Here is a 72089-nt window from a genome sequence, read left to right on the forward strand (position 1 = left end):
CCTTAGATAACACGGAAATCTTAAGCAAGAGGTTAAGTTTCTTCGGATGGTGCTAGGGGACAGAATTCCTCCCCATGAGAGCAGGAGGGTGTTAAAGCCTGTCAACCTCCCACACACCTGTGAGGCCTAATAAAGCTTCATGGGGCCAGGCTTATAAACCCAGCCAGAGCAAAAGGATAAACAGCTATTGGAAGGTAGGAAAATGCTGGTTGGTTAGCTTTTTAGGGAACAGGTAGGGCTTTTATAGCTGTTGTTCAAAAGCGATGAGATTTCATTAAAAGGAACAGGAAAAATTTCAGAGAATTAACCATCTTCTTACAGAATGAAAGAAATAGGAAGAGCTATGATTCTAGTTCATCTCTTATAAAGATACATGCTCAAGGGAAGAGACAGGAGCTGTGCTAGCCTGTATCTCTGTGATGAGGAAACCAAACTAACTTTCCGTGAAGCATCAGTCTTTAGTGCTGCTCTGGGAACAGGGCTGCCACACGTCTCGCAGTGACTCTGCAAGGCTGTGTCTGAACCCGGCGTGCTTTGGACTTCTGTTTTACACAGGTGTGAGAGCATCTGAGCACCAACTCTGGCATGGGAGATCGATCTTCTTTAATGCAAGTTATCAGTGCATAACCAGTTATCGTAGCAAGGAAAGGGAGCAACAACTCTCTGTGGCTACACCCCCAGCTGCGATGGTTCAGGGATCTGGACCGCAGGCTATGCTGAGGAACCTGCTTGGTCTAGATGAAACCTTATTTTATATTCAAAACCGATGCCTGGGAAGCACAGAGTGTTTTTCTTTTTAATTAAAAGTCATAATTTAAAATAGGAGCAGGCAGACTTTGCATGCTCATTTTATAGCTAAGCCATTCCCCACTGATACTTTGTGTGGAGAAAGAACTGCTTAAGAATTCACAATGTGCTCCAGATGTAGCTGCTGCTGAAAACGACTGTTTCCCTATCACATTCTACTTCTGTTCTGTTTCATGCCAACTGCAATAAAATGTAGTGCTCTAATGTCCAGGGGTTATGCAGCATATGTTCTGAGGTCTGTCTTGCAGCTTTATCACATGCCACATATTTCTCTATTTAGATACTTTTTTTTTTCTATAGTGAATTTTTTCTTATGCATTGCACCAACATAAACTGCTCCATGAGAAGAGGTTATTTTCTTTTTGTAGGAGAGGCCAGTGGCAATTTTGAAAGAAGGACAAGAATACAAGTGCTGCTTGGAATACATAGTACTGCTTAAAACAGGCAAATAGATGGAAGAGGATCGCTCATTCCTGGGGATGAAATTCCAAAGTCTCATAGCTTTTATTTTTTGCTTCCTGGTACCAGAGAAGTTATTCTTTAAAAAAAAATCAAGACACCAAAGTATGCCAACACAGAAAAGCATTATATTACCATACCATTATGTTATATTATTATTATTATATTGCAATTTTAAGGAAACATTTTCCTGGTGAAGTAAAAATATTTGCATATTTGAACATGCATTTTTAAGTGATCAAAACAAAGTAAAACAGAAAAATTTTACTGCACTGCACTCTCGATTTCCTCCTTCCTCGTAACAAACCCCTCCTGAAAGCAGATAAGAGAAAAGAAGAAGCAGATGTGTCATGTTGTATGTTGTTATATAAAGGGAATTTTTCAGAGGATCTCAGAGCAAAGGCAAATGGTCTGGCACTTTTTTTCTTTGCAAACATGAAATATTTTTTATGTTTTGTCTCCTTAGTAGTAATTTAGTTGAAAGGTATAAACTCTTCTATTGCAATTACTGGAATATTCCACCAGAAGGAAAAGACAACTTCATGACAAACTAGCTGAGTTTGTTTGTTAGAGAGAGTAAAGGAATATCATTTTTCACACAGAATTCCAGGCATCAGAAGGTTTTTGCTACAGAATTTTAATTTTGTACTACTAATATTCAGTTTTTCTTTGCCAATAGCAACAATGGCAATAATACTCAATCATTAGAGAAAACATACAGGTTTAACACTCAAGAGGGTGTTCTGTAGAACTTCTCATATAATAGCCATTGGTTCAAATGAAACACAAAATTGCAATCTTTTTCTTGTACCAAAAATATGTCTTGGGAAAGGCATGCCTGTGCACATTAAATTTATTTTCTTTTATTACAAGACCAAAATTTTAAACGTAGCAATGACTGGTATTCTGAAAAGGAGACCTATATGTTTTGTATCTCTTCTGGCAACCAGTTGCTTCTGTGAGATGGAAAAAAGGCTTGGTTTTGCAGACAACAAAGCCAGTGGAATAGCTCAGTTTTGCTGGCATTAGAAGTGACGTCAAACCTTCATTGACTTTAATGGGAATGTTATCAATCCAATCACTATCCTAAAGCAGTGTAACATAAATAGGAAGTTATTTGCTCAGACTGAATCTGATCACTTGTAGCTATGGTCTGAGGGAAGGCAAAGGGCTCTGTAACGAAAATAACATATCTCCAGAAAAGGCTAATTTCTATTAAAGCTAGTTATTTTATGAAGTTCTTTTTTTTCTGTACAATAAATCTCAAAATTAAGAATTTAGTATAGGTTGGTCAAAAAGGCCAGATAGAATAATTAATATGATTTTATTTGTCCATATTAGCATCATCTTTAAGATAAAACTGTTGTTTTTGAAAAAAAAACATCATCACTACCAATTTAAATACTTCTAAGTGCATCTTTGTATTATTGCCTGTTTCATTTATCAGGAGGTTCTTTCCTTTCCAACCAGGAAAAATTAGTCTGTGACAAAATCTCTCATTCTCTGAGGGGAAGCTATTTCCACTGCTTGTTGAACTGTGTTCTATATTTAGAGAGTTAAAGAAAAAGAGAGGTGGATGGAAATCCATTCTTTACATTTGCCTGCAGGTTTATCAGTGAGTTTACAGAACAGAGAAGGGGTAGAAGGAGGTTATCACTTCTGATATTTTTATAAGTATACCAGAGCAACCTGCTCAAAATGGTATTATGCTCAGTATCTCAATGGCAGTGGGGATTTCACAGGATTAGGCCTTGTAAAATGGGAGCTACATGCCCAGAAGTGCTGCATGACAACTTTACCACTGAAAGAAGCTTTGTTACAAAAGCATGGATGCATGGGTTAGATAGTGCGTATAGAGCCAGGGAGGTCCGCAGTGTCCTTGAGGTAACGGTAGTTGTAATTCCAGGCAAAATGCACCCAGGTAGGCCTCATGGGGTTACAAACAATGTTTATCTTTTTGTATTTTTAAGGAACACAAGCAATCACAAAGCACTGGCAAGCCACACCTCATCTGGCATGGTTGCCCACAATAAACATCCGAGGAGCAGCCATGAGAACATGCCTCAGGCCTGTCGATGTCTTGCATTACTGAACTGTGCTTCAGACAAATTCACAGACAGGCCTGTGCCACGGGTGCTAAGGAAGCTGGCGAAAGGCTCGTGCCAGACTGCCTGAGCAGCATGGCATGGCACGGAAACTTTTAAACTCTTCAATTTTCTGCAGTACAGAAAGGGGTGCCGTGAGGCTGGGCTGTTCTAAGTGTGTGCTAATCCACTGAAACGTAACCTGAGATTCAACTTCCAGATCTTCAGTGGAGCAGGAACATAAGTGCTTGCCTTAGCTATTTGAATACTGGACATTTTGGAGTGTATATCTCTCTGGCACCAATATGAATTTCCATTCCAGGCCCATACTGAAGGCTCTTCTGTCTATAACGTCCCAGTTTCCCCATGAAAAGTTTTGATTTTGATAAGGTGACATTCTCCTTGGAAAACTTCCAGTGAAATATTTGTCAGAAGATTCAGTTCTACTTTCAAATTTTTTCTTCCTTACTTCATTGCAGATCAGCTACCAGAAGTAATCAGAATAACAAGAATCACAGCCCCAACAACCTAATGTGATTGTATCTTAATGGCAGAAAACTCACAAGCAAAACAGTAGTAAAAAATTCTTCTTTTGTGCCTGATTTTGGATCACTGGGCATTTTTACTTATATTTCCTGAAGAATTTCGAGTTCAGCAGTCAATATCCTGAATAAATTCAGTCTTCATTGACTTCAGCAGGAGTTGAATTAACTCAGTTCTCTCCTGGCATCTCATCTCTGGCATCATTTTTATGCAGTTGACCTCGTTAAGTTTATGGGCATTACCACTTGAGTTCTGAAATGCACTAACCATAAAGCAAAGATGATTGTATTTTGAATTGGTTACTTCTGCTGTATATAGGGTCTCAGCTCCAGAGCTAGAGAAAACCCTTTGCCTCGCTCTTTCACCTTTGGAAGAGACAAAAAGGAACGATGCAAGTAAGAACTGTTGTTTCTTTAGTAGCCTGTATTTCGGTTTGACTTCAGGGAGTTCCAAAAAGGAAAAGTCCCATGGAAATTTCTCTGTAACAGTTGTTGAAACTGTAGCATGACTCTTCAACAGAGATATAACATCTTCCTCTTTAACCTAATCTGATCCCTAACAGATCAGTCACTTCTCTGCAACTGAAATCACTGAATCGTTAGGTTTCAAACTGACTTCAGGGGAAGGTGAGGTCAGGTGTGTTATTTACAGTCGTAAGGCTACTGCAACCTTATTACCAATGTTTACATAGATGGCAGGTATATTCATGTTTTGCTCCAAAACTACTTCAGGACCAGCCTAGGTTGCAGCAATTAGAGCATTTGGGAATACAAACTTAGTCACTGCAGCTGATCCTATTTCATCCAGCAGCGTAACTTTCCACTTAAGTGGCACTGTGACTGCTGACATGCAATGGTCTGCCCATAACGTACAAGGATTGTGCTAGCACACTGAACCAACTGGGCCAAGGGCTATTGTAATGCAAGCTAAAGCGCTGGAGAGTAAGACAGTGATGTTACCTCATTACTCTTTCAACCTCACAGTTACTTGGTCTATCACAAATGCCAGTTAATGTAGCTGTAGGGTCATATCTGAAACTAGCAATTAGTATGACAAAGCTGTATTCTGCTCTTCCAAATGCTCTTTTCTGCTTCCCTCTCCCCCACAAATCAAAATATAAGGGGAAAGTGGTTGAGACCGGACCCCTGGGCTTACAACTGGACAGAACAGATTAGCTTTATAAACAGCTAGACTGGATCAGTAACGTTGAAAAAATCACAAACGTGCTCAGTCACACCACCCTCAGTCTGGGACAAGAGACCCCAAGCCTGCAGTCCCATCTGTGTGGCCTATCAAAGGTTTCCAACCAGCCTAAGACTGATGTCTCCTCAGCACATGTGCTATACATGCAATTAGAGTAAACACTCTATTAAAAAAAAATTGGCAAACCTCTATTATAATGGTAAATTTTTTTTTTTTTTGATAATTTCTAACCATTTGGTGTGTGCCAGTGTTTGCAAATAGAAGAGGTTAACATCACCTGTTTTGCTTTGGCTTCTAGCATCAGGAGAAACAGAATTCCTCTTCTTCCAGAGCCAGGATCGTGATGATAGGGGGATATTTTCTTCAGAAGTGAAATATTGCTCTAAGCAAAAGCAAAAACAAAAAAACAAAAAACTGAAACAGAAAAAAAGCCCTCACCAAACCCCATATTCTGAAAAAGTCATTCTTCCAGTTGTTAGTGGAGCTTTTTCTTTTTTTGTTGTCTTTTAATGAGAATGCATTCAACTAATATGCACAGTACAAATGGCAATGCACCTAGGAGTATTTCAGAAAGATCATCATGCTCTCCTACTTATCACAGGCTATAATAAAAAGAGCAAGGAAAACTCTATAGTATTTAGACTAGTTTACTTAAAGAAAATTTCCACATAGAGAGATTAAAATCAGTCATTTGATTCTGACAGAGCATAATCATGATCTGCAAGGTCAAGAAAAAATCTGTGTTGCAACCTCAGACACAGTTTTTATATTCTTGGACCACTTTTAAACGTATTGCCTCAGTGTTTAGTCTAGAGTGTAGGACTTTTTACACACGGTATTGCCAGCTATGGCATTAATTCATTTAATACCTTTCAGATAAAGAAAAAGCACTGCAGAAATTATTAGGCATTAGTGACTGAGAGTTATCTCACTGGTTGCTCCTCCAGAGGTCCCTTGCACAGGGGGTATTACATGTTAATATATATTATTTATAATATTTTAATTTTAATGATAATTGCTAAGTGTCATATAAGCTAAAGGCTAACAGCTAAAACAATCCTATGGTCAGAGAGTCAGATGGAGCTTTCATTGACTTCAGGTTACTTTCACAGACAATTAAGACCAGCACCTAATGGGGTTCTGACAGTTTCTGCAAATCATCAAATATGCAATTAATTTAAATTGCAATTCATGCAAGTGTGTTACATGGCTGGGAACTGCTGGAACAGAAGGCACAGCTTATCCCACAGTGAGCTGCTCCTGACGCCTTAGAAAGAGTGCTGTAAAGGGTTGACCAGGATTATGTGATATCTTTCCTTGATTCTGCAAATTCAATATTTAAATTGATAAAGCACAGATCTAAATATTCAAACATCTTGATATATCAATACAGTAAATGTCCTCCAGATTAATTTCTCTATGCAATAAACTGGCATTTCAAGGCTATGCCAGAAAAAGAAGAATTAAACCAATATTATCTTTGCATCTGTTTCTTGTTGATATTATTTAACACTATACTTACTGTATGCTAAAGCACAAAACGCTGTGATTTTCATCAAAATGGCAAAATTGCAAAGTGACTTTTAGCATTCAAAGAAATTTCTCAAACCTAGCCAGGGCAGGACTTTGCTGAAGTTTGTGATTTGTGGGGTGTGGCTGGGGTAAATTAACCTAGAGCTCGGTCTGGGCTCCACCCTAATTTTACCCGCTCGTATTTAGGGAGGTAGCAGTAGATCACAAAAAAGTTGCCTGCCGTGACAGAAGAATATATATATAATATATATAAAGCAGATGTTCCTCTGATAACATTGTATAGAGGTCTGTTTGTGAGCAAGCTTTGTGCTAGCTCCTTGTTATAGCACCTTTCCAGGGATGTGCAGGCTCTCTGCTCTTGAATGTTATCCATAACACGGGTGCACACAGAAGGCTACCTCATAAACACATCAAGAAGTTGCACGGAGTCTATCCTGCCCCCTGTGCTGGGATGCAGGATGGGGAAGGACAGGGAGGGGACTTTCAGGTGTCACTTCTAAGTATGACTCAAAAGAAGAGCCATAGTGAGAGAGAAGGCAAGACTGCTCCCTTGACTTGGACAGATGGACAGACTGTTTCCCCCTTCTTACTTGAAAAATGAGGTATGAAACTTGATGCAGATAAAAATCAGCAGAGGCTTCTTAGTGGTTCCCCAGATGTCCTGACCAAATGGGTGCTGATCATCAAGACTACATTGTTTCTCTTTGTCACATACAAAGAACTGGGAATTGTAATTTATATTGCTGATGACGATCACTCTGCAATTAGTCAAATGCTGGAATGTAGCTGCAATATTCAGCATAGTTTGGTGGCTAGAAAGGGGCTGTTCAGGGCCTCTTCTCTTGTCTCTGGATGGAATAGTGGCTGCTATCATACTACCTATGGATTGGATGGTCTTGTACACTAGTCTCGTCCTTGCTTTGAATTGAGCATTGCACCAGAGTAACAGCAGGTTGTTCTGTGATGCTTATGCCTGCAGTCACAGCTTATATGCCTGCAGTTATAGTATAGTTATAGGCAAGTCATTCTTTATGTAATGAATTCAGACTTGGTATTGTTAAGTTGAGGATTTGTGTGTTGCTAGGTTTTCATTTTCAGAGAATGGTATCTCTTATAACCCCATCTCATCTCTTGCAAGTAATTTAACAATAAATTTCTGATGATATTTTACATGTAGGAATTTGTTTGTATTGTCACAAACTATTCCTCAGGTTAATCCAGACAAAAATACATTATGCAAAATGTTTTGCAGAAAACCTTCACCTTTATCTACTTACCCACTCTGGTCAAACCACATTTCTTTCCCTATCATTCTCAGGTTACACTGCCTTAAGCAACAGCCTTGCCCAATGGCATTGCCTAACAGAGTTGACAATCAACAGTGTTGTTTAACTTGTTAGTCTTAACTTTCAGTTTATTGTGAGAGAAAAGGGCACACAAATAGGTCAATTGACTTGTCCTTTTAACACTAAAATCCTTTAATTATCCTATAAAAATACATTGTCATAAGGAAAAGGACATATAGAAGTAGACAACTAATAAGCTGTTGATTTGGAACAAAACTTTGACATCAGCAGTTAATACCACGGCTTGTTATCCATTACAACTTGCATCACAGATAACAATTTTTGTTGTTGTTGTTGTTGTTGTCGTTGTCTTTTGGAAGTTATGAGTATTTTCCTCTTGGGAATCAAAGTGAAGGAATGTATTTCAGCCTATAAGCAGCAGTTACTGAAGCAAAGATGAGAATCTAGTCTTAGCTTTCCTTGGAAATTGATAAGCTATATTGTAGGTTTATCTGTAGACTTATCTATTTTATTCTTATTGGTTAGAATTCATGTTTCCATGTTCTCAGACTTTGCCCATTTATTAGTTAGCTGCCTGAGAATTCAAACAGAGCACAATGCCTCACTAACAGAGTGCTATTCATCTCTAAATCAGCCATGGCAATCTTTCTTTTTAAATCTTTAGTGAAGTGCTTAACTTCTAAGCATAATGCTTGAGAAGTATATTTGATACACGAGAAAAAAAAAATTATACTAATATGAGTAGGAAGGGTTCAAATATATTCATTAATATTAGGTCAGAGCAGACTGTTCCCTTGTGACTTATGGACCAGATCTGCTGGTTGCACAGAAAAAGCCACAAATTTTCCTTCTCTTTCCTCACCCAGGTGTTCAGCAGCCTGCTCCCTAAAGGTGGAGCAAGGCAGTCTTGCTGTTATTATAGGTTTGCATAGACATACATTTATTCTTCAGTTACACACCCCCAAAAAGCACTCCCGGAATCTGGCCTTCCACTTTCACTTATATATTCCCCTAAATCCATTTGCAATAAAAGCCCCAAATTGAAAAATGACTGACTACTGATTCTGGATACTTTCATTTTTGAGGTCCCACTTTAAATACCTTAGTGAGCTGAAATGTGGCCATTGAGGATGTGTATCAAAAAAACTGAAGGCCCAGAGTCACTAACCATGTTGAACACTTAGACTAGTACCTTGCAAGAGCTGTGTTCTGTAAAACTGAAATGATTCAAGAGTACAGGTGGTATTTAATGTGTATTTTAATATGTCATACTTAGTATACATGTGATCCCTGTGGTATATTCTGTATGATAAAATTAGGATAATATATATTCTAAAAAAGAAAGGAAACTCTAATAGGAGAAACTTTTAATAAAATTTGGCAATGGGCATTTTTTTTCCCATTTTGTTGCTGCTTCATGTTCTCTTCTTTGAGGCATAATCCTCTGGTAAAAGTATTCACCTTGCAAATGATTTTTTTAGTCAAATATGTAATTAAAATTTCAGGTAAGAAACTAGCAGCAGGAACAGGAAAATTTGAGCAAAGATCTAAGTTTACAAGAAAATATTCCTAACAAAATGCATCACAGAAAACAAAGGATGACTACCTAAAACATTTTTTTATCAGATATTTTTCTAATCTCCTATTAAAGCTCCTTTTAGTTAGTGTGGAGTTTTTTACTTAACGACCAACTGAAATGCCTTTCCCTCAAATTTAAGCTCATTGCTTCTTGTCCTACAACCAAGTTACAGTTTTCTGAAGATTCTGAATAAACTCTCTGAGCAAAGGCTTAAAGGTTTTTGCATTATTAGACTAACAAACCCACTCTTCAATCTTTCACCAGAAGGCACATTCATTAGCCTTAAGATCATTCCATTTTCTTTTTACTCTCTAACATGCTTCATGTATTTCTTGAAATGACATGCCTATAGTGAGACGCAGCAAATAAACATTGCAATGCAGTCACTTGCTATGGCTGAAGTAAAACTCAGTTACTTGCTGAGCTGTGGAAACGCAATCCGTTTTTTTCCAAAAATTCACAAAATACTTGTAAATCAAGCAGTGGCTTTACTTAGGAGAGTTTCAAATATGCCACCATCCCAAATTTTTATGAAGACACATAAACTTCCCAAGTAGTCACTAGAACTAGAACATACATATTTCTAGGTTAGCAAAAAGCTTTTGAAAAATTATTAGGTGTATTCAAACTATACTCATCCCCTTGTGAAAACAATATATATTCCATATTTTTGCTACATGTACAACTTAGCTTTTCGGTATATCTTTCATATCAGTGAGATCTTTTTTTCCTTGACTTTTGTTTATAGCTAAGAAGCTTAAAAATAATTATTATCTTTTCCAAACGACTGTTAATACAGTATTTGCCTGGCTCCACCCTTTCACTCTCAATAACTGTGTTCTATAACATAACACAAACAAACACTTCGGGCTTTTTAAAATATACATTATGTCCTAAAAAGTTACCTCCATCCATTGCAATTGGTCTGTTTCTCAGGGCCAGTGTTTCCCACGGAGGTGAGAATTAAAGCCTGCTATTTTCTGTCAGCCACACAATGTCAGCCTCTTCCCACACTATGTATATAATATTTATCTTTAAAAATGCAAGAGCTTTGCTAGGCAACAAGATACCTGTAGAAACTAAAATGGGAGATAGGATCAGGTTTCTTCTTCTACTGTTTCCTGTGGCTAGCAACTTCTGCTTCGTCTGGAAACTAAATCTTATTAGATGAAACTCAAAGTTGTAGAAGGCTTAGCTATACTTGAAAAGAAAACAGGCATATGCTGTATACCTGAAAGCACAAACGCTCACAAGATTACAAGTGTTTCATTAAAATATTTACAAATGTCCACACTTCCTTGTGTCAGCTGAAAGAATGTGAAATCTGACACTCTTGCTACACTTCCAGTAGTGATGAATCTGGTAAAGATCTAAGGAGTGTTTCATGCAGTTTCAGCCCTAATTTCACATAAACAGGGTTATTAAATGCTTTGAGATGTGAAACTAGTATTCCATTAGAACACAGTCTGTCCTGTTTGGGAGGATTGCTTTGTGCAAGCACATTGCCCTCTCCCCTCTTTGCTTTATGAAGGTAAAAAGCGCATTTATCACTGTGAGTAGCGTTATGTTGAGTTCAGTCTCAGCTAATGAAGCTGGCAGGTTGTTTTGAACTATAGGGCATAGTACTGTGTTCTCTTGGAATAACCCAGGCACGTGCCTTATGATATGTTCCTAAATCGATATGAACAGCCCAGTAGCAGGAACTGGGAGAAGCAATTCCTAGTCAGCAGTTGCAAAAGCGAGTATAGAATAAATTGTTCCCAGATGATGTGATCCAACTTTCCCGGGAGGGGCCAGCAGCTCAAGATTTCTCCTTTGCTGCCATTGTTCTGGACCCCACCCTTACATCACAAAGGATTAAAAATAGGAGCTTGCCTTTAGGAGGTAGCCCAAAAGTGAGGTTTTTGGTATCACTAACTCCACAAGCAGTTTCACCATCAGTTTATAGATGACAGCTCTGTGGGGAAACTCCTTCCAACTAATACTAACTCTTTTGCCTCTTGCTGCAGGGAAAAATACAGGAGGAGAAAATCGAAGAAGGGCAAAGGAGAAAAGGCAAGAGAAAAGTAAACCTCTGAACAGTTGAAGATGTTTCAAAAATTGCAAACTTATAAAAATACAAACTTATATTTGACAGATCACGTTTCCAGAATTTTTTGATAGCAATAAAATGATACATGACATAGAATTAGCACTACAAATAATGCTAAAACCAGAAACTGTTAGGTTTATGTTAGGTTTCAACTTCCATTTTTCAGCATTCATTGTCATGTGTTTTGTTTCACCTAATCATTTTAGGAGTGAGTAATAGCCCCAGTCCTTAACTAGCATCTCACTGTGCTAGCTACTAAACAAAAATAATAAAACAGATTGACAGTGCCATACATATCTTAAGACCACTCCTTTCGGTATTCTTTTCTGACTCATATGTTCTTGCTAATACTATGTTAAAAAGAATATCTGCAAACCTTCTTACATTTAAATCACCCTTCACAAAATGTCATTAATAATGAATTACAACATAGGCCTTTCTTTTTAAAACCACCACCGTCTTGGGACTCAATATTTCACTCATGCCTGTGATGTTGTGTTATTGATAATAATATTTTATGTATAATTTTGAGAAGGTAAACTTCCAGGGCTGGGAACCTCTTCTTCCTCTATGTATATTGCCAATCACTATGATTCTTTGAAAAACCTAGCAGCAGCTCTAGGGATAAATAATCTGAGAGTGTTGGTTTAGTTTAGAATTGGGCCACCTATGAAATATCAAATCTGCACCTTTCCCCTTTGAGGAAATTCAGATGCAAATCAAGCTCTGAGTTATGTACCTTTGGGCACTTCTATAATGGGACAAATTGCAACAAATACAAACATGCCTTGAAGCGTCTTGTCTTTCAAACAGAAACAAGACAAAGTCCTTTAAAGTTTTCCATGAGTAGCTATGACTGAACCATGTTGCCATCCGTTGTGCTCTGTGCAGTATTTTTTCCCAAGCAACAATAGCCATGAAGCAATACACTCTAGAGCAAAACTGAAACACAAAACCAGGAGATTTCTGTTTTCTTAGCTGGAAACTCAACAAGCAATTGCCTTTCAACATCTTAATGTAGAAGTCTGGAACAAATATCCCTCATGCAAATTCTTTTGTTGAAGGTCAACAAAGGTCTTATATTTATATTGAGGAGAAAACACATCAAAAGGAGGAGGCCTGAAAAAGTACATCTTCACATGGACTATATCTGTTAAAAATTTTTTTTTTTTGTATCTATACCCTTTTTCTGTGAAGGTTTGAGGGAAAGCCCCATAAAGATCTACATTTTGTCTGAGATGAAACTATTTTAATCTTCTCTAGAAGATAATCAGTTTTGCAGTCACTGACTAATTGTGAAGATAGTTCTGTCTCCTCTGCACAGAACTAATTTTGGCAGGCCAATTACTCAGTGAAATAATAATACCCAAGATAACTTTTCCTAACATTGACAGTCCCCTGTTAATAATGGCAACAGCCAGGMTCATGTATTTCCAGAGAAAATTGAATGTCTAGTTTTCTCAGCCTTCTCTGACTTTTCTTATCACGCCCTGAATGTAGACAATAAGCAAAACATAATTTACTATTATTCRTTGATCATGTCATTCCTGTTTCTCTAATAGTAGCAGGAGCCAAGCCAGGGCTGTGCCACTCCAAACAGGTCTCAGCCTGACTGAAGTGATTCTGAAGCTTCAGCATGTGATACTTGTTCCTTGCTGTATTTAGGGAGTAAGATATGTTTTATTATTTTAACCTGGATGGTTACCATCAATGTATGCACTTAGTGATACACGTTTCAACACAGAGAAACAATCAAAGCAAAACGATTGCTTAGAAGATCTTTGGAAATGTTTTCTATATTAATTTTCCTTAAAGGAAAAAAGAGAACACGGAAATAGCAACAGAGTTGTGTAGCTAACTTGGAGGACAAAACCATTATGGTAATGCCAAGTAAGCTTTAAAATCCTAAATCGCTAAATTCAACCTATATATTGTAACATCATAAACTGTTCACATGCTCATTAACTTTTTGCTAGTTAGTGTTGTCTTTAATTTCTCTGAAGTTACAGCAACAATATCTTTTAGCTGGGTTAACCCTCTGGTGAGTTGTGGTGCACTATTCACCTGGCTTCCTGGGTTCAGGGGAAGACATTGCTTGGCTACACCTCTCCAAGGACCAGTTGTGGCAGGCCAGCAGCTTACCTTTTTTTGTCCACAAAAACAGGTTTTTCTCCATGAAGGGTCTAAGCTTTTTAGGGCAGTCGTTTATTGTTCTGTTGCTTAAAATGCCATTTGTGTTCCCTTTTCTTGAATGCCTCTTCTGATGCGCCCCTCTGATTAGCATGGTAGGTACTCAGCATAGGCCAGTAAAAGACTCATGCTCTCACACTTCCTTGTCTCATCCATTTGGTACTCAGTTCTTCCCACTGCATGTGCACTGAGTTATACCTTCCTCAGTGAAGTACTACCTTCATCAAAACAAAAACAGGAAAGAGAAAAGACCTGGGCCTGGAGTACATGTGCATAAACTACTGAGAACTTCGCCATTATATAGGTTTGTTTTGCTCTACTTCAATTTGGAGGAGGATTTGTGTAACCAGGGTTTCCAAACCTTTTTTCCTAGAGGCTTCCTGGAAGGCTCAGATTTGTTTCATATAAATTACTTTGGCACACAACCACAGAGGAGTCCAGGCTTCTGCCTGGAAGGCAGTCTGACAAGTCAGGAAAGCTTCTGGAAACATTTCTCAATCCGCATCCCTAAGACAAATTCCTGGGTCCACTGAAATCAGCAACAATGATCCAGTTTGTTTAAACAGAATGGGATTTCTAGTTCCACAGGTGATGCTGAGACATCATCACTTCACATATAGCTAAGCTGCCCATTCCTACCACAGCATGGGCTAATATTTCTTTCATTGTGTATGGGACAGTTTACTAACATTTTGTGTTTTCTGAAAAGCCAAGCTATGGTTTACAATGATACTCAGAAAATCCCTTTATACTTCTAAAAATCTCTTGAGCTACAGAAAGGTATTTACTGCAGCTAAGTGAATAGTATATATTAGAGTTAGTTATGGAAAGAAGATACAAATTTGATTAAAATATAGAATTCTTCTTGCCAGAGGATCAATACCAAATCAGTATTTCATGAGGCACTAACAAAATATTGGCTAATCCAAGATGAAAAAGAGAGATGAATGATAAATATTTTGTGCAGTGCTAAAATGAAATGCAGCTAGAATCCCAGCTAGAAATATTCCTCAAAAATATTTATGAAATAATTTGAAATACTATCAATATACAAATGAATGTTTTGCCTATTTTCCCCATCGTTTCCCTATTTGTAAATTGGCAGAGGTCAGCAGCTGAAACGTGAACTAAATGAGAAATAATGCATCAAGGAAAGCCAATCCTTTAACACAGGAACCACAGTTTTGACTACCTTACACATACCCCCCCCCCCCTTTTTTTTGGAGCATGGAAGTAAAAAGGAAAATTGTGTCTGGATTTGAAGTTCTATACTACCCAGGCAGATAGTTAGTAAATTTATATATTTCCATGATCACAGCCCAACTATCTATGGACCTATCTAGAATCACACAGATTAGATGCAAATGAACACATAGTATAGCTGTTTTTTCTAAAACTGAAATTTAATCTGCTGTAATGTCAAAGGAGGTGATGAAGATCTCAGAAGGCACCATACTTCAGTAAGCAGAAAAGATTTTTTTTCTGAACAACCTAACAGAGATGTGCTTCCTAAAACAGGAATTTGTACCTTGCTAAATAAGCATTAGTGGGGGAAGTACTGGATTTGCACTATAAAGTCTTGTTGGAAGCATTACTGCCTTTATTAGTACTGCTGTAACTCATACAGTGGTGACATCATGTGTATCTGTATCATCTATATCATTGTATCTGTTACTTGAAACCTGAGTAGAGCTGGTTGCCCTGCAGGCTCTTGCTATCTAAGGAAATGGAGTAATGCATTTCTCCTCAGTTTCATGGCGTGTGTATAAAAGCTAGTGAGGATGAACGAAGTCACAGGGTGCAAAAGACCAGAGAGGCAGCTTCCAGCTGGTTCTGGCTTGGTATCAGCTGGCCTCAGACGGATGACTGACTTGGTGGGAAATAGGCAGAGCTCTATTTTATGACTCACTATTATCCAACTCAGTACACAGGCGCTCCTGCAAGACAATGCTATTTCAGAACAAGGCAATGTGTTAGCATCAGTTTTCACTTAATGTTTATCTTATGAGTAATCTGAAGGCGATAAGTACAATGGGCTTCCTCAGCTGAATGTAGGCATTCCCAACAACCCATTCCCAAACACTGGTCCTCTTTAAGGCATTCCTGCTAAAATGCGCACAGAAGGGCATTTCTAGGACAGGGGAGGCATTGGCCTCTGAAATAGATTTAAGGGCGCCTGTCTTTCTCTCAAACTCCAAGAAATTCCTGCATTACTTTGCTTTCACCAGTGCTCTGTAAGATGGCTTGGGGAAACTCCATTTGCCCATTTGAGCTGTTATCACCAGCCTTAAAAGAAATGTTTGTAAGGGCAAACTTGACAGTTTAGCAAAAGGTGCTGTTTTTCTCTTGCTTTATTTTTACTCTGAGTATTTTTCCATTTCTCACAGCAACAATTGTATTCTATATTAGGTGACTATTGTATTGAAGTACTGATCCTAGCAGTATCTGAGGCAAGTGGTTTTGAATGTGAAAGTAAAAAAAAAAAAAATCTCTTTTATTTATATTATGACAGTAGCTCCATGCTTTGCAACTTTTTAATAAGCAATACCAGATCCTGAAGCTCTGCGCAAATTATGACAGCTTTGTGAAACAAATGATGGAATTATTGTTAAAGTTAACAATAAATGCTTAAGTTCCCTCCAATTAAACTGCAATTTTTAAGTGTGAGAGTATTATACAGTAAAGCTCTCTGACGATGACTCACTCTGATTTCAGGAAGAGGGTGAGTCAACATCTCCGCCCATTAGAAAGGAGAAAAAGCAATTGCAAACAGCTCATGAAAAGAATTGTAGCAAAATGGCTTCATGTCAGTTCACTCTGAAAGTTGAAACGCAGGCCTGAAAGATGAAATAAATAAAACAAGTAACTAAAATAAAGGTGGAAAACTACGATGATGAAAACAGCACAATAGTCCCACTGCTGAGAAAGCAAATTAAAAAAGAGTTGACCCGGAAGAATGTCTTATTAAGTACTTCTAACATGCTGTTTCCTGCCCTTACAGGCCTGTAGTAAATGCTGCTGTATTATTTTCATTACTCAGAAAATGCCAGCAATTTATAAGGAAGCTCTCAGTCTGCATAACTTATCTTTCTAGGTTACTTCAAGACTTCCGAAGACTCAGCTGGGAACACCCGGATACACACACATTTCCAGCTTTTCAGTGTAAATGGATTGTAATTAGCCACGTTCATTATTAAGGAAGGGACACAGTCCCAGAAAAAGAGTGTAATCAAAGTTTCTGGCCAACATTGGAAACCACTAAAAAAAGAATGTTAACCTCATACAGACATGGAGAAGGTCAGGAGGGCAGGAGTAATCCGCTTTTCACACAGAATAATTAAACAAACAAAATCCAGTGCAACCTGACAGCTTGCTGATATATCACTATTAACTGGCAGAGCCCTTCAGTTATTCAGCCAACTGAAAACACCTGAAATACCTTTGCTAATTAACACATGTAGTGTGGAGAGGAGAAGGAAAGCACTGAAAGCCAGGGAAAGCTGTTGTCCTGGCACGGTGGGGGCTCCCTGGGTTTGGGGGCTCCTGCTGGGGCCCCTCTCCCCACCCCAGGGGAGCAGAGCACAGGGTACCAGGTGCTTGCTGTACCACATGCTCAANGGGGGGGGGGGGGGGGGGGAGAGGAAGCCTATTTCCAAAGCTGTAACAGCCCTTTCGAGCAGCGAGTAACACAGAGAAGTGCTGCAATGAAAGCATTTGCAGGGGAGGTCCCCCTGAACGCTGCTCTGTGGTCTGTGCCCCTCCTGCCTCACTTTATTAGCTGCTAAATGCGGGGCTGTATTGCATGCAGGTTTTATTGGAGGCAGATCAGCCCAGCTTCCCCTTTCTGCCGCTGCCAGCGTTGTGCGGCAGGTCTGTGTCAGCAGCAAACAAGACCTATGCTGGGCAGATAGGCCAAGCCTGCAGACACAAATGCTTTGCTTCCTGTTCTGGGACTGTTATTTCTTCACTGGGCACCAGGCTCTGCGCCAGCCTGAGATGTGTGTGATAGGCGCACGCGCGTGCTCGGTGCCGTGCTGGGCTGGATGTGCTCTGGAAGGCGCGTTCGGCCGGTGCGACCAGGCACCGCTCCCTGATCACCCCTTCCGGCAGGTGGGCAGGCACCCTCTTGTCCTGCGCACCCCACACGCTTCGGACTCCGGGATTTAATCCGAATGGCTCAGCCCGTTTTTAATTATAGACGTACCCACTACTTCTTCTCACTTCTGTTAAGCTTAGCAGGCTCCAAGTGCTGTCTTTCCAAAAACATCAGTGCCCTTTCGACATAGCCTATGGAGATTTGTTTTTGAAAGTGTCTTATTCCTGGGTGACCTCTGCCGTGAATTCATGTGCAGAAGCAGAGATAATAGCTGCCAGAGCTCGATAAAGCCAAGAACCTGTGATAACTCTTCTCCACTCTATTTTTTTTTTTAATTTTCATTGGGGAATGAGATGTCTTAATATGTTCACTTTTAACTTGTTTAAGAGGTGTCAAAATGTCAAGGGAGTAATTAAAGCTTAGCTTGTGTCTCTTTAGTGTTTTAATCCTATGACCCCAAAAGATTCATGGCAATTTACTACAGTGAGGGCTCTGATCGTGGAGGGTGGAAGCTACCAAGGCATGCTCATGAGCTGTCTTTTCCCTTCTGATATCTGCTCCTGCTGCCTTCCAGTGCATGGTTTTGCAATGACATTTTTTGTGTGGTTCTGTGTGTTTTGGACAGTACCCAAACTTAGCCTCTAGCAAAGAGCAGCCAGTTGCTGGGGCTGTGGAAACACTCTGGTTGCYAGGTGGGGCCGCCTGCACGGCACTATAAAAGCATCGCAAGCGGTCAGCTCTCTTCTTCCAGGCTGTACCATCCTGAAAAGTAATATTTGTGAGGCAGAAGGTAGGTTTTTGTAGTTCTCTCTGTAGACCTGACAGACTTTAAGAGTTGTGCACTACATTTTTCAAGTGACCTGGTGCAATTTTCTGCAGGCTGGATTTGTTGGCACCAGAAAAGATGGGTGTGGGCAGAAGAAATTCTTTCAGTTGTAAAATATTTCATGTACATGGAAGGGCTCGGATAATCACTGCTTTTATTTAATGCTCATAAGGAATTCAGCTTAAATGAYTGAAAGTAAACTTATTGGAGCTGACTGTTTCTCATGCTTTCTTTTTCCCTTTGTAGTAGGCTGCTGTAAAAATCTGTTTGCAGCAAAACTGGAGTCATGGGGAAACAAATGTGCTTTATATGTGAACTTAAATTTTTTTAAAAAGCAGTTGCTCTGACTTCAACAACAGTTCCCTGTTTTGGGACACTTGATCAGTCTTTGCTCATGAGAATGAAGAAAGTGAGGCAAAAGAACCTTTATGGAACATAACAGCAGAAATCTGCTTTATAGCTAAGAATGTGTGCGAAGCCACAGAAGTAAGGGCTGTATAATTTGAGGTTTGTTCCGCTAACACTTTCCACTGAATTTTCCAAGGGTGAGGCTGTTTTCTTCTCTGATGTTTCATTTTTATCCACTGAGCTTTCCCACTGTAAAAGAAATTGCTGTGTAGCTACAGCTACTGCCTGCTTTTCTGATAGGTTTTTATGATCTTAATTTACATAAAGATTCTGGTAACTAGCATGGGACAGTAATCAGAGATGATGTATCTGATATGTGATTAATAAAGAAATGGCGAGGATGAATTTGATTTGATTCAAACTCCTATAGCTGAGGAATTAGTGCAAAACTTTGAGTCTTTAAATATTTTCAGTAAATATTTAGTATTTATTTTCTGAAAACTTTTTAGAATTTAAATATGTCCAGTTCTAGGGGGCTTCTTACGGGGAGTGGCATCCAAACTGAAACAAACTTTGCACTAATTCTTGTAAAGGAACAGTTATGACTTTCAGTCCAAATCTCCCTTTGATTGAGTCATTCCAGCTGCAATATGACCATTCCAATTTGGAATGATAAAATGCAAGATAATCATAATATTTTTCAAACTGAAAAACTTTAAATTCCTATTTCCTTTTAACTGGGATGTCTAAAGATTCCAGTTTGGGTAGTAGGACACACAGTCTGGACAATATTTTATTAAACAGAATAACTTTGAAATAGCTATGTGGTGTGGCATAACCAGAAAGAAATGTCACCCTCTTTGACTGTGCCTTCTGTTTGCACCACTCTGTAGACTTTTTTTTCCTCCCTGTTCATAGACTTTGAGGAAGAAATATGGTAGAAAGCCAGTAGTTCTTTCCCTCCTCTTCATAATAAATTAATTTTTTTTGGTCTGAATTTATCTCTTTTAAATCTAGGCTTTGCTTGCATGAGCTGTTTGCATTCCAGAGTGGCAAGGGTCAAAGCATTGGGAAAGGCTTCTATTCTGCTAGGGGGCTGGCTGTTTCTCCCTGGATTCCTTCAATCTTTTTGTATTAGTCATAGTTTCTTATAAAGCAGGCAAACAACAATTTTACATGTAAACTGGTTTCTTAACTTTCCAAGCCAGCGTAAGCAAAGTCTTTAGCTCTTCTCAAGAGCATTTGTCTACTTTAGCTTCATTTTAAATTATAATGTTACTTGTTTGCTAGATGGAAGTAGATGGATCTACATGCCAAAGTGTCTTTATTTAAAAAGCAGAAGAAATAAAAGTTTTGGTTTTAAGACACAGAATTCTTTCATTGTTTCTCTAATTTAAATGTGAATAGGTTTAGAGGCTTATTGGACCCCGTTCAGTGTAGGTTAGCAGCCCTCTGCCCCAGTCGTGCCCATGAGCAGCAAAATCTCGCAGGCTGGGTGAGGGTGTGGGTGGGGAGAGGCCGACGGGCTGGGGAAGCAAGCGGCTCTCCCCGGGGCCGGCCCTGCCCGCTTCCTTCCCCATCAGCCCTGCGCTGTCAACCCGAATGCAATATCGGTCCCGCCTCTTTGCAGATCCGGTGCTGTGAAACTGCATCTTGCTTGTTAACTTTGGATCGTAACCAGGTGTGTGACTCTGCTAGTCGACAGAYATACCTGTGTGCCTTGGTGCTAGAGGCCAGGCGCGCAGGGCTTAGCCCAGTACAGAGGCTATAAAATGTCATCATCCCGCTGCATGCGGCCTTCACGTGTGCAGGGCAATTCCCTGTAACAAAATGCAGCAGGACTTTAGATACCACAGCACTTCATCTGGCCTCATATCCTTCAGCTGTCGAAACAAGGGTGGTACAGGAGTCACTGTAGCAGTTCAGTAAAATGCTGTTTTTAAGAGCAACATAAATAATGTGCTTTTCCAGTCTTCGGTAAATTACACCTGCCTAAAAGTTGGTCCCAGTACTTAACTCACACCTAATTTAAGTAACATATAATTACAGGATCAGAACCAGCTTCTGAGCTGAAGCCTTGTGGGCTGGGGCCGAGGGAAGGGCAGGGAAGCAGGAGTTTTCTGTGGAGAGGGAGCAGAGCTCAGCCCTGCCTTGCGGAGGGGAGGAAAGGGTGGAGCTGGGATGGAGAGCTGGCTGTGGGAGGTAGCTGCCTCTTTGCTGGCAGCTGGAGCTGGAAATGTGCTTTGCAGCTTTGCTGCAGCCAYGTCGCTTGGCCCTCGGAGTGAGTTGCTTTAGATGACTGATGTTTTCCCAGGGCCAGTCAGCACCGTATGGGTCACAGGGCATAAATAAAGCAAGGGCGTTTGCAGCATAGTCAGCACTGGTTTTAATACTTCCACATAAGGTCTGCATTATATGATCTGTACCCCAAGACCTCCGTTAGATTAATATGTACGTAGCTGCAAACAGCATTTGGTCTCATTATGCTACATATGCGAGGTGTTCTTCAAAGACATCCCAGAATAACAGGCAGTGTTATCTTTAGTTTATTGTTTATATGTGTGCTTTAAAACCAAGCCTCCCTAAGAGTTTTCTGTGGAAAAGTGTGTTTTGATGAAAAATCCATTTTGAGCAGACAACAAATACTTTATCTGATAAAACATAATTTTTTCCTCTCTGTTCTCTCACTGTTTCTGTTAGGAAACAGAATTTTCTCTACTCCAAGTTTGTTGCGAAGCAACSCATTCGTTACCATTGAGTGTTTGGTTTCAAGTCACTTCCCCATTGCTCTTTTTCCTGTTCTGCATGACATCTTGTGGAAAAGCTGGCCTGATTTTTTTTTTTTAATGTTGAAGAACAAAAATTATTTTTTCCTTCCTGCATGGATATTACTCTAGTTTTCAGTAGAAATTGGAGAATGTATATGAGAAATAGGGAATGGTATAGGTGAAACTGTCTGCTTCTATTATCTCTCTTAAGAAGGGGTTATTTAAAGAAATTAGATGAGAGTATATTTAATAGGGGAATATCTTTTGTCTTAACACGATACACAAGAGCTCAGAACTCAGTAAATGATCATATGTGAGTACTTATTTATCACTGACTTTGAACAGAATCAAATATTCAGTAAGGTATATGGACCTCTGATAATGGAGAGAGACAATTAATTTGTTTCTTGCAACTTTCCTTTGAAAGCTGGTGCTACCACTTAGGTATTACCATACTAAATAAGCAAACAGTCCAACTAGTTTAGTGTTCTATTTCTAATCTAAAACTTGTGAAAGTAGCTACAGGTATGTGTATGAGCAGGCAATTGCGGAGCATTACATCATCTGCTAAATATCATAATCAAAAGTTACCACTTTCCAATAGCACAAACTGATGAATGCTTGGGAAGCTAACTTCTATATTTCATAGTTCAAGAGAAAAGACTTTGCAGTGGGAAAGCTTGAGGAAAAAATGGTTTGTAATTTGATGCATCTCTTCCCAGAGAGTCCATCAACATGGCTATGGTAGCAGAATTTCTGAAGCAGGCATGGTTCATGGACAATCAGGAGCAGGAATGTATTGTAAGTATTATAACCTTTTCAGAGCATCATGCTTATTTTCAAGTATATTTAGAAGTGATTTAAAGGCATAGGCCAACAAACATTTTTCATAGACTCCAAGGGGAGGAAAGATGATGGCAAAATTCTGCTGATTAGAATCAGAACAGGATTTTATTACAACATATAATCTAAAAAGTCTCTGGTAGCACTCTGGTATCAGATGAAAAAATATTTTTATGTGCACATTTTAGTGCCTAGTTATTAGTTTCTAGGCAGAGCCAGTTACTGTAATGGAAGTGCCATTCCCACTGGCTAGTCATTGATTGACTCAAAGTAGTAATCTGATGCACAGGAGCGTGAATGTGTAAGAACATGTTCAGATGACGTACGTGGAGAAGATGGAGATGCTTAGATTGAGGTACAGGAAGCCATGAGTTGGAGCCCAGGAATGCAAAGGAGGAACTAATGCCACTAGTATAAATACTAGTTTTCTCACCATATGGCATGCTTAGGGTGGGAAGAGTCACTGTATGTGATAAAACATCTCAAATGATCAGTACTGATGCTGATTCGAAGGGACTAGGAGGATCCAGAGCATCTTTATGATAAGGAAGCTGATTAGGATACTGAAATGTCCTTCAGCACAGGTAAAGTGGCACACTGTGAAGTCACAGGAGATTCTGAAAGCAACTTTCATCTTGGAAAAAACAGAATATAGGAGGGAATTTCAGTAAACAAACTTTTCTGCTGTAGACCTTCTTATGGACTTTGTAATTTTTGTCCAGCAGCATTTTGTCCATAATCCCTTGGCTCCACATCCCATCCCCCTTGTACTCCCAGGGTCCTGAGTCATTCTAGTTACAGTGGTTACAGGCAGTTTTTCATTTAGCTACTAGATAAATTTGTCATGGAAACTAGCACACAAATACCAGTCTGGCTAGCCTGGGATCCAGGCACTGAATGAGACCCATTCTTCTGCTGGCTTAAATGAGTCACAGTGATGGTTTTTTTTAAAGTATGCAAGACACTTCTTCAAGTATGCAGGCTCTCTGCTCTGTTCAATACAACTCCTAGTGATAAAATTGTGGAGGGCATTGACTGTGTAACTATCGGATATTACAAATGTACAAAAAATCAGTACAGAGTGCTGTATGTGAAACATGTATCCCTAAGACCTTACCATTTGTCTTGCACTAATTAACTTTAGAGGCAAAGGATTAAAAAAAAAAATCTAATAGTGGGTTGTTGAATATGAGACAAAGAATACAGCTGATTCTAAGAAAGTTTAGCTAAACTACTGTCGTGTTATAAAAGTTCTTACCACATTTCACACCAAGTGAGATTTTCTTTAAATATTTCATCCAAGAATCTCAGAGCATTTTTTAGCTGCTGTCAAAGATGGTAATGAGGACAACATTGGTTAGACAGTTCTGCTGAGTTGTAGGCCCTACCGGTAACTTGTTTATGTGCCTTGACCTAAGTCAACATGAAAAAACTGTCACGTAGTGGAATTCTTTATCCCCCAGTTATCCACAGGTTCCTTTAGATGTTGCCTAGGGAGTGTCCAGCACCTGAGACTGGATTCACCAAAGGCAGCCAGTAGGTAATCTCTTTGAAGAAAGTGTTGCTTATGTCTCATGTTTCAAAGAGGTTGGGTAACCAGTTCTCCTTCGCTTCTTCCAAGGATCAGGCCTGAACTCTTCTCCAAGATGGAGATCGTGCATACAGGAGGTGTTTGTAGTCTTAGACGCGAGTCAGCTGAGAAGCCACTTAATGTGATGCATAGTCAATTTGCACAAGATGAGTGGGGATATTAGTAGCACTCTACTGGCAGTGCCTGCAGGATTTAATTGTGGTTTTAGAGTCTTTAAAATTTGGACATAATTGCCTAAAGTGGCAGTTAGGAAGTAGTTTCCTGTGGAAGATGACTTGCTCTGAGAAATAGGCCCTCAGGGACCCAAAACAATATATGAGCTACTTTCTCTTTAATAGAAGAGGTGTGAAAGGAGGTAAAACCAATATGTGTATCATACTGGGTCTGTTAAGCTATATTTAGCTACTAAACTCAGAGTTCATTTCTTCATAGTGGTATAATAGGCAATCCTGAATACAGGGTTAATTTAGGCATGTAAAACTGCTTCTTTGCATAAATTTTCTTTGGAATAAGTATTTTTTTTCCCCCTGCAGAAAAGTTCAAAAGGTGGCTCTCCAGTCCAGTCATACCCTAACTTCGATCCATCAGCTGATGCTGCTTCTTTGGACAAAGCTATTACTGTAAAGGGTAAGAGAAGTTAAATATTTAACCCACCACATTAGGATTCTTCCTTAGGAAAATTTGAAAATAGCCCTGAATAAAATATCAGAGTCAGAGGCAATGGCAAGCAGGAGAGGTGTGACCRCTTTTAAAAGCCTAGCAAGACATCAGAATTTTGCCACCTCAGAAAGAATCTGAACTCTTTGATAACCTGACATTATATTACAATTTCAGACCTTAATACTGTATTAAGGTTCTTGCATTTGTAGTAACAATTTAATATGTAGTAACAATTTAATTTCTAGAGAATCAAAAAGAGTATTATGACACATCAAGCTAATGCTTTTTTATTTGATTTCTGTAAAAAACCCTACAAGAAGTAGTGGATATGCTGATACTGTGGTATATGCTTTTGTTACGCTTCCCTCTTAAATTCACATTGGGCACTTTGGCTGTAATTTGAAACCTTTTCCAATTTGACTTGGCGAAGGTTAAATGAGTATGCCATCTAATGCTGTTTATTTTATTTAGTTATGCTGTTGTGTAGGTTCGGCTCTCAGAACACTTTAAGGCTTTCTTAAATAAGATTGTGGCAAATACAGGTTTCTGTTCCATGGGAACCTATTTATCAGGTTTCTCCCTACATCACTAAGTCAGTAGATGACTGCAGTTTTTCCTTTGGTTAGACTTCAATGTGTCAAACAATCAAAATGTAACACATTCCAGATAATAAAATATAAAAATGATGATTTGGTTAAATAACACATTAGATACTGTTATAACACTTGCAATATATTAGACATTATGTTGTTTGGTTACTCGTAGGTGTGGATGAAGCCACCATCATTGATATCTTGACTAAAAGAACAAATGCCCAGCGCCAGCAGATCAAAGCTGCCTATCAGCAGTTGAAAGGAAAGGTAAAGTATTTCCAAGCCCACCTCAAATGTGTAACTGAAATGTCAATGTTTTCCATGGGTCTGGTGGTGCATACAGCTTTAGTTTCCCAGAATAAAAGGCTACAGCAATTAATTTCTGTAGTTTATGAAAACTGTGACAGGGGAGATAGTACCCTGAAACTACTTTGCCAGTTATGAGTCTTTGGACACAGTGTCTATTATTTTTGGGGAAAAAAATAATCCCACGTTCTCAGCCTCCAGGTTTTTGAAAGCCCTAAAGGTCCTTTAAGTCATTTGATCACTGGGAATATAGAAAGCTCACTACCACCTGGCAGACAGTCTGCTGGGAAAAAGGGAGAGAGAGAGAAGGGGACTTCGCAGCATCCCTCTATGGATACTTAACTGTTGATAGAATAGAGAATGAGACAGGAAAGATGCAGGACCGTAGTCCTGTTTTACATCCACAGATGCACAGGGGGTGGTTTGCTTATTTGTTCTAGTGACAAAACTGCTAGTTCCTGGACTTGAGGAGCTTGGAAATTACTGGATATTTCTACAGAAGAGTTAATTGCTCTGCACAAAGCTCCCTATAACACTTTTTTTCCAGTTGATCTTGTAACTCTAAATTGAAATTATAATTGCGCAGTTGGCATAGCAGAGTTGCCGAGCCTTTGCTCCTAAGACTCCCTGGTGCTCTTTGCTTTGTAACTCTAAGTGACTTCTAAGGGCCAACTTGGAAAACAAGTCTACTATCTCATTTTACCCTAGATTTCCTGTGTGTCTGTTCAGAAACTTCACTTGCGGTTTCACAGCTCTCTTCTCCCACAGAGGAAGCTCCAGCCTTGCAATTATGTTTTATCAAGGCCTAAATTAAAATATAACTTCAAAGGCACACAGAGCCTAATGCTGTTAGATTATTAGATACCCTGTTGCCTGGCGCACCATCAAAGCAGAACAAAACTGACTATGGACACAGTGCTTGCTTCTGAAGTAACCTCATTGGCTTAGGTACCCTGACAAAGCAGGGTTATATATTGACCTTCACACTCTTATAGCCACTGTCTACAGACACATTTGATGGGGAAGAGAGCTGCAACTTCATGTAACAAAAAACAGTTTGGAGCATTCACTGATTGCACACAGAATAAAACAGATTTTTTTTTTTTAACTTAGATTTAGGTCAGATTGGAATATAGTCCCAATCTCTTCTTAATTTTGGGACTTGCAGTTGTGGATAGGATGAGATTATGCCACAGTGTTTTCACTACAATTTCCATATCCTTTAGGCAATAAACCGATGAACTAAAATATTCTCCAGATATGTGCATTTAAGCAACTCAATCACCATCATATCAGCAATATAGTAGTACCTTCTCTTAAAAAACAAGCAGCCTATTTTGAGTCTGCTTCTAGTGCTGTAAATGAGTGAATGAAAACATGCTGAATATGTACTGAAAAAAACCTAACACTAATGAACAGAAAGATGACAATCTATAATTCTCACGCAGGTCTTTGCAGTTCTGTCTAGTAGTTAAAGGAGTGATGTGGACTAAGATTCTTCAGATGTTAAACTCATTTTTCTACTGTAGCTGAACAGCAGCTTTTAACCATTCATGAGCTTAGTATGTTTTTCATTCTTCCTTTCACAGAGTCTGGAAGAAGCCTTGAAAAAGGTTCTGAAAAGTCACCTGGAAGATGTTGTTGTGGCTTTGCTGAAAACTCCAGCTCAGTTTGATGCTGAAGAATTAAGGGCCTCTATGAAGGTTGGGCAAAAACGCTTTTAGAAAAACTTCCCTAAAGAAAATTAAATAATTCTTGGGGCCTGTAAATGATACTGGATTGCATTTTGAAGATTGCATATTGTCTTCATTTTCCTCCCATATTGTAAAATAAATCTGTACTGGTAATGCATGTTCTAAGAATGAGACATAGCAGTCTCTGCTGAATTCAGGGTTGGAGGAGATTGACTGCAAATGCTATTCTCTTACGAGATAAACCCTCTTTGCCTTCTGAAAACTGGTTGCTACTGTGGTGGCAGAAAGCCATGGTTGTTTACTTAGGGGTTTTCTGAATAGTAAGAAAAAACAAAAAGGGAATGGGGAGGTGTTTTTCTTCATGGATTACAAATTCCTGTCTTCTATGTACACTGCTCAGTCATTTTAGCACTTCTCTTGGGTACCAGTGATGTTCGATGTGATAAAAAATGAATTCCAGGGGAGATGAAATAAGACAGTCATATAAAAGCAGGAATGTTTTTAATTTTTCTGTCTTCCTGCATGTGGGATCTTCAGATCCTTCTCCCTCATTTTCATGTTCTTTCTGTTCTTCTACATTTTAAGTTTGGTGTATTAAATAACGTTGTTAAAAATTCAACCATTTTTCAACAGGGGCTTGGAACTGATGAAGATACCTTAATTGAGATTCTGGCCTCAAGAAACAACAGAGAGATCAGAGAAGCCAGCAGATACTACAAAGAAGGTAATTCAGAGAAGGAAAAAAATATTAATGGTATGCAGCATTGGGAGAAAATGGACAGACTCTGTTCTGCAAAGTCATATTCTTTTTATCAATAACTTTGTTTTAAGCAGCCATAACCAACAGATAGCTGCAAACTTAATACCTGGCATTAAAAAATCTAGTGTGGGTCACGCAAGTCTTCTCACAACACTGTGTAGCAGACACATTACGCTCACAGCCTCACCTCTCAATAGGAGAAACTGAGAAGATGTTTTATGTGATAAGTAAAGCTACAAGTAAGGTCAGGTACAGGAGAGGCCATACTGACTTTTTCTGATCCAAAGAGATCACACTGCAAAAGGAAAAGGCTCATGATCCCAGCCGGAAGTGTCGATGTTTCATGGAACAGGACATTTAGATGTTTTCTAAAATGCAAGCAAAACCCAGCTGCTTTTCTTCTCCTTAACTAAGTCCTGGCTGACCTCTTAAGGGCTCACTAGCCTTGAAAAAACACTTATTGATTTAGTAACACAGGTCACTTTAGTTGCAGGAACTAGAGGGGGGAATTCTTTGAAGAAGTAACTAAAACATAATCTGGCATCTCTCACTTATGTAGAGTTTAATATGGTCAGTCTGTGTTGTCTAATTTAATCTCATGTTTTCTGAGATTATGGGCTAATGTTTCCAAGAGATTTCCATTCAGTGTGTCTCATTTAGAAGCCCAAATTTATAGTTCATTTTTTCAGAATCTTTTTGAGTCCTGTTGGATATAGTTCAGTGCTATTTAGAATAGTCAGAAATAAGAATGAAAGACAAATGGTACCCAAAAAGTTTCAAGCTTTTTTTTTTGTATTTCAGAAGACCCTTCAGAATGACTGTTTTAGCAGATTGTGGGTCTAACCTCCAGTTTCACAGCACATCTCAGAAATGAGTGTGTGTTACACAAAGTACTCATTCTCTCAAAACTAAATGAGGGAAAAGAGGAAAACTGCAGTTCCAACAGGCATATTTAAGTAAGAAACTAAGAAAGGAAAGGAAAAATGATAGGAATGATAACTTTAAAACAAACTGTGTATCCATTTTCATTTGATTTCAGTGCTGAAGAGAGATCTGACACAAGACATTATCTCTGACACGTCTGGAGACTTTCAGAAGGCTTTGGTTACTCTAGCCAAGGTATGCTGTATTTAAACATTTGCACTGACATTACCAATACTGACAGTTAATGTTGTCAAGACTATGTTAAGAAAAGATGTATAATAAATAAGAATTTCTTCATTAAGTAATTTATTTATTAAGTAATGTTTATTTCCTTGCATTATTTTTTACTTATACATGTTAGACAATATAAAATTATTCTTAAAAAAAGCTATAAGGAGATTTTATTCAAGAGCATTAAAAAAATGTGATATTTGTTACTGTTTATCAAATGTGCTTTTAATTCTTTTTGCRTGGTAGCTGTAAGCATTTGAAAAAAACAATAGAAATAATGTCGTATCAAGTGACCAGAAGTAGAAAAAAAGTGATGCTTATAAGTAGAGAAATAAACCTTTGATTAGCTGTTAAGATATATTTCTATTAGTAAGTATAGTGGGATAGTAGGAGCTAACAAGTGGACGAAGTGTTTTGTGAATTGATGCTCAAAAGCAGTTCAGTTTAAACGCTAGAGCTGCTATGAAAAGACTCGTTGGAAATACAATGAATATTGGATTCCATGATTGTTGAGTACCTGTGTGAAGCTTGTACGTGCACAGCAGATTGTTTGTTGATATGCCCATGTGTATAGTTCTGATTTGCAGTTTTGCTTTTAAATGACCTTGAAAGAAGTTCATTATAGAAGTTCATCAGGGAGCAAGTTGTAGCTTCTGAGACATGTAACTTGACACTGAATAACACTAATTCCTATGGGTTTTAATGTACTATTTCAGAAAGTAGGTGCTAATGGCCTTAAAAATCTGAGCTCTAATTGATTAACAAACGCTTCAGCTTCATTCACAGAATTGACAAAACTGTGGGCCTGTTAAAGTTCTGCAGTATTAAAGCATGTACCAGAATAGCAGGCCAGAACTCTCGAGTACTGGGTTTTGGTTAACTGAATGATAATGAGAAATGGTGAATTGTCATTTATTTATTTACTTAGGCTGACCGAAGTGAAGATCCTCATGTGAATGATGAGCTTGCTGACAGTGATGCCAGGGTAAGATCATACTTGGTGCTCTGCAGTTTCTTTGTTTCTCTTACTCGAAATTACAAGTTGTGCCTGGCTGTGAATGTTCTATTTCACCTACCTGCATCTGTTGCACTGCAGACTCTTAACAGAGAATTGCACATTATGTAGTTTTTTTTTTTTTTTCTGAGGGGATACATTTTCCAAGGTTTGCATAAGCTTCACCAGCTAAAGGAAATCTTTAACACCCAAAATATCTAGTTTCAGAAAGGTTTCTGCAAGATATCTTCCAGTTCATGTAAAGGATGTAGGTCGTAGGAAGCAGAAGTCAGTAGCAGGAGAAGTTAGACACAATTTTTCTTATGTATAAAATAAATACAGTTCTCCAATGGAGGGACAAAGTTGTACTCATGGGTGTGAAGAACCGGCTACCATACCTTGACCTGTCTGAGTTGTGCAGTATGTCACCTGTAGCTATTGCTTTTCGGTGATGTACATTTGAAGATTATTGGGTGCACATCACAGTAATATTTTTAAGGATTCTAAAATAAACAACTGATTTGTCTCTTATTTCCTCCTACATTAGTGTGACTTTTTGTTGAAATCTTGGTAAAACTCAGCAGTCTATCCTAAGTTTTCACTTTAAAATCTTGCATCACTATTACAATTCAAATCTATGTTGGCTATAAATAATTTTTTAAAAATCCAACCACAAAAAGAGCTCATTAAGCAATATTGTTCTTGTTCCTGCTACATGAGAGGTTTAGTTTTTTCATCAGTCCTAGGTTTGAGAAACAATAAATTAATGCCCCGTACAGGCACTAAAGTTCAATAAAGTTTTGTTAAATCTTCTTTGCTGCAGTGTGGAGGTCTTTAATTATTACTTCTAGAGAGGTTTGAGGAGATGGGGAAAATGAAGGAGATTGATTTGGTTTTTCTCACTTTTCATTAAAGTCACTCCTGGAAGGACAAGGAGTACTTGGTGCGTAGGCTTCTCCTTCACATTTGTCCAGTTAATATCGGAGCTAATTTTGTTTGTCTGCAGAAAGCTTGCCAGTCCTACACACCCCCACAGAGCATGGCATATCATGATGCATGAAAAATATCTTCATTGAAGGAAGCAATATACACAAGAGAGCTGGATGGTGATTCTAAAAAAGTCTGAAAATATGATTTGTAGGTGTATGGTGCTCTCTAGGTACTATGATGCTGTAAGTGAAATATGAAGTATTACTTGATAGAGCTAGAGTTAGTCTGAGGCTGTGTAGAATTTTGTATCTTGTTATGGGTTGTATCAAGGACTATAGTTCACTGCAGACAGGCAATTGCCTATCTTTGGCTGGTAGCCTCAGAAGTTTTGGAAATTGATCACAGTATTTCTGTTTAGTTTTCCCTGTATTAATGTTAACTTTAATATCTTCTTTTCTTTATGACAGGCCTTATATGAAGCTGGAGAGAAAAGAAAAGGAACTGATGTTAATGTGTTTGTTACTGTTCTTACGGCAAGAAGCTACCCCCATCTTCGAAGGGGTAGGTTGGATGAAACTTTGTGCCTAACAGGAATTGTATTTTGAACATGGCTTGCTTATTCATTGAGAGATTATATAGATTCCCAAGATGCAACTCTGACTGCTGCAAAGCTCTGTGTAATTGGAAATGTGCTTGCTGATCTAAGGATACAGTTGGCAGTTTGGCTGTCCTCTCCATACCAGTGATGAACAATATCACTTAAGTTGTTAACAAATCTACTCCTGCAAGTATCACAAGGCTAATGATCACAAGCCCAAGGCATCGGGTTCTTCAGGCTGGAGTCGTGAATGTTCCCTAGCCAGTTTGCCCTGGGTGGGGGGATACCACCTTATGACACAGGCTCCAGTGGAGTCACTGGACCACCCCTTCCCCCACCAATGGGAATATGAATCCCACCATCCTTCCATGGTCCCTTTTCTCATGCTGACTCCAAGTAAACAGTAACACTGCTCTTAACATTGTGCTTGCTGAGGAAAATGAGAAATATGGCCTACAACCAATCCTCTGTATGTACAGCAGCAGCAGTGAGGGCAGAAAGAGGCAGAAGCATAGCAGGGCAAATACTATATATTGATCACTATTCACTGACTTTTCTTCCTTTATTTAGTCTTTCAGAAATACACCAAATACAGCCAGCATGACATGAACAAGGTACTGGATTTGGAGCTGAAGGGTGATATTGAGAACTGCCTTACTGCCCTTGGTAAGTGGTTCTGCAGATAGTAACCCAGAATATATATTGACCATAAGAAAAAACATTTTCTACCTCTTGCATACTCTGTCTAATAGGAAACCATCCTGATCTTATCCAGCTTCACTGAGAAGCTTGTTAGATAAAATCTAGTCTGGGAAAATCTGGTCTGAACACAGTGATTTAACTGAGTTACTTAAAGTCAGTTAAAGTGGATGAATGAATGTGATTATCTCTCCTGACACGTAAAAGGGTCTTACAAGGAGAACAGGCATGTCATGGACAGAGGAAGATTTCTGTAGGAAGTCACTATGAAAAAAAGACCTGCCAGAATAGGGACTGTTTGCATCAAAAATTCTATAGTTTTGGACATGTCCTCAAGAAATAAAACTGAAACAAGTCCTCTAAATCTTGTTTTTAAAAAACATTTATGATACATGATAAATAAAAGTATGACAGTTTCCCTTCTGAGGTTTTGTTCAAGAAGGTATTCTTGTAAAGGTTCGTGGTAAACCTATATATTAGGATCTTTAACATTACTGTTGCCCATGAGCAATATAAATAATGATAAAGTGAGATACATGACATTATTTAGGGGAAGGACAAGGGGCAGAGGGCAAGGATAATACGTTGATCTAGCCCAGTGACAGAGGTTGTTGTAGCCCTCCTCTGGGGTATCATGAATTTGGCCTGTTGCCTGAACACTGGTGACACCTGGAAGCATTGGTATTTATGGATGATGCTCTCCAGCTAAACTTTGGTAGGCATACTTTGGATACAAAAATGAGTCCTATCAGATCCTTTTTAATACCACAGGTAGATGGGAAGTAGTTAATATAATTTGGTTTACAAAACATTGGATCATAACCCCCAGCTCTGCTGTGGAGAAAACAAATGCTTTCACATTCTTATCCTTGCAACATCCTTCTTAACTTTCTGGCTATGAAGCACAGTCCTGTCTTTACTGTAACGAGAGTATTCTTCCCTGACTGAATTGCTTTCTGAATAAACAGAGCAGGCAAAGGAACTGTCACTTCTCTCATATTTTGAAGGTAGGTAAAAAAGAAGTAGATAAATAGGAGGTGCTGGAAGGTGTACAGAGACTTCTTTTAAAGTGTTCTCTTTCCAGACTTTTGCTTTTTCTTACTTGTTACATATGTCGGATGTAACCTTATCTCACTGTTTCATTACAGTGAAGTGTGCCACGAGCAAGCCAGCTTTCTTTGCTGAAAAACTCCACTTGGCAATGAAGGTAACCTAGACCAAGAACTCCTGTTTGTGGGCAAGGAGAGCTTTGTAAACTGAAAAATAACAACCTGGGCGAGAAAGTTCTTTGTGTGAGAAAAAAGGACTGCAGAAAGAAATTCAGTACATTTATCTTACTCTTTTGCTTCTTTTCTTTGAAACCTCTGAGTCTTCTTCCATGGGAGGAGCTGTCTGCTATAGTGTGTTCAGGAAGGCATCTGCACATCCATGCACATACCTGTTACTCCAGACAGTGACTGAAAGCTAATTGAAACTTTTCTTTTTTCTTTACAAAACCACAAAAACATTAATGATAAATAAACAGGAAAGCAACTTGAGAACTGGGGTGGGAGCGACCCAAATGAGCCTGGTCTTTGACTAGAGATTTGAGCTCCCTGTGACAAATTGGGAACATGAGTTGAGTGATGGCATCTGAACTCATGAAACTGGAGCATTTCCCAATTCTAGTATATATGAATTTATGTAACTCCTGTGGCTTGGTTAGGACCAGGACATGAAAAACTGAGCATATCATTATGAAAATGGAGTTCCTTGCACTCTTAAAAAAATGAATAACCCCCCCCCCAAAAAAAAAAACAAAAAAAMCCCCAGTGATGTCTAGATTGTCTTTGGTGTCAGGCAAGCACAGTGAAGGACTTACCTCTTTTCTGGAAGCAGCTGTTGTAAAAGGAAATCCTAGGTCTGCAGCTGGTAGATGTAACTTGTGATCAATGAGTTTGTGTTGGTTGGGAACAGAAAGGGGGATATAAGAAGAGCAGAGATGGTAAAGGTATAGGGTCTGGACCCTGTAGTCCCACAGATAGTGGTGATGGATTAACACACAAAAACTTGATTTAAGAAGACATTTCAGTCATGTAAGTAGTCTCACTTTTTGCTTTTAACAGGGCTCTGGGACACAGCACAAAACACTCATCAGAATCATGGTTTCACGCTCTGAAGTGGACATGAATGACATCAAAGGCTATTACAAGAGACTGTATGGCATCTCTCTCCGCCAAGCCATTATGGTAGGTTTCCATGTGCTGGTAGAACTAATTCATTTTCTGGGGAGAATGTTTTCTTCACAAAACCTATAGCAATTAGCTATTTGTGGTACGTGTCTCAGGATGTCACCTTACAGTAGAAGCCAAGTGTTGACTGGAGACCATGCCCTAATGCCTATGTTTGTATAAGCATAAGGTACATTGGCAGGAGAGTGGCAGTGATTGCACCAACAGCTTTATGGGAGATATTTGGTGCCTCTGGCTCTCTGAAGTACTTCTGAAAATACCTTTTAAAAGGGTACAGGCCACCCAATGTATTTTTTAGAAAATTTAAACCAGTGATATACAATTAGAAAGCTAAACCTGTAARGTAGCTTTGTGGAAGCTAGTAGACAACACTAAAGAAAAAGTTGACTGGAGCAGAAATGTGCTCCCTACCTGCACTAAAGCACCCTACTGATTTTTGCTAATGTTTGGTACTTTTCCAGTTAAGTAGCAAAGGTAATTTATATTCTTTCCTCATGACCGTAGGCGAGCTATCATTTGGGATGTAATTACATCACCTCATCTTGGTCCAAAATGATGATTGTATCCAAATGGCTTGAAGCCTTACTTGGCTAAACTATGTAATTCTTAAGTCTGCAAGGTAGTTTCAAACTTGAGCAAACATTCAGCTGAGTAAGAGATTCTGTGATGAATCCAATATCATATGAYGACTCTTAATCTCTGTTTGAGATAATATTAGATATAATGTGTATGTGTTACCCTGCTTGGGAAGGGGGTTGGACTAGATGATCTCTACAGGTCCCTTCCAACCCCACCAGTTCTTTGCTTCTGTATAATGTTTTAATACTAATGAACATTGGACATCACAGGTCAAGGGAGGCATTTCCATTTTACTGAAGGAGAGCTTAAGCTCCTGGACAGAAGTCTTCTGTGCTTCACTTCTTTATGCAATAAGGCCTATCAGGTTTTTTTGTTGGCCTTGTCTACCTTGGCTCCAATCTGGAAATGTATGTGTTTATTCCTATGCAGCATAAATAGTTCAACTTTAGTGAAGGTRCTCAGTTCAAGGTTAGCCTACGAATAACATTTGTGTTATCAAGTAGTTAATTTATTTAGTTAAAGGATTGATGTTTAGCACATGTGTACTGAATGCTTGGAGAAATTGTTTTCACTTGAGACCATTACCCTAAAAATTGCACTTCTTTTTTACTTAAACTGACAGGATGAACTCAAAGGAGATTATGAAAACATCCTTGTGGCTCTATGTGGAAGTGATAACTAACAATGTACTCCAGCCCTGTTACTGATGATCTTTATCTTTGCCTCAGCTGTCTATAAGTAAAATATGGGCTATATACGTTGAGATTTCTCTGGAGTGGTACTTAGTCCACATGTGTTATCTGGAAAACCTGTAACCTGGAATGTATTTTTTGATATCTTAATTCTGTATGGCATGAATATCTCTTTTTACCATTATTTATCCAAAGCCAAAGAATGCTCTCAAGTTTCTGTTCGCTTGATTAATCATGAAAATGCAAAGTTTTCATCTAAATAAAGCAAATGAACTTTTAAAAATAAATTAACCTGTGTGAGACTTCATATGTGCTTTGTCACTTTTCTGCATTTAATATTAAGTTGTCTGCATACACTATATGAGAGAAATGTCAGCAAATGATTTAAATCATCAACAAAGACTATAACAACTTAATGCAGTATGGCTGAACCTTTCCATTTCATTTCAGCTAAGGTGCATGTAAACCAGATGTTAGAAAAATAACTGAAGATACTTGTTAATAAATACTATCTTTATGAAAAAACTAATGATATGCTACCCCTGGTTTTGTTGTTGTTTAAATTGCAGAATAAAGAGACTTGCTATGCTCTGTACATAGTAATAAAATGAACTGAAAAATCTCTATAGACCATGTAAGACCTTATCTTTTTTTCTGGTGGGTTGCATGATTTTTTTTTATAGTATCTCCAAAGTAAAAATAATATTTTCACTGCTACTGTTTTGGATAGTATTCGTGCATGGGGTTACTGTTCCCATTGTGCTAGACTGTGTACAAATGAAGCTAATTAGAGCCCCCAAGTGCACTGGTGGGATTCAGCATTTCTCGTCAGCTCTTTATGTGCAAACGTTGCTGGTCTTCATAATGCTGTCCACTAGCCGCTCGTTTGAGCAATAGCATGCTAAACCATTGGGAAATCAGAGATGACCATGGCTTATTTGTGTTAAAGTTTGCAGATCCTCTGCATTTCATATTGTCATGGCCTATGATAATGGCACTATGCCTCTGGAAAAAGTGATGTCCTACTCTGAAGAAACATGGGATTGTATCTTGGTCTTACGGGAGCTGGAGGGAAAACTCCCCTTTGCATTCCACAGGGCCAGGTTTTTATCTGACCCAACTATATACCCAAGAGCTATATGCCCAGGCTACCATAGTTTACTCTGTTGATAATCCCTGTTGTCTTCATAGGGTAAGTGGAAGAGAGAGATTCAGGCCAAAGTAGATTTTGGGCCAAATACATGATAGTCATCAATTAAAAAGAAAAAACAAAACAACAAACATATGCACAAAGATCGTGTGCTGGAAGGTCTGTTTGATCAAATGACAAGCTTCAGATAAAACAAAACAAAAAAATACCCTGCATGTTTTGAGTGTGGCACTAGCAATAGAAAAACTTTCTCAAAAGGCATATATCTGGAGAATTCACTACCCCAAAACTCTAGTTTCCATATAATGATGAGTAGGAAAGTTTGGTTGTGACAGTCAGGTAAAGGTTAATTGAAAGGAATGTCAAAACAAATATGGAATGAAAATAACATCTTTTTTTTTTTTTTTTTTTTGCCAGAATCTTCTAGCTTCCTTTCTCACTCAACAACAAAATGTATAGTGGGGGATGATTAATTGCAGCTGTGGTTTCTTTTTGATCTTGTACCAATATTCACAAGTATTATGTATGCTTTGCTAACATTTTTGACATGGGTAACAGCCTATTAAAAGTGAAGAAACTTTAATCAGTGGATTTTGAGATACCACCTATGTTGCTGGCTGACTCTTGGACAAGTGGAAAAACACAGCAAACCTGTACTCTTTGAATGAATCATAACTAGTTAACTTGCAACAAGTACTTTATGAGGCCATAGAGAAACACTTCTTGCTTCARCTTTTGTAGTCGTTGTGAAATCTAGAGGTGCTGTAGTTATGTAAAGGGAAAGAACTGGTTTTATCAACATAAGAAAGAACTGTATTTCAAAAGTTGTGTTCAATGGGGAAGCCAAAAGATGCAAGAATCCACCTCCCCTCTTCCCACTAAGAAAAAGCTATTGTAGATCTTTAAAAATGACTTTCAATTGAAGTTTAGGAATGTTAGAAAATTAGTATTTACCTGAAGTGGACTCTTTCCTGACTTCTTCGCTGACTTCAAGAGGGGCTCAGTAGCCTCATGTTCTATTTGAGAGYCCTGCCTAACTATTAAACTTGGAAATGCAAACAAGTGATTATCCGGATTTCTCATTTACAGTAAATGAGATGATACGAAGTCTAATGTGCTAATAATAGGRAAAATGGTTGTTTTGCAGGACTGCACAACAGAAGATAATGAGTACGGTACGTTACTGCAATCCTAACAGCTCTCGTAATTTTAAGATATCTTACTAGAATTTCATGTCTCCTTGCTAGAGGCAAGAGTAGCTCCATCTTGACTGTAATGTTTGTGTCTATTTCCACTTCTGGCAATCACTGTTCCATTACAAGTGTGCTTGCACACAAGAGGAGGGATTGCTGGAGGTCTGCATAGAGGTGTGTCAATGAGGACTCACAGGTTTACTGCCACCACAGTCCAGCCAAGTCCTCCTAGCCCTTCACTGCTACCTGAGAGGCACATGGTGCTGTAAAGAGAAGGTACAACTTTCACATAAATGTATGTTCTAGTAAAGACTGATAATTTTCAAAATATTATTTTAAGAGCAAACAAGGTCTGCCCACACAGCCATTTCACAAGTGTTTTCAATGTTATGAGGTGTTTATGCCACTCCTTATTTCCAGGGGAGATTTGCAGCCAGCTGTTATGGTTCAGAAACTTCTTTAAGTACTATGAAAAACAGGACTTAGGACCATCCATTTCACCTCCAGAGGGCTCCCTGGTGGTATGGGTGAAAGGGAAGACTATTTTTAAACTTAAAATGTTTGAGTTCCAGTTGTAGCAACACCTACTGGCTGGGTGGTCTCCTGGCATCAGGAAGGACAATCCTTGTCCTAAGGGGCTATACTGCAGGATCGAGTGGAGAGAGAGAGAAAGAGACAGAGAAAGAAGTAAACAGACAAGCACAAATATGGCAGATTTTTCTATTCAAATTAATAAGAGCATCAACAGAGGAGTGTACATGAAGCTCTAAACATAACCTACTCTAATCAGAATATTTGTAAGAGCAGCTACGTTACTGCTGATGTCAAGGAAACAAAAAACATTTGGATCTTACTTGGTTTTATCTTCCTGCTTAGCAAAGGACAGAACAACACAAAAACTCACTGCAAGTGAGTTTGAAATATAAGTGTTTAAGGACTCCATTCAACAGGATGCTTTTTTCTGTGTTAAACTTTAGGCATGGGTTTAGTCTACAGAAGTCTACCAAGGAGGCATATTTGCACATTTTCTGCAGCTATTTTCCCAATCAATATTAGGAACTAAGTGCTAGTGCAAGGAAAAATAAGAGAAAGGAAAAGATATTTTTAAGTTTTTCTAAATTTCTCTTGAAACCAAACAAAAAATCCTCCACAACAATTCAAGCGTATTTAGGCTGTGAATAACTACACAGTATTGAGATTTTCAGGGTGGAGGCTTGCCCAGAAATTGTTGGCATGCTGCAGTTTTTACCGCTATTTAAGTGAAATACAATGTATGTATTTCATAATCCCTTTTCTGAGGTGGAGAACAGCCTATAAAAATAATGAAGCCTTTAATCAAGTTTGAACGGGGTATAGAAAGAAAGCAGAGGCTGCCATGTTTTGGAGGCAATCAGATGTGCTCTCTTGAAAGTACATATATCAGGATTGCAGTATGGTGGCTTGCTTTTCATCAGCTAAGCCTGCTGAGGGAGTGATAGCCCAGCTATCTTCCACCTTGGATGAAGAATTTGGGCCATTCAACCACTTAAAACTTATGAAGGAGAGTGAGGGAAATTAAGAAAAAAGGAAAAATCACAAAATATGTTACAGCAAATCCGTAGTGAAATTTATCCAAAGGCTTCCTTGCTTCTGTGTAATTTCAAAGTGGGATAGGAGGATGGGATGAAAAACATGAGCATTGAAAGGTGGTTTTTTTTCATCATTGTAGATTTCTAGCCTATAAGCATGAATGTACTCTGAGGATACAGCTTCAAAGCAACCATGTAAATGAGGGGGGGAAATCACCCTCCACCGCCAGTGATGCAGGATGGTAAAAGTTTTGTTAAGGGATTGGGATTTTTTGATCAGCTAGAAAAGATTGGAAAACCATTCTTTCAAATAGCACTAATTCTTTCATTACTGCTTGATAAATGGCTCGGGAAGTGAAAAATATGTCATATTTAGCTTATTTCTAATTTCCATTTAGCCATATCCTGCACTGGGGGGGACAGGTTTTCCTGTTTCCCCATCACTGTGAATGCGCTCATGGTCCTTTTGGCTTTGCCCTGATGAAACAAATGATAAATACACAGGAGGCTACAAAAGGCCTCTGGAGTTTCCAGATGGCATTTCCCATCTTTTGAGCTCTGGTGCCACCTCGTGAGTAAGTTAAGAACAAGGACAAGGAAATGGCATATTACAACTGAAATTCAGCCTCAGTCAGACAGAGATCTTATTCATACATTACTTTTCAGGCAGTCTGAGTGGTAAAAACTGAAACAGTTGAGCTTATTATGGAAAATGGAACTTAACTTTTCCGATATCTCTTTTAGAGTTCTGGCTTCAGAAGGAAAGAAGAGGGAAAAAGCAAACTAGGACTACGTGATGAATTCTTAATAGAGATACAGACAGAGGTTTCTCAGAGCACCGAGGCAGAGAACTACTGTGGAATACACAAGAAGTTGTGCACCAAATGTACATCAGTGTAATTCTACTTCTGTAGTTGAAAAGTCCTCTCTTCTGGCAAATCCTGCTCTTGAAAGAGAGACACACGAACCCAATGGTCTGTCTTTCTGTCTCGTGTGATACAAAGGAGGCTCTGAGCAGAGGTGATCAGGAGATTATTTGGGCAACAGTAGGAATAAGAGAGCCAGAGAGAGCTTCTAATAGTTACCATATATGGCAAGGTGATGCAGCTAACCACCCTGTATATTTGCTGAGGTTAAGGAGAAGAGAGGACAAGCTGTTTTTGGAAATGAAACTCATTTATTTCATCCTCATTCCAAAGGTGGCTTGAGCTGGATGTTTTCAGTTGCTTTTTGCCATCATTATATGCTTCTGTTTTGGTAATATCATTGGAATAAGGTGCCTGAAAAAGTCTTTGAAAATCTGAGCTTTAACTTTTCAATTTCTTGCCTCTCCACCTATTAGGGTAATTCCATCGTTCAGCAATACTAATGTAGATATAGACTAAACACATTGACTGTAAGGAATTCAGATATTAGAAAACTGCTTGTCACTCACTGTAGCTAGAGAGGTGACCATTACCATATTTAACGTTATTTTCAATGCTATTCTTTACACATTGATGGTTCAGGATGTTTCTGGATTTGTCTGAATAAATCAGGTCAGGAATTAGATCTTCTTGGTTCTTTGATCATAGTATGCAGAGATTTTCACTGAATTGTTTGCTGTGATACTAATATAGGTTCCTGAACAGTTGCAGTTAATTAGTACTGTCTAGTGTGCATTTGTATGACTCTATCAGCAATAACCTGCATCTTCAATTAAATTTGCTGTGTCTATTTCAAACTCCACTTAGTCCTGCCTTCTTAACTACATTAAATGTTTGTGGGTTGCTATCAAAAATGGCCATTTGACTTTTCCAAATTGTTGATGAATGTAAGAAGCAACATTAGAAACAAAAAGCTGGGACTTCTCATTGCTCCATTTTATCTGTTTTGAAAATTCAACACATTTCTTTTTCTTTCTCCATCTCTTACCATATTCTAATCTATGCTAGAACTTCACTTCTCAGCCACTGACAACTTTAATTTCTTATAAGACTCATGAGAGGCTATGCCAGACTTTAGCAAGTCCAGCTGAATTGTAAACTTTCTTCTGCTATTTTAGAGGCAAAATAAAGCTGGCTGGGTAACAAACTCACGTTTTCTTTGTGGAGTGATCCTTGTTTGATGCTGCAGATGATTAGATTTTTCTTGTTTGCTTTTTAGATTTTTGTATATATTTGAATTCAATTTTTAACTAAATTTTCAACTACTATGGAATATTCAACAAATAAATGCTTCTGATTTATGAATTGTGATTGTTTTATTTCCAGATTTCTTTATTCTGAAGGATAAATGGATATGAATAGACACCATAAATTATTTGTTATACTTACAAATACTGTTCTGTTCTTCAGAAAATATTGGGAGGAGGTAGAATTTTTGTGGCATTATCTGAAATTATTAACAAGTAGCATTACCTGAAATGTCTCAAGTTTACTTCTATCTGATTGAGGCAAATGTCATTAACTTCTGGACTGTCTCAGAAATATCCTACTTGGGCTTATAGTAAATGGGAAATCTTGTTAATCTATTGTACATTAACCAGACCTGGGAACAATGATGTATTTATCTGCCTTTTTTTTTTTTTTTTTTGGTAATCAAATGCAGATATAAAGACACGTGAAAAATTACTCAAACTCACATAATCTCACTCCATCAACTCTAAATCTTGGAATCTGGAATTTAGCATTTCAAATTAATTTCATCTATGCATGTTTTTAACATTTTAGTATTAAGGAAAATACACAAATACAGTATATGAAACACCTACACAACTCAAAACATACAAAGATTAGGACACCTGAACCTCCAGGTAGTACTTTGTACAAGATAAACTGAAGCAAAAATGAAGTTGGTTCACTGAAGTACCAGTCCAGTTAATTACATAGGTCCACTTAGGAGAATATTTTTACCTTTTTTCTTAGTGCAGAATACAAGGTACTTTTTCTCCTACAGCCTATTTGGCTATAGGAGAAARTATCTGCACTGCCTGTAACCACTAGATGTAGCTGTTGATACTTGTGGGAGAAGGGTTTTTTTGTTTCCAGAAAGTAGGGGGCTTTGTTGTTGTTGTTGTTGTTTTAATAAATCTTCATGTTGTGGCTTTTACTTAAAATATTAGGGAGCCCCTCATTCAGTCCCTGAATTTGCCAGTGCCTCTCCCATTAAATATGATTCCAAAAGGTAAAGTACAAAATTTAAGCATGACATGAGTTCTAATGAATTAATTATAAAGTAATGAAGTTTCAAAATAATTTAGGATATAAGTTTGCAGCTAACAGCCTGACATTATAACTACAGTGGTGTAGCCCAAGTTTCTCCTGCAGCATCAATGCATTTTACATTGCTAGGATATAGCAGTAATCCAATCAGCTGCAATTGCCACAATACCAGATGGATCCCTAAAAACAGAAGTCCTCTAGTAATCTGTCTAGATTACTGAATTCAGTGACCACTTGGCAATAAATCAGGGAATGCTTACAATACTGAACAAAAAATATCATGAAGTTTTATTTTCAGAGACATCTAGAAATCTTCCATATTCTGTTTTACCATTTTGGGGGGAAATGCACTTAAAGGAAAAACAGATGATTTGCTTTATTGCTTTTTAAGCTTTTTTCAGATACCAGGATTAGGGTAAATTTCAAACCACATTGACAGTGTCACATTTTTTAATATTATATTAGAACAGTTTAATTAAGAAAGTAGAAATATGGCTTTCTTTATCAACAGAAATGAGATGAAGTGTAAGCATATATACTAGCTTTTGGTATCATTTTCCTCTGTAATGGTTAAGAACTATGTTTGCAAGCACATGTATTTGTGTTCAGTGCTTTACTAGTATATAACTCTAAAATGTGCATTTAGAGAGAGAGAGAGGCAGACAGGATGAATATGATGGTGGACAGAGTCATGCATCCTTTTTCGTTTTCATGTGTTTCATTTATGCCCTGTGAATGACAAAGACCTGAAGCCAGGGGTCTGATGCACTTTTGCATTTCTAGCAGATAAATGAAAACAAAAAAATTCATATAACAAGTTAACAGTTATATGGCAGTGTTAATGGCTGAATGTGGACAAGTACACTTATCAGTACATCTATGAATATTATGTTGCTGAGAGAGATGTATGAATATTTGGGTTTAGTTTTCTGCTGTTAGTGGAAGTCTTTTGTTTGTTATTAACATGAGCTGTGTCATACATGCAGACTACTGGTAGGAGAATGGCATCTACATCCAGACCTGAATGAAGATAAATTCCCTGAAGTTATAAATACCTTATCTCATAACACTCCCTTATACACTCATCCTTTGAGCTTGTCTTCTGTTCACAGTTGTATTCGTGTGGCTTTATAGCTTTTGGTGGGATTGCTGTGGTTTACATGAGTCTGTATCTGCATCTGCAGACCTCTTTGTCCAGACCTCTAGCTTTCTAAGTATGGTAAATTCTTCCAGGCAAGGGTGTGGTAGGTCATCAGTATAAGCAATAGTTTAATGCTCAGAGTGATAGTGTTATGGGTATTTAAACAAAAAACAGAACTCTGCTTCAGGAGTTTTGCCATGAGAAACTCCAGAATTCAAAAAAAAAAAAAAATTAATCCCAGAAACACCAAGTTAATCACAAATTACATTGATTTCTTAGGCATCTTTCCCTGCTCAGCCAGGAGAAACTTCCTCCAGCCACCAAGCCAGAAGACAAGCAGCGGCAGTTTTACTACCTTTTTCAGGTTTGCCTGTTTTGCTTGGTCTTCTCCAAAGGTGGGATGTTTTGACCATTTGCTTGCCCCCGGTTTCATTCGTTGTCTCCTGCTCCCATATCCCCAGTTCCATTCAGCTGCTGACTTTGCCTGTTGCTCTAAACATGCTGCCACCAGGCTGTTTCATGAGACATGAAACATTGTGCTCTTGTCACCCTGTTAGCCCCACAGCTGGCACTTCCTTCACTTGCTTCCATCCCTAGCTCCATTTTCTTGGCAGGCTCTCAATGTGACTGATTTTCCCATTTGTTGATCTACTGTTGAATTGTTTGCAGTCATGTTCATTTTGAGATCTTTTGAGATTCATTTGAGATTCATTTTCAGAATCATCAAATTTCCCTCTCTTCCATCAGAACATCCATTCTTCCTCCTGTCATTTCCTTGTACCTCCTGTCTCCTGCTCTGTTCTGTTCTCTTCTTTCCCTCTGGTTCTTACCAAATTTATCTGTGGCTTTTCCACACTTTCATACCCTGTGGATACAGAAGGAAAAGGCAAACCCTGAAGCTATTGAAGCAGAAATCCAGGACAAATTCAGATCTTGTATCAACATCCTTCTCATCCATGGCAATGTTCACCCTCCTCTAGTTTCTAACATCATGCCTGTCCCCATCTTCCTCCACCTGTTGATATCTCTAGAACAATCACTGCTCTCTTGGAAATTATGTAGCTGTATGTGCTCAGTTCCTCAGCCTCTGTCTGTAGTAGAGACCCATATCTTTTCCTCTAGCACTGTCTCTGAAGCCACTTTCACACGAAGAATCCTTGTCCCTTACCTACTTTGCATAAAATAGAAGGACTTTAGTTTTCTCTCCTTTTCCCCTTCCCTTATATTCCTTCTTCCCTTTTCTGAACTTTTTCATCTTATGAAAAACATTTCTGCATTTCACTGTTCTTCATCGACATCTTGCTGTCATACATTATCTGCTTGCCCTATCTGTGTCAGGTTATCTTTCTGACATTGACTCCTGGATCTCTCTTTATTATCGGAGTCTTCTGTCTTACTCTCTGAGGACTTCATCTTCCATGCTGATGACTGTCTTAAGGCCTTACCCTCATAAATCTTTAGTCTCATCTCTTCAGTTGACTTGCAGCCCTGGCTTCACTCTCTCACTCAACCGAAAGGCCAGTCATTTGTTTTGCTTTTCATGTTGCACAGTTTCCTCTCTGATGTCCCTGTTACTTCTGTGACAGCCACTGGTGTTTTTCACCATTGCCTGTCTGCTCTCCCTTTCTGATGCTGTTCACTAGGACTTTCATCAGCAGAGATTCATTTTTTTCTCCCCCTCCTGCTTCCTTCCTCCTTTGGTATGGTTTGATTCTCTTCCTCCTCACATTGCTTTCCCACCTAGACTCCTTTTCTCCTGCCCTACTGCAAGTTCTGCAGTTGTACAGCAAAACCTTGTTTTCCCTTTTGCATCTGCTTTTATATTTTTTCCTCTCGAACTGTGAAGGGTCTGGTGACAAGTAACCAGCCAACTCTTTCTATTACTAGAGTCCTTCTCTTCTTCTCTCTGCTCCTCCAGTGTTAGTTATTAATGGGAGATTGCTCCTGCCTGATTACATATTTTATAATGAACTCTGTGCATGAGCCACACTTACAGAACAAATGAAATAGATGAGAGATAGACAGGAATTATCTGTCATTAATGGCTAGAATCTGTCAGGTAGTCATTAATCCCTAAGAAAAACATTGTACTTGGGTTTTTATTCTTCTACCACTGCAACTTGCCTTTCATATTTCATTCTGTTTTTCTGAATCTGTGTACTTCTTCTGTCCAGGCAGGTACAGGATGAATGACCTGTCACATAATAAATCACTAGAGCTGACGTGAGAAGATGTACTGCATTCTGAGAAGTAGCTCTGCATCTCCATTTGAAATTTCTCATTTTTGTGAGGTACATTTTTGTGAGGATATACATTCAGACTAAGCCCTTCAGCTGATGTTGAGTCATGCAAATCCAAATGGTTTTTTGAAGGCAGGATTTCTAACATTCCAAATTCCTTGAGTTATGTATAAAATTGGAGAAATCTCCAGATAGTTCTACCTACAAATTTCAGCACAGTTGTATTCAAGTGTGATTCTGGATGTGCACATATGGGACCAAATGGAAAATTGTCCTTCAAATGTATGGAATTTGTCAAACACGGATCTATTAGAGCTGTCTGGATCCATTCTGGGATGTACATATGCCACAAATATGCCTTTTTTTTTTTGCTTTTCAGGTGAAGAAAGGAGCTGTTTCAGTAGGTTTTTACCAGCCAAGAATTCTTCTTATGCAAATGCTTTAAGGAAACAGTTAAGCTAACAAAGCTGCTATCCTCACAGTGAAAATCTGGCTCATTATACTGATATCTAATTAGTGATTGTGTGAAGTGGAGATTAAATACTGGTAGTATAGGAGAAACAAATGTATCTGCACCAGTGACTTACCAAGAATGAAAAGCTTGTTTAAATCAAGTACATTTTCACTGCCTGTATACATATCTATCTGGAATTTGTGGTATCTTTTTGTCATATTTGTTGTGCTTCAGGTGGAAAATATGAAACTGCTTTGGGATATTACGGAAAAATAAAACCTAGTTTTTATTTTTTTTCAGAGGAAATATAACTTAGCAGTATGTAGGAGCTATTTTTAATCCTCAATAGTTGTACAAATTTGGGGGTAGACTTTTCTTACTTGCCTCATTTTTGCTTTTTGTATTAAAAGTATAGGTATTTTGTATTCAGTTTGCATTTTTGTATAGAAAACCTAGGTCTCACAAGACAAGAGTTGTATTATAACACTCATACATAGGCTAAAGAAAGAATGGACAAACACTATCTCAGAAATATCTGTCAAGCAAAAGTAGTGAAACAGGGTAGGAAAGTAAGATTTTGCTACTGTTTTCCATGCTATACCTAATTTGTGCTTCTTCATAACAGGTATCTGCTTCCCTTGAGTCATGAACTCTGTGCTGTACTTCTTTGAGGTACAACAAAAAAATCTTATTTTATATGTTTACGGTACAGAGGGTCATAAAAGCAAGCGCTCTGTGTACTAACCATTTTTGTATAATCAACAGGAAAGGAAGCCTCAAAATCTTAGGTGGCTGATTTGCACATTTTCATCAGATACTTGCAAATGCAATCAAAACAAACCACTACAGTTTAAAAGTTCCAGCAATGACTCAGTCACTTGATATAAAAAAAGGGGGATAAAAAACCCAAAGTCATCCATTTTATATTTAACGAACTTTTATTTAAACCAAGGCCATTCAAATCTCTCTCTTTCTTTTTTTTTTTCTTGAAGTATCTGCATTGTGGAAACTAAAATGTATTGTCAGATATTATAAGCTGATTCTGAAACTGAATTGCTTGCTGCCACACAAATATACTCACTTGGAAAAGAAATGCAAATACAGTGCATCACTAGCATTCTTGATTTGTTTAAACTGTCTTCACTCTGACTAAATGTGCCTACATCCTTTTTTTGCCTGCTATCTATGGCTAGAACAAACTGGTCGATCCGGTTTGAAACAAGGTTTTCCTTTCCTGCCTGCCTTCTGCCACCCTCCCAATGGAAGCGCTCTTCGTACTGACAGAGGAATCTACTTCATGCATCTTAAAAAGGGGAACTCAATTCTGAGTATGTAAAGAAGTTGTGAAACATCAGGGAATAGAGCTGGAGATCTTCTCTGCCCCTTGCTATTCTTCTCTTCTTTGGACCTATTCTTCTGGTCTCTGGACTGGCCTCTTCATGCCACTTGCAAGATGTGTTGGGATTCCCGGACACAAATAAATTGCTCACAGTCAATACTTTGGACTGCTGATGTAAACAATTATGATGCAGGTAGTGCAATATACTCTTTACAGCTGCCACAGCTTAAGAGAACGGCAGCTGCATCCAGCAGCAGAGCTTTCAATAGCCTTTTGAGGATATTGTAGAGAGTACCACAGTGATTTGGTCTAAAAGTTACATGTGCCTGACCCACTGTGGTGAGCCTGACCCCTTGTCAGATACAGATCAATATAAATGCTTTCAGTCACAAACACCAAATGGAAATATGAGGTCAGCTCAGAGTTCAAAAAGCAATCCCAGATTATGAACCTAGACTAACCCTTTCAATAACAGGGACAGGAACTATCCTTGTTACAGTCTCAGATACACTGCTGCCACACACATCCCTTTTGGTTAGACTCAATAAGCCTCAGATAGGTGAAGTGCCTTTTAGACCTTGGAAATTTCTGAATGCCTCACCACAAAAAAAAAAAAAAAAAAAAAAAAAGATTTAATAAGAGCACAAGCTTGTTGATGCTCAGCACGGACTCAGCTGCCCACACATATTTTAGGGTATGCAGATGCCAATCACAAAAAGGCTGAGAGCTTTTAAGTAAAATAAAAAGGAATGTTTTTAATTATATGTGGATTGCTCACAGATGAAGACCAGTACACCTTACCAGAACTGAAAGCACTGTGTTTGTTAAATCAGTACTATCAAGAATAAATTTTTGCAGTACAGTTTATACTGTGCCTCTGTTGGAATATGCAAGTCCAATAAACTAACTGAAATATGAGCACAGCTACGATGTATCCACTGTATCAAGATATCTTAATAATACATCTTAGGGTGTATTCATATACAGTATTTATTCCAATGACTGTACAGTATAAACTGCATTGCAGAAGTGGCCATTTACCACAGGAAGAAGATATTTGCAGGGATACGTCCGAAAGGGCAGGTTTGGTCAGAACTTCTCAGAGGTCTCCAGTGAAAATATCTAGCCAGCCCACTGACAGCCTTCCTAATAAGTGTATTAAAAGCTCTCACTGTTTTAGTGATGAAGCTGTTTAGCATGTTGCTTGCCTTGTGGTATAAAAAAGTGTAGATTATTGCCTTTGTTTTATTGGAAATGTTTATGAAAGCAAGGGAACACACTTGGAACTGGAGAATATACAAGACAGATGCTGCATGCTCTTTACATTGCCAGGGGCTGGTTGAGTTTGAAAGGCCCATGCCACAGGTAAGTGTGTTTGATGAGAAGAGGCCAGAATAGCTCTTGAGACATCTTTTAACTTCCTTTTTTACTTCTTACCCTTCCAAATGCATTGCTTGATCTTTTGATRGTTTTGGGGCATGTGCTAAAACCACTCCAGACTGCTGGGATATTCTGCAATGTATTATTTCCAAGATAACGGCTGTGTTTTGACTCTTGTTTCGAGGCTCATGGGAAATCCTCCCTGAATCCTCTTTGGACATTTACAAGGGCCAGCCTCCACTTTTGAATATGCTCTTTTTCTTGGGAAGCATCTTCTAGAAATCACCTAAGAGTTAAAGAGCTAATTTCTGTTGCACTCATACACTCTGGAGAGGAACAGCTGTCTTAACATTTTTTAAATGGAGCTGTAGAAATATGACTATTCCCATAACTCGTTCAGCAGGTGCTAATGAATAGGGAAGATGCTTCAAATTCATTTTCATTTAATTCTGTCCCTCTAGCTAAGAACTTTAACTCTATGGTCTTTCAGCAACAGAAGCAACAAATGAACAAAAACATGATATTGAATGTCATTACTTATGAAATATATCTGATGAGATTTGATTCTCCTCTTTTCAGAAAAAAAATGACCTTATGAAGACAAGAACTGCCAGGAGGGATCTCTGCCTTTCTACAACTTTTCTGCACAATCTTGAAGACAGATTTAAGACAAATGGATGCCAATAAAGCCCATAGGAAATTACAGCTAGCCCTTATGAGAAAGGTACATTGGTTTATCTGGCTGCACTTCCAAATAGGCAATACTCCCCAACAGAAAAAAGAGACAGGTGATAACATGTTTCAAAACACTCCTAAGCAGGTCTTTTTCAAGGTGAGACAGATATTTTTTTGAATTTTGCACTGAGGTGAGAGAGATGACTTAACCGTTTGTAATAAATCTTCATTAACATTTTGGTGAGCAAATACATGCTCCTGCAAGTTAGGGCAATACTTGATGATCTAACATCCATTGGAAGGAAAAAAAAAATATATATATATAATTATACTGAACTCAGACTTTTCCTGCTATGTCAAAATCCATCTGCTCTTTCAAGCCAGCTGGTTGTTTCAAATCAAATGGTCAACCATAATGGCAATTAATTTGCAACTGATAAGCATCAGAGGAATCTCCACTGTGATGTCTACAGAGAGAGGACAACTGACTTTGTTTTTAAAGCTGAAATTCCCACTTCCTCTGAGCTACCTGACATCAAGGGAATTGTATCCGCATAAGTCTGCTGTGATCAGAAAAGCCCTAGACCCTATGCTCTATTCTGTGGCGGAGCTTTTAGTTTGGTTATTACCTTCCTAGTCTTTTTAAGGGACCACTGTGCTGTACTGTACACAGTCATGTCTGGAGTGTTACATTCAAAGTGACAAAACTGAGAGTACTGCGCAGAAGCTGTTAATGGTATAATACAGCAGTCAGCATCATGTAAACCTGTCGCTACTGTATTGTTTTCAGATACAGCAACAGAAATGTTTGCAAAACAGGGGAACAACAGGTTGCAATGAAACAATTAGGTTTTTTTGTGTGTATGTGGGGGTTTTTGGGGCACCTATGTAGGAAGTCCTTGTTAGCATTTTTTGAGCCTGGTTGTCCTTTTTCAGCTTACAATTACAGTGGCATAAAGTAAGCAAAGACAGTGGTAGTCAATCAACACCCACAAATCTATTTAAACACCCTGAACATCTTTGATCTGTGTTCTTGACATTGGCAAAATGTTTGAAGTCTGCATAAAGTGACAAGAACAGCAAAAATTCTCAACAACAAAGAATTACTTTGTTATTATTCTGTATCAAATCAGGGTCCTGGCTGTAGTAAGAGATGGTCTAATCGGCAAGGAAAAAATGGTCTGAGGTCTGCTTCCGTGAATGACAACCTGGCAGAAAAGACATTTCAGCATCTTCCTACCATTTCACACAGTTGATTGTAATGACTGTTGATTGTAATGGTAGTTTGAGCCATTTTATATTATGGGAAATGTCAAAATCTGTATTGTTCAAGGGCTTACAGGTTTACAAAAATACTAGCTAGGAATTGCAGCTAATACAATCTATAGCCTTCCTAAATACAAGATGGAAGCAGCCTCTTACTATACTTTTCCCCTCATTTCTGCATCTCCCTCTCCTTCGCTATATTATTACAGTAATTATTTGCTTTGCACTATTTCATTTTGAGGACCATTGTGCTGAGTCTGGGATTGTCCCAGGGAGGGGTAATGCTTGTTATAACCCAAGAGCAGTGTCTCCTGAAGTTACGTAAATCCTATTCAACAGAGCTTATGCAAGAATTACGCTCTTGACCTACAGATGACATATCATTATAAAAGGAGCATTTGAAAATTGCTGCTGCTTGTCTGGCTGCTTCCAGGATGCTGCTTTTTCAGCTGAAATTTTAAATGATTTTATAGAAAAGAAAGAAAAACACCCAAACACCCAAACCCTAGCTTAGATCCATTTTTTTCCATACATCTCCCATCCTCTTTTTCTTCCTCAGTTTGCAGTATTCCCGGTCAAGCTTTCTCCATAGATTTTTCTCATGCCCTGTTTCTCCCTGTCACTACTGCTGGTTTCTTTCTCTGTTGTTCTGTATCATATACCTTTGCTTGTCTCTAGCATGCAAGGTTGCTGTTTGAACTCTACCAGCATTTCTTGAAGCTTGTTTGCCTGAGTATGACTGTGCAACCAATCTGAGGGGTCAGGGATGGGGCCATAGCTCCAAATCAATCATATGTGTGTTCAGTTGTGTGTCTGCCACGTGCTAAATAAGATGCAATTTGATGACACAGCTCAGACAAACCAGCAGGGAGCCAATGCTGACAGTAGGGACGGAGGAGGGTACCATTCCTCCTTTATACTTCTGGTTGCACCTTCCTCCCTTTTCCTTTGTACTGGTGCTGATACTCCTTTGACTTCCGAGTCACTAGATGAGGGAGGGGTCCAAGCAGGCAGAAAACTGATCATTCTTTTTCACGGTTAGTTTTCTACTAGGTAAACTTCCTGACTCGGCTGACTGCAGGGTCGGGTGAGGACCGCTGCTGGCAGAGGAGGCGCAGTGGGAGCTGTGCAGGGCTTGGAGGTGGGTCCCTGCCTCTCTGCAGAGACTAACCCTTCATTTGACTTCACTGCCTTGTCCGGTAGCGTCTCCAGGATCTTGTGAGGATATGCACTCTGGGAAGGCACTTATGCTGTCCACATCACTTGTGGCCCATACAAAAGCTCGCTTTGCTACTGAACCACAGGTTACTTACTGTGTTAGCCTTTTCAGATGTATTTTTAATAAAAATAGTCCAAAAGTAGTCTAGCTTTTGGTAATAGCTCATAGGAATTCCCAGTCAGCCCCTGAATGTGGCTTTTTCAAGCTCTTTGAATATCTATAGATGTGGCTTTGAAGTACATTTTTTGACTTTTGACCATTGCCTTAAACAGTTTGCCTTGGAAAAGGTTAAATGTATAACAATGTGAAGGGAAATAAATTAAAATTAAAAATCCTTCAGCCATAAGGGATATCTCTGATAGATATAAACCAGGAGAAAAATGAAAATAATGAAGAAGTTTTGGCTATGAACCCTAGAAAAGTTGTATAACCCTGACTAAGGCTCCAAAGTGAGCAGGAAGATGGAAGATGATATGTAAGAAGGCTTTTGTCTCTTAGATGTATGTCATTCATATATTTTAACGTGACTGGTTAAGGTTTAGTGCGGTTGCTGACCACTTCTACTCTAGTTATGTCTACTTTTATTTAAGCAATTTGTAGTTGAGGAGAGTTGGTATGGCCACAGCATGACTCTCTAATCAATTAAAAATGTGCAGCTGTTATCACAAAAACCTGTTTGAAAAATAGGAAAACATGTTTTCAATATAATTTTTGAAGACTGATCTTAGTTTGATTACRGTAGGGCTCCAAATGGATCTGTTTTTCATACTTTCAAACTCTTCTCATATTTTCTTAAAAATGTTTTAAACAATACCCCCCCCACACACACACACACCCCTCCCATTTCTTTCTCTTCACAAAATTAGTCTGTGGAAAAAAATATAGGTTCAAAGTTTCCTTTTTCCTTTTTTAGTAATTTGGGGAATTTTTTTTTTGAAGTTAGATTTGAAAAAAGAAAATTATAAAGCTCCATACCTTTCTACCGTATTTTTAGTGGGAAAGAGGGAAAGAGGAGAGAAATTTTCCAAAATACAAAACCCAAAAGCAAAACAAAATTCTTTTTTTAAAGAAATATTAAAAAAACTTAATTGCAAATGATGTTTTCCTTAAAAAAGGGGTTTGATGAAACCCTAATATGAATGTTTCTCAACAGAAACATTTCTAACTGCTGTTAGTAATAAAGGGTTTAAACAGTGAACAGATTCCTTATCATGCAGTAACAGGCAAGATAATGTTCATATTCCATCTTAAAGAGTAGTCGTTAAATGTTTCCCTAATGGGTTCTTTTCTAGAACAATTATTCCAAAGGATGCATATTCACACAGCTTATTCTGAGACAATAAAAAAAAAAAAAGTCAGCTCATTGGCAGTAAAGCAAATCAACAGGACTAATGGAATGACATGTAACTTTAAGAACAAGAATATCTTAGCAGGATGAACTCATTCTAGTTGTTATTTTAATATTGCAAGGTTGAGTCTATTGTACCAATGTCCACTGAAAAGAAGAAGGGTGTGAATCCAGAAAAAGGGATGTATGAAGGAGGGAGTGAATTGTTCTGAAAGCAAGCTGTTGTAACTGTAAACTGCAGCTTGGCCTTTTCATTTTTATTTCATTGCTTGAAACAGCGAATCACTGCATTCTTATCTACTCCCTCCCACCCATCAGCCTGTATAAGCTTTCCTGGTTGTCTTCCAGTCCCCAGAGCCAGCCTCTTGTCTGGAGGCTGCCTCTCCACGGAGGTCTGTTTTGATTTTTTCTACATTTGCCCTTCTACAGCTATTACCTTTGTGATAATGAACCAGAGAGCTTTCTAGCGATATACTTAGTCACCATTTATACTTATCCTACTTGCATATATAACTTTGGTGTAATTTTAAGAAGCCAGCTACTGCCTCAGATTTAAAATTAAAAAATCCTAAACCCCCAAACCACTCCATGAAGGGACAGTGCGGAGGTTGCAAGAGAGCCTTTTCCTTCCCCTTCGCTTCTCCCTCTCTCTGTCTATGATGCCTGAAGACAACCCATGCTGTGCAGGGTGTGGATCTCCACCTACAACACCAACACATACTCACTGCTGAAAACTGAACCCCAAAACAAAATTCTGTCCAAGTCCAGAAGAAACTGGAAAAAAATGCAGATAACACAAAGCTCAGATAAATTTTGTATTATGCCTTCTCACTATTAAAAAAGTAGTTACTGCAATAGATTCTCATAAAGGGAAGAACGCCAAATAATCTTTTTCAATGCTTTTTTCTTTCAAAAGTATCTAAAAGAAAGAGGAAGTTCTTCCTTTCTTTTTTTTTTTCCTCCCCTTTTTTTGTGGCAGTACACATTTTGATCTGACCTGAAAGTAGTCAAGGGCAAGAACAGAAGAAAAAAGAACTTTTGATTTTAGGTCTACACCAAAGCTCAGTGACTAGGCTAGAAGACGACTCAGGAGCCTAAGAGGAAATCACAGAAAGAGAAAATTGGCCACAACCAACATGTCAAACCCCACACAGACTTCTGTAGCATCAAGAAAATCTGAAATAGAATTTGATTCCACTCTGCTTCCTCCTGCTGCTTTGCCTGTTGAACTCTGTGTTACCGAGAAAACTGTCTATACCAAAATTACAACACCTCCTCCACCCCCACCACTGGGAAAAACTGAAGGGTTTGGAAACATTGATGGCTCAGGCAGATTTATCACAGGTTTATCTAAAACACATTTTGGTTAATGAGTGCAGGCAATTAAAAAGTAAAATCATTTAACTCACTGATACGATGGTTAATACCACATGCTGGGCAAACAATCTCACTGTTATTGGGAGCCTAGGAGGACAGCATAGATCAGAGGTACTGGATCATTTGGGTTTACAGTTCTCTAGAGTTACCTCTTCAGTGTTCAGCTTACAGAAATCCCAGTTAGGAAATGGAAGACAGTCTTTAACAAGTCATTTTTTCCTCAAGTATATGAAATACACACATTTTTAAGTGCCTCAGGATTTGTTGCTGATCGTTACACAACTGATTATCTGCATGGATTTTCATTTGGACTTCAGCCTTTTACAATAGTTGATAATGAAGTCAGTGACAAGTCTACAACACCATTTACTTCTTAAGGCCCTTTGTTTTGACTRCTTTAGTTCAGTCACCATAACTAACTGGATTTTGTTCTGGATTAGAAAAATAGAGTGAAGTTTGTTCAGGCTTACTTACCTGAATAAGCTTCAGGTAAGTTTTAGCTAACTTTAAACTCTGCCCATTTGGGTAGCTGACCTGGTTAGTTATCATTGAAAGGAGACCCCATGCTTGCTTGGCCCTTTCTCTGGCTGAGTAATGCTGCTGCTTCCCTTGCACTGACACCTTGCCAGTATAGTCCACACAGTGCTGAGAGCTACCCCGTCAGCTACCCCACTGGGAAGAAGAGGGGTAGTTTTTCTTCCAGTTTCATCACTAGATGATAAGACAGTGTCAGTAAAAGGGAAGCAAAGGAAACCTGCAAGAGCAGTTACCTCATAGCTTGGCTCTGTTGCACTGTCCTCTAGGAGATGTTCCTTTGTTATATTCTTATTGTGAAAATGATGTAGGTGATTTTCCCAGATTCTCCCACTACACCCATCGGAGTATCACAGAATCACATCGTAGCTGAGGTAGGGAGGGACCTCTGGAGATTGTATAACCCCTCTGCTCAAGCAGGGTCACCTTGAGCAGGTTGCTTAGGGTCATGTCCAGCTGCGATTTGACTGTCTCCAAGGATGGAGGCAACACAACCACTCTGGGCAAACTATGTCAGTATTTGACCACCATCACTGAAAAAAAAAGCTTTTTTTACGTTTAAATGAAATTTCTGTATTTCAGTTTGTGTGCATTGCACCTTGTCCTGTCAGTGGGCACCACTGAGAAGAATCTGGCTCTGTCTTCTTTACTCCTCCCCCACAATCAGCTATTCGTACCCATTGATAAGATTCCCTGAGCCTTCTAAAGGCTGAACAATCCCAGCTCTCTCAGACTCTCTCTGTATGAGAGATACTCCAGTCCCTTCATCATCTCTGTTGCCCTTTGCTGGACTTGCTCCAGTAGGTTCATACCTCTCTTGTAGTGGGGAGCCCAGAACTGGATCCAGCACTCCAGATGTGTCTCCCCAGTGCTGAGTAGAGGGGAAGGAGTACCTCCCTCAACGTGATGGCAATGCTCTGCCTAATGCAGCCCAGGATACTGTTGGCTGTCTTTGTCTCAAGAGTGCATTGTTGGTTCTTGTTCAACTTACTGTCCACCAGAACCCCTTCTCTGCAGAGCTGCTCTCCAGCCCCCAGTGGTGCATGGGATTACTCCTCCCCAACTGCAGGACTTGACATTTCTCTTCTCTGAACTTCATGAGATTTCTGTAACCCATTTCTCTAGACTGTCAAGGTGCCTCTGACTGGTAGTACAACCTTCTGGTCTATCAGCCACTACCCCAGTTTTAAATCACCTGTAAATTTGCTTAGAGTGCACTCTGTCCCATCATCCAGGTCATTAATGAAGATGTCAACCAGCATTGGCCCCAGTATCGACACCTGGGGGACACCACTGGCCTCCAGCTGGACTTTGTGCTGCTAATCACAACCCTCTGAGTCCCGCAGTTCAGCCAGTTTTCAGTCCACCTCACTATCCACTTATGTAGCCCATACTTCTTCAGTTTGTCCATGAGGATGTTATGGGAGACAGTGTTGAAAGTTTTGCTGAAGTTGAGATAAACAATATCCACTTCTCACACCTCGTCCACAGACCAAGTCATCTCATTGTAGAAGGTTATCAGGTTGGTGAGGTGTGATTTCCCTTTCATAAATCCATGTTGACTGCTACCGATCAACCTCTGTCCTTAATATGTTTGAAAACGGTTTCCAGGCTCCATCACTTTCCCAGGGTTCGAGGTAAGGCTGACATGCCTGTTCCCTGGATCCTCCTTCTTGCTATTCCTGAAGATAGAAGTGACATTTGCTTTCTTCTAGTCCCCAGGAACCTTCCCAGTCACCATGACCTTACAAAGACTATGGAGGCTGTGGGATATGCCCTGGCTGTGAGGCCCTGCCCTGGCACCACCAGGACCAGTTTTGTGTCCAGTTCTGGACTCCCCAATAGAAGAGAGACATGGAGATTCTGGAGTGAGTATAGCCAAGGGCTACTAAGATGATGAAGGGTCTGGAGCATCTTTCATATGAGGAAAGGCTGAGAGATCTGGGACCGGACAATGGTAGACTTAGGGGGGGATCTTATCAATATGTATAAATATCTGAAGGGAGGGTGTAAAGAGGATAGGGTCAGATTCTTCTCAGTGATGCCCAGTGATAGGACAAGAGGCAAGAGGCACAAACTGAAACACAGGAAGGTCCATCTGAACACAAGGAAAAACTTCTTCACTGTGGGGGTAACAGAGCACTGGAACAAATTGCCCAGATAGATTGCGTAGTCTCCGTCCTTGGAGGTACTCAAAAGCTATCTGGATGCGATCCTGTGCAATGTGCTCTAGGTCACCCTGCTTGAGCAGGGGGTTGGAATAGATGATCTCCAGAGGTCCTTCCAACCTCAACCATTCTGTGCCTCTGCTGCTACCAGTCCCCGGCCCAGAGAGCCCCAGCTCACAAGGCACTCTGGAGGTGAAGAAGGCATTGAGTCCCTCAGCTTTTTTCATGTCCTTTCCCCTTACATGAAGAAGGCCTCATCTACTTCTTCCTGATCAGGCAGTCTGCAGCAAACACTGACCATAATGTCACCCACATAGGTTTGCCCATTAATCCTACCCCATAGTGTCTCAGCTGGCTCATCACCTATACACAGGCAGAGCTCCATGTATGCTCCTTTTGCACATAAAGGACAACTCATGCTCATTGCCATCCTGGCCTGTCCTTCCTAAAGACCCTGTATCCATCCACAGAAGCACTCTGGCTGTGTGAACTATTCCAGCAAGTATCTGTGATCCCAGTGAGGTCTTGGCACTGGAACTGCATGCAGTTCCTCCAGTTTGTTCCCTGTGCTGCATGAGTTAGTGTACAGGCACTTCAGGACACATACTTGTGCTCATTTCCCAGAAAAGGTATGAGAACTTCCCCCATCATGCCGACTTCTTGGCAGTCCCATATTTATGTGCATGCACCTGAGGTGGGCTCGCTTCAGCTCTTTTTTTGTTGATTACAAGGTCTCTCTTGTCCGCATCRCTCTGCACCCTCTTCTTGCCAATCCAGTCAACCACTTCACTGTGGGTCATCATCTCCCTCCCCTATTTAAAACTGTCCTCACCAGGTTGGCTAGCCTGTTGGAAAGCCTGTTGGCTTTTGTTGCACTTGGTGAGGTGGCTCGTATCTCTTTCTAGCAGTCCTCAATCTTCAAAAAGGTTCTAAACCCCTACTGTTGACATCAGCTGCACAACCAGTTATTGATCTGCAGGAGTGGTCCACTCTTCCTCAAGCCCTTCCTTCTCACCAGTAGATCAAGGAGACACCACCTGAGCCTCCATGCATCTCTCCCTCTGGTCCTCAGTCTTGGAGCCAGACAGTCACTCTTAATGGCTCCAGATCTCCCCAGCCATATAGCTGCTGAACAGCAGGGCTAACAGTCTGGGGGCTAGAAAAGCCTTGGCAGGCCTCCACATGGTTCCAGATATGAGCCCCCAGCAAGCATCAAACCTGTCCAGGCAGTAGATGAGGTTGGCAGACTGGAACCTCTGTCCCCATAGCAGAAAGTTTCCCACTACTACATTCAATGCTTCCTCTTGGTGCTGCTGAGTAGCTCTGGCTCAGCTGTCTCAGATGCTTCACTGGGCAGAGCTTCCAGTCCCATCTGCAAGCAGGGCAGGAGTAGCTGGAGTATTGGATGTGTATGGCTTGGAGAGGATCCCTAGGAACTCCTAGCAATTCCCACTTTGTAGTCTTGGAAGCCCTACTGATGTCCCTTGAGTCCTTGACGTTGCTCTCTTTTTCAAATTGAAAATTCCACTAAGGAATTTGGGTTTGGTTTGTCTGATCAAAAATTATTTTTGTTAATTACATTTTAAAATATTTTAGGTTTGCAAAAGTTTATGTATAGGATATAGAATCAGCTTGGGAAGTTTTATTCTTAAAGTGGAAAGACACGAGAAGCTGTAACCAGATCCCGTGTATATGAGACTGAATTTATTCTTGGTCTATGCTGGTATTCAACAGCGAGAATCCCCAGGGAGCACTGGGAATGGAGTTCTTACCCAGGAGGGTTGCAACAACTCTAGATAAGCATGAATTCCATTTCATAGTGGGGGTCTCCAGGTAGCCAGTATAATACAGCTGAGTAGGTAAAGCATTTTCTGTCCTCCAAAAGAGATTTAATTCCTTTTCCTCCCTTTTCCATGAGGATAAAAGCAACAGTTGTCATTGAAGAAACAAAAAAGGAAATCCAGCTAACGGCTTCGTTGATTCACATCCAGATTGGGAAACAGAGACTGTACCCAAGACAATGCATAGTACCTGTAAAAACAGATTAAACAAGTTAATGTGTAAAAACCTGGCAACATTATTAGATGCAGAATAATGTCCACCTTCCACTACGTTCCATGATGATTCTGGCCTGCCCTAGGCCTTGAACCATCTTCATAACAGCAGAAGAACCTGACTATTAGACATGTAGTTATTCTAGAGAAACAATGCACACTCTTTTTTCATGGGAAACCAAGGCCTGAGAAAATTTTCCTGGTGTTGGGTTTTTTTTTTTTTTTTTTGCTTGTTTGTTTTGAAACAATTAATACAAATGCTTTAAATCACAGAATAATTTAGTTTGGAAGGGAACTCTAGAAGCATCTTGTCCAAATCCTGCTCAAAGAATATCTAGTTGGTTCATGTTGCTCATGGACTATGTCCCATTGAGTTGAGGTGAGGTGAAGTGAGATGAGGTGAGTGTTGAATATATCCAGGAATGGAGATTTCACAGCCTCTTTGGACAATCTGTTCCAGTGTCTGACAACCCTCATGGTGAAAAAGTTTTTCCCAGTATCTAGTCAGATATTAGGAAAACATTCCACCATGTATGTGTCTGTTGCTTCTTTTCCCTTCCCTGTACGGCTTCTGGCTCTATCTCCTTATGCCCTCCCCATTGCTACTGAAGACCGCAATGCAATCTCCCCTTGGTCTTCTCTTCCTGAGGCTGAACAAACACAGTTCTTGGCTTCTCCTGGCTTGTCCTGTGCTCCATCTGACTGCCCAGCTTGGTGGCCTCTGCTGACCTCACTCCAGTGTATTTCCATTTGGGTTCCTAAGGGGAGCCCAAAACTCAATACAGCCCTCCAAATACAGTCTCTCAAGTGCCAACTAGATCGGTTCAAGAAGGCACTTTTTTTGGCTTGTTGGCTACACTCTTGCTACTACTTGAAGCAATGTATGCAATTGTCCTGCAGATTTTTAAAGCTGTTGTTTGACAGCTTTTAAACATGCATCTTTTTTAACATACATGTCTAATTTTCTTTTGCTAAGCTTTTGGAAAGGCCAAAGTTCAATAATACAGGATATCTGCCAGTTGGGGATTGCTTCTCACTAGTCAGAGTTCAGTCCTGTTGGTGTTTATTGTTGACTGGTGGAACAAACAAAGGTACAGAGTAGAAGTTTAATACACTGAGATCTTGATAATGATGACTCAAATGTACTCTGAAATACACTTTTTTTAATGCTTCAGGAAGCAATACCTCTCTTTCAGCCAAGCACCTTTCTTGTAGTAGTAATATATTTAAAACTAAATCTGTGATATGTAACAGGAATCATTTTAATCAAGTGAAGCATATTTTTAAATTTTTTTTCTACTGTTTTTCTATCATGCTACTTCTCAGTCAGATGTAATATGTTTATGCACCATATAGAATCTGCATGCTGGCCCTTGACCTCAAACACACCACTGAAGTTCAGAGTAATGTTAATGAATATAGCAGTTTCACTTGATATTCGCTATCATGTAATGAAACACTGGACTTGGGTTTTTAGCAATAAAAGGGAAGTACACCAATATGTATTCTTTTTTGTATCTCCAATGTACATTAATATTTTCTGCTTTCACAACAATGAGAAAACATGTTGTTTCCTCTTAAACAATGAGACAGAACAACATACAGAGAACTATTTAATCTTCCTTGAGATGGTATGAATTACTCCTGTCCAGTTTCACATGCATGATAATGTTTACTTGAAACCCTGTGCATTCAGTTTTACTTCCCCACTGCCTAAGATTGAGTTTCCTATTCATTTGTTAAGTTGCTTAAGTTTCACACTGCTAAAAGCGAATTTGGACATGGATCCAGCATAATTTGATATATCTATCTGTCAACAACTGACCCCCTCACAGGGCTCTTCCATCAAAATTGAATAATTTAATCTTGAATAGTTTTCCAGTGAAAGGCCTACTTAGAGTTGGATTTTCCTCCCATTTCTCACAATAGTTCTAACTATGTCATTTGGAAATACATCTGTATTTCCAAATACAGCAAACAGTCAACCAGTCAAAACAAAGCATGTTCACTGTGAAAGTACAGATTGCTTGTACAGAACACTCTCCCCAGTATTTAAAACAGAAGGGGAGAGAAATACTTCAAGCATCCATTCTTCAGCTAATCATTTCTGGTCTAAATTATTTGAAGTATTATTGTGCCAGGCAGCTACCAAAGAAAATTGATGCTGGCACATGAAGCGTTAGTGAGACTAAGATGTTACTGGAGTTACTGGTCAGTAATGTTTTACCTCTTATCCCTTCTATCACTGAGGATGTGATCCTGGAACATAACGTTTTCTGTAAAATGATATATATATTTATTTATAAAGTTTTGAGTTTTAAATATTTGAATTTAAAATTCATTCTATAGAATCTGCTATTTAATTAAATGTTGAAAAGTAAATACTTGTCATGTAAACATACTTATTTGGCATCTTATAGCAGATTAAATGAAGTTTCTTTTGCTGCAATACAGAGGGCAAAGGTTAGGCATTGTAAAGGAGATTCAAATAGTCTGTGCTGCAGCAGTTGCAGCAGGACTGTTGTTTTAAGCAGCTATAATGGCTGCTATTGACCGTTTAGTTCTGAGAAAATAGGGCCTTGGCTGTCTGGAAAAAAAAAAGATTTTGTCCTTGCTCATTCCTCTGCTGAGAATTTGGCAGAAAGGGTAGTCCTTACATTTCTCTGATTTCTTACCCTGTGCTAAGGGATTCATGGGGAACCAGTGAGATGAGTTTGAAATGAACACTTTTACTGCAAACACACTCTCTAAGAGAGAATCCGCTTCCACATCATTCATTGTATTTTTGAGCAATGCTCCTGGTGTACTTGTCCTTTCATTTTTTCCCTATAGAGTTTCAGATTTCCTCTGTTTCCAATGTACCTCCTTTTGCTGCTATCCAGTGACTGTCTGTCACATTAAAGGTGTGATTATGATTTTCTTGGCAACTCTGGCTTGAGATAACCCTTCATTTACTGTGCAGATATAAAAAGCACACCCAAATCTGCAGTCATTGCAAGCAGGCTCCTCAAACACAGCTCTACTGTTCATATAACCAGTGTCCAAGCATCAAGACTCCAGAGCTTGTTTTGTCAAGTTACCCAGTCCAGCAATATGTGTGGTCTCGAAACCTGAGGAATGGTTTTGGTTTTTTTTTCTATGAGGTTTCTGGTGGTACAACTCCTCAGAGACAAACTTTTTCAAATAGCATTTTTCAAAGCTTATGGCCAAATCCTTAACCAGAGACTCTTCTATTTCAGTAATGTGTTAGAATTACAGACTAAAACGTTATCAGAAACACTGTCTTGGGGAGAGTGGGGAAGATATTCCTTGGATAAGAGAAAGTTGTGTCAGGTTGACAGGTTGTTTCACCCAGGCTAAGTCCCTCTTGCAACTGCTCTAAGAAATATGTTTGAGACTGTTGGATTTTGGCATTGTCTTGAGATCTGCTTCTATTTGCCTTTTTCTGAACCTCCATATTCCTATTCCTACACTAAAGTTGTATTTACTTGTTCTCATTACATCAAGTGTAAAAGGACTACATCTCTGTCATCCACCAAGTCAAGTTCAAACTCACGCTATACCTGCAAAGCTGAGACAGTGAAACAAAAATATCAGACATTTTACCATAAATCCTTTCTAATTCCACACTGGAGGCATAGGACCCTCTCGACTTAAAAAGCATTATGGAGAACAATTTCACACACGAAACACAGAACATTATACCATAAATCTCTCAAGGCATTAAAAATGCTGATGCTTGCTTTCCTCTGTTTGTCCCCTTAACTCTTCATATAATGAATCCTCTTCCCTTTCACTTTTTCATTTTTATTAATGCAAAAATATTCTTGATCTTCTGAAATTTTTCGAATCTCCAAAAATAGGGGAAAAGAATTATGAGGCAACAGACCACCTGCATGACTATGTCGCTTTCTAAATTAAAAAAAAATGCACCTTAATAAAATTGTCAGATTTTTTTTTTTTGCCATTTTGCTACTTTTATAAAGTTGAGAAAATGGTGCTTTTTGTCAAACTCTCCCAATACTTAGGTACTAAAAGAGAAATTCCAGGATTCTGCTAGGTAAGTGGACAAGATATTATCAAAGCCTTTTAAAAATCAACAATACTTGCAGATAATTTATTTAGAAACAAAAGAAAAAGGTTATTGTTTTCAATGTGTTTGAAAATTAACCACTTGGTAGGTTATTTTCCCTTTTTCCTTTGTTGCACTTAATCATTAGGAGATATCTTCTGTTATAGCTGAGTCGTAATGAATTAGATTAAATAATAARAGATGATTCAGAAAGTGTTAGGGATACTGTAGAGTATAAAGCACACCTAGCCTGCTCATTTTGTCTGGGAAGGTTAGACTATAAATAGCTCTCTTCTGCCCTCCAGTACATACATTCAACTCCCATTGAAGTCAGCTGCACGGAAATCAATGGGAACTCTGTGTGTATATATATCAGAGCAGATTTTTTTGTCCCACCAAATTCTTTGTACTTAGTATAGCAAGATCCAGAGATTATAAGAAATCTAAAGTGTTCAGAATAATATAATCTATGAATCCATCTAATCCTGCTGTGTACATTTGATTGTACTAGCACATTCATAACACAAGTATATAATACTCATTGGGACACATTTAAAATAGACATATCTATAAATAAATACAGCATATTTCGCCTATATCATATGTGTTATACTTCATAGCGCAAAACAGAGTATGAGATATCTTTTAGTTTCCACTGTTTCTTTCTGCCGTGATTATTCTTTGTATTTCTGAAATCTTGCACTTATATTAGAGAACATTATTTCTCTCACTTGGCCTGTATTCTTAGTCCCTCAGACTTTGATGGGGAGTTTTGCTTGCACAGTGACGCAAGATTCAGCCTTATTTAGATATGTTAGAATGCCTGGAAAATAACCCTGAATAAGAGACACAGCACTAGCAAACGTATTAAAACGTATTTGCTATATTTTTGTCTACTCTCTTCACGCCAATCTTCAGAGCAGAGAAAGGTTTCATTTGAGGGTCCTTTTGGCAAAGAATGGGTTGTACCAGAATAAAAAAGGGTGGATTTTGGAGAAGCACAGAATTTAAATTGGAATAGATCACTAGGCAATTTGGGAATCTCTGTATTTTCAGTTTACACACTCTGTTTGTGATTATGAATGCTGTCTATGAATATGCAGCTAAATCTATTTACTGTTAAAGCCACAGACTGCTCTTGGCCTTCATTTGGCCTTTTTACCCCTTTTTACCCCCTGACTGAGAGGTCTGCTGGCCAGGCTACCAATAAACGGTCATTATATGGAGGTGATCCTGTCTCCAGACACAAACATCTATCTAGACTGGTAACTGTCCCCTACCATGGAAAACTTATCTTGAGAGAGACCTCAAGATGCAATATCCCATTGCAGCTGATTAAAAGGGTCTATCCTCCTAAAGGAGGAGTAGAAAGACAGGCATTTCTTTATATCTTAACGTGTTAGGAAAGATGGTCCAGAAGTTTGTGGCAGGGAGAGGGGAAGATGGAAAGACCTTCATAGTTGAAGGAGCACAGTTTAGCAGCACAACTGACCAAGGCTGAGGAAGGCAGAGCCTCCTGTCCCTCTGGATGTCCAAGGGAAATGAAGAGCATTGTGTTTAAGGAAGAATTATGCCCTTTTATGTCTTGATAAAAGCAATGAAAATGCCCATCAGTATATTCAAGTACCTGTTTTCTTGTACCTCCCTCTTCACTCCTCACCGTTTACACTTTTAGTGATATTTTGAGGAAGGAAGTGTGTTTTCAGCTCAAGAAACCTCTAGAGAGTCGGGACTGTATTGAGGATCAAATAGACAGAGTGATTTCAGGATGAATTTTAGAAGAGTCATTTGGCAGAAGATGCACTGTCCAACATAAGGACACAGAAAAAAAAAGACTTTGTTAAGGCTCCAGAAACTTCAAATATCAAGAAATCCAGTGGCCAAATCCTCTTACAGACATCTGGTACAAGGCCAAATTCTGCCCCAGGGATAGCATTCAGGCAAATGTTCTGCAAAGGCACCTGAGCTCAGAAGAGAAAGTGACTGCCTACTGCTAAAATAATGGTTCTAGGGTTACTGCTGTCTCGGTGCTGCTTGAGTTACATACACAAGTGAAAGTGATAACTGAAGGAAAACATTGAACAAAAAATCCAGATGAGCAACATATGATAAGGAATGGAGACTGTAGCTTCTGCAGCTGCTTGAAGAAGTCTAATAATGAAGAAAGAAGGAAAGCTGCTTATGAAGAAGGCTTCCTTTTCTGCGGGCTGCTTCCAATTTTGCATGCTGTTGGACAAGGGAAGAATCACTCAGGAACTTTTCTAAAGCAGAGGTCTTTACCTGTGTTAGTCTGGTTGGTGCAGCTTTACTATCTATCATTTTGAAGCTAGTAAGTGTAATGTATTCAAGGTGCACAAAATAAATATAGTCATGGCAGGATTTATAGAGGCAAGGGATATTTTTACCTAGATCTGCTTATTTAGTGAGAAATAACTCATCACAAGTTTTTGTGCCCAAAATCTTGMCTGTTTTTTTTTTCCCCAACTTTATTGATGAATATGAAAGATTTTACATTTCCTTTCAGGTCTTGCCTCACTTGTATGAGAGCTGAAACACTGCTGCTGAAAGGAAAACTACAAATGTTCACTGTAACCAGCCTAATCCCCTTGCTTTGGAGTGAAGCACCTCCTTTCTCACATAACAGCCAAATCTTCAGGACAGTGCCAACTCCGTGTTTCTCTTAGGATGGAAGACTAGGACATTTGTGTGCATGACATGCTATACCTAAATGCTGCACAAACCAGTGAAGAATTCAGAAATAATACTTAGCTTGCTGAAAATACAGCCCATATTTGTTCCTTTCTTCACAGTCTTATTTATGGTACACCGGGACTTTTGAATGAAGGAATGGCAAACAGTTAATAAAACATTTGATGGGTATTAATTACTTTCCACTTAATTACCTGCCATGTGGATCTTGTTGAGCTATTGATTACTGGCAAACATACATCCCACTGGGGACAGTGTGATTTAACTTTATCCAAGGAGTCAATTAGCCCAAGTAACACTGGGAGAGCTGGTGCTCTGCCTCAGTAGTGGGGGTTTCTTGCCAAGAATGGTAGATAAGCCATTTATTTGTTCATTAAAACACAGTACTACTATCAACAGGAGGCACTTACCAGGTGTTATTGAGATTGGTAAAATGTCGCTCTGTTTCATCAAAGATTAGCTGCAGCTTACAGCCGCGAAGTGGGCAAAAAGACCCTCTCTGGTTTGAGAGCACAGGTGAATGGATGAAGTCAAGAGGTTTACCCCTATTTGTACATCTATGAGAACTTCAGTTACAAATTTTTGTCAGTTCTACCATCTGCAAAATGTCTTTCAGAGTGTGATTCATTTGGATAGTATAGCTACATTATTTCCCTGAACTATGGCATGTGGTTTTCAGTTAGTATCACCAGGAGTGAAACACCTGATATGAATGCCAACTCCCAGAACTAAATAATTCTCTGTTCCTCAGTAAGGATGATCTTCCTGGGCGACAAGAATGGTCTGTTGTCTTCCCATAAATTAATCTGAGATGGCTGACAAGAATGGCCTGCTATCTTCCCTTGAAATAATCTGAGAATGAAAAGATCTTTTTTGGTTTTTCCTTTCCTATCTTGTGATTTAAATTGTAGAAACAGCAAACTGCTGTTCTTATTGATCGTTTCCCTAGTAAGTAACTAAAGAAATAATAAACCCGCCTGGCTGGAAACTGAAGTCCTATTAAAAAAAAAAAAGAGAGAGAGAGACTATAGGTAGAGAGTCAAGCTTATTTAAGGAGTTCTTAGACCTTATATAGATTTGTCTAAATAATAATAAAAAAAAAGTTGGATATTGTAAGCAGAAGATGTCTGGAAAAAATCCTTTTATTTTAAGTGTGAAAGGTTGTTTCAAATACGCTTCAGAGATGGTAACATACAATATACTTGAAAGATGGGATGAATTGTATTAGCGATGGGTTAAAAGTCATTCTAAAATGTGAATCTTCTAGGAAAACTGAACAACAAATGAACTGACTGACCACAAGTAATGATTAGATTAGATTAGGTTAGACAGACACAAAGACATAAACCAAGAAATTGAAAAGTGGAGCCATCCCTCAGTTTTTTGTGCTGCAGTAAACTGAGATGAGTCATGAGGATGATTTATGAGATGATTTATTTGACAGTGACCTGCGGAAGAACTTGTTTTTTTCAGATCCATGGAAGAGATTGTGGGAAGAAGGATTCAAGGTCTTTTGTCTTCCATAAATGAATGTTGTGATTTATCTATGCTATGTTTCATGTTACCTTAAAAATATTACATTCATTTCCCTTTTACAGTTCCTTTTATAAGAGCAGAAACAAACTTTTAAGTAATACTTCAATAACTTTTAAATAACACTTCAATAACTTTTAAATAATACTTCAAGTAAAACTGAAAAAATGTTAGAGGTACGCCCTGAGTTCACCTTCACAAGCTCATTTTTTCATGTGTGTTCTATAAGAGAGGGTCACTGTGTTTTGGAATGATAACAATACTTTTGTTGCAATGTAAAGAAACTGAGTAACTTCAACAGATATTTGATGTGGCACCTAAACTGCATTTTCTTTTAAGTTTGGATCAAGTGAAAAATTGAAAAAAAGAAAAAAAGGAAAAAAAAAACCCTTAACAAGTTTTCCAATGATTTTGGTTCCTTAAAACTGAAGTACCTTTTATGAAGATATTACACACTGTTAAACAACCTACTTCATTAAAATTATACTTACAATTGCAATAGGGGAAAATAGCTTTATCATAATAGAAAGAGAGGGGGAAATTTATGAATGCCATCGAAATCACCATTTAGACCTAAGTTTCCACTTTCTAACTTTATGAATCAAACCCAAAAAGTTTTTTTTAAGTTTGTTTCCCAAGTTATGTTTATAGAACTTTGCAGTGTAGTATTAGGGTTCTATAAAACTAGCTATGACTAATTTAATTCCATGAAAACGTATGTTGGTTGCTGTGACACATACTTTTTAACAGCAGCCTTCTCCATGTAAAATTGTGATCTGTATAAGGGATTATTTTTTCTGGCGGATACTCTTTTTCCTGCAAAAATAGTGTCGTGGATATGTGGCCTATGTGCAAAACAGCCTACGTAGTATTTAAGGATTTCTTTAATCTAATTCCAAAATGAATCAGCAACTTAAAAGAATGAGAAAATAAGTAAAAATTTCTCCTTTAACATCTAATTAGCCAGTCACAAGATTTTCGCAATATTACTGAAAAATTCAGGTACAGTGACTTTCAGGATCAAGATAGTGAACCTGTCTGGCCAGGTCTAGACGTCTAAGTGGGCATCTTAACACTGAAAGCCTCTGACTAGGTCAAATATTAATTTATAATTCATAAGTATTTGTTAAGAGCTTGTATAAAAACAGTGTTGAATTCTATTGTTACTATATTTACACAGGTACTTTATCTTTCAGAACTTTACTAATAAAATGTTACAGCACTGAAGGATGTTCTTGTAAATTACCTTATTGTAACACACTGATGTATAACTTGTTTATGTGAGTAGTAAAATTTTGAATTGTTACCAGAGGAAGAGGAGGATCAGGCTCCAAATCATTGCTAATGAGAAACATGCTTTATGACGCTATCAACAGTTACAATTGTAATTGGCCTTTGGAGAGTTTGCACACCTAGTGTGAGTGCACAGGTATATATGTTTATGCATGCACATCTCATTTTCTGTTTCAAGTAATTTGAGTGCATTAGGATGACTTGACTTTACACATGATTGTAATGCAATTAGTTGAGGATGATATACTATAAAGATAATGTGACTGTTTGATCCAGGCTAAATGACAAAGACCAATTTATTTCAAGAAATCCCAGCACAGAAAAAGCTTATTTTAGAATATCTGTTTGGGCTGTGCTTTCTGCTCCAATGCACCTACATAAATTTGGGGGGGGGGTAGGGGGACAGAGGGTGTTTAGAATATAAGCATATTAAAAAAAATTAAACTGAATTTTTTTGTTGTTTTCTCATTTTCCACTGCATATTTTTAATTCATTCATAGCCTTCACTCCAGCAAACCACGCAAAGCACAACTCGGAAGAAATATATGACCAATAAAATATCAGATTAATTGCTATAAACATCTCTGGCATATTCAGGACATAAGGACAAGAGAGGAAGTACTTAAAATTCTCATTTTTATGTAACTTTTGTGGTATACATGTCACTGTATCAAGCCATGAAAGCTCTGGCAAAGAGTAAAAGAACATAGGTGAGCAGCAGGGGATGGGGCAGAAATTACTGTAAAACATTCTTGTCTGTCCCAGTAACAGGTTTCTGTGGTGGTAAATTAGCATGCTAAAGTGTAAGCAATTGACCCGTTTTAGATGGCAGCAGAGTTTGTGTGTATATTGTGGAGGAATTATTTAGTGGAGTGTTGTGCTTTAATGTGGTTAATGGTAGTACAAAAGGGGAGAGGGACCTTGTTTTTCTGCTTATGCTGTAAACAAGGTTTCAGGGGAAATTCTTTGAAGTACAGAGATCTAAGCTGGTCGGTTTTGAATCCCCCCTGAGGTACTACAGAGGAACAGTAGGTATCTGATAATGTTTGCACTTTGAGTAAATCTTTCTGGGCATCAAACACAGTGTTGACAAACAAGATAAAAAGTGGATTATTTAAAAGTGGTGCTTAAGATAAATAGGATATTCATATGATTTGTGGTGTTGAAGTTTTTACTGTCTCTCTCCAGACTTGGAAGAAAGAATGTAAGACAGTTAAGGATGAGCTTTTCAAAGGACCTCTGCTCTGCTCAAATTCTGACACCAAAGTCTATGTCTGTGTTTTCAAAGAAACTAGAAGCCAGGCCACAGTGAAATCTGSAGGGTATATTGCTGGCATCACTGGGCAGTGATTTCATCCTGATTGCGCTGCTCTTTTGGGGAAAACTGCRTATGAGAAGCACAGTGACATCCCCTGACTCTTGAGTATTTCCACAGATGTGGTCTAAATGCCGAATTTTCTGCCAATAACCCTGACGCCTGCCTTTGTTGGATTGGGTCTGTCTGTCTATTTAAACATGCAGAGAAATATGTGAGCTACAGTGCTGCTCTACAAAAAGTCAAGATGGCATATCAAGATGTAAGCAGTGCTGACAGAACACAGTAGGGAGCACCATAGTTTAAATATAGTATCTCACTTCGGAAGGGGTTATAAATTCTGGTATGAACAAGCTTAACTTGTGTTATGTTATGGTAAGCCCATTGTCTTTCTGTGTTTAAGTACTGTTTTCTTTCAGTTGTAAAATATTAGGTTTGATTATAGTTATTATACAGCTTGTGAAGTATTATTATGAATACTTTTGGATTCACTCCAGAGATAAGAGTGCACTGATATTCATATATAATGCAGGAATAACATTCACCTCCTGTAATGTTAAGATTTGGTCTCCAAATTTAGCCTATTTTTTGATACAACTAAGAATTTTTAATTGCACTTTCCATAAAACCTTCTTGAGATGAACTCTAGATCTAAGATACTGTTTTTGACCTGTTATCACAGTAGCATTACTGGACAC

At 38.7% G+C, this 72089-nt stretch overlaps 1 protein-coding gene across 1 annotated transcript; it reads left to right on the top strand.

Annotated features, from left to right (window-relative positions):
- Positions 1-18571: 18571 nt before the first annotated feature.
- On the top strand, positions 18572-36467 carry ANXA1 (annexin A1). The gene is made up of 13 exons (XM_026064055.1): positions 18572-18683; positions 22558-22636; positions 24803-24896; positions 25695-25789; positions 27418-27531; positions 28156-28246; positions 29322-29401; positions 30366-30422; positions 31829-31922; positions 32530-32625; positions 33807-33865; positions 34764-34886; positions 36091-36467. Exons 2-13 carry the CDS (start codon positions 22571-22573, stop codon positions 36148-36150), a joined length of 1029 nt encoding a protein of 342 aa, XP_025919840.1. The 5' UTR covers positions 18572-18683; positions 22558-22570; the 3' UTR covers positions 36151-36467.
- Positions 36468-72089: the final 35622 nt, after the last annotated feature.

This window comes from Apteryx rowi, unplaced genomic scaffold, assembly GCF_003343035.1.
Source record: "Apteryx rowi isolate R43461 unplaced genomic scaffold, aptRow1 scaffold_207, whole genome shotgun sequence".
NCBI lineage: Eukaryota > Metazoa > Chordata > Aves > Apterygiformes > Apterygidae > Apteryx > Apteryx rowi.

What these genes read in the sequence shown, in the direction of transcription:
- ANXA1 (XM_026064055.1), top strand. Translation starts at nt 22,571, where the DNA reads ATGGCTATGGTAGCAGAATTTCTGAAGCAGGCATGGTTCATGGACAAT. An exon ending in CTTTGGTTACTCTAGCCAAG is followed by an intron (nt 29,402 to 30,365) that starts GTATGCTGTATT and finishes TTATTTACTTAG; the next exon opens with GCTGACCGAAGTGAAGATCC. An exon ending in AACTCCACTTGGCAATGAAG is followed by an intron (nt 33,866 to 34,763) that starts GTAACCTAGACC and finishes TGCTTTTAACAG; the next exon opens with GGCTCTGGGACACAGCACAA.